Here is a 71,350-nt window from a genome sequence, read left to right on the forward strand (position 1 = left end):
TGGCCTGCATAGTTCTGTCACACTATCCAGGTCTGTGCCCAAACAATTCGAGCTTCTACTTTTAAAAATCCACCTTTCCAGAAACAAATCTCTCACCATTGCCGCTTGCTATAGACCCCCTCAGCCCCCATTTGTGCCCTGGACACCATATGTGAATTGAACGTCCCCCATCTATCTTCAGAACTCGTACTGTTAGGTGACCTAAACTGGGAGATGCTTAAAACACCTCGACCGTCCTACAATCTAAGATAGATGCCCTCAATCTCACACAAATTATCAAGGAACCTACCAGTTAAAACCCTAAATCCGTAACCATGGGCACCCTCGTAGATATCATCCTGACCAATCTGCCCACCAAATACACCTCTGCTGTCTTCAACCAGGATCTCAGCGATCACTGCCTCATTGCCTGCATGCATACTGGATCCGCGGTCAAACGACCCCCCCTCATCACTGTCAAACGCTCCCTAAAACACTTCAGCGAGGAGGGCTTTCTAATCAACCTGGCCTGGGTATCCTGGAACGATATCGACCTTATCCCATCAGTAGAGGATGCCTGAATGCTCTTCAAAAGTGCTTTCCACTCCATTTTAAATAAGCATGCCCCGTTCAACAAATGTAGAACTAAGAACAGATATGGCCCTTGGTTCACCCCAGACTTGACTGCCCTTGACCAGCACAAAAACATCCTGTGGCGTTCTGCATTAGCATCAAATAGCCCCCGTGATATGCAACTTTTAAATCAGGAACCAATATACCACCCTGCATACCACTGCTGGCTTGCTTCTGAAGTTAAGCAGGGTTGGTCTTGGTCAGTTCCTGGATGGGAGACCAGATGCTGCTGGAAGTGGTGTTGGAGGGCCAGTAGGAGGCACTCTTTCCTCTGGTCTAAAAAATATCCCAATTCCCCAGGGCAGTGATTGGGGACACTGCCCTGTGTTGGGTGCCGTCTTTCGGATGGGACGTTAAACGGGTGTCCTGACACTCTGAGGTCATTAAAGATCCCATGGCACTTATTGTAGGGGTGCTAAATTCCCAATCTGGCCCTCAAACCATCATGGTCACCTAATAATCCCCAGTTTACAATTGGCTCATTCATCCCCCTCCTCTCCCCTGTAACTATTCCCCAGGTCGTTGCTGCAAATGAGAATGTGTTCTCAGTCAACTTACCTGGTAAAATAATGGATAAATAAAATAAAAAATAAAAATACTCAGTCAGTTAGGAAAGCTAAGGCTATCTTTTTCAAACAGAAATTTGCTTCCTGTAGCACTAATTCCAAAAAGTTTTGGGACACTGCAAAGTCCATGGAGAATAAGAGCACCTCCTCCCAGCTGCCCACTGCACTATAGGAATAGGAAACACTGTCACAACGGATAAATCTACGATAATCGATCATTTCAAGAAGCATTTTTCGACGGCTGGCCATGCTTTCCATCTGGCTACCCTACCCTGGCCAACATCTCAGCACCCCTTGCAGCATCTTGCCCAAACCCCCCCGCTTCTCCTTCACCCAAATCCAAAATCTGCAAAATCTGGATCCCTACAAATCAGCTGGGCTAGACAATCTGGACCCTCTCTTTCTAAAATTATTCGCCAAAATTGTTGCAACCCCTATTATTAGGCTATTCAACCTCTCTTTCGTATCATCTGAGATCCTCAAAGATTGGAAATCTGCCGCGGTCACTCTAGACCCAAACTGTTATAGACCTATATCCATCCTGTCCTGCCTTTCTAAAATCTTCAAAAGCCAAGTTAATAAACAGATCACCGACCATTTCGAATCCCACTGTACCTTCTCCACTATGCAATCTGGTTTCCGAGCTGGTCATGGGTGCACCTCAGCCACGCTCAAGGTCCTAAACGATATCATAACCGCCACCGTTAAAAGACAGTACTGTGCAGCTGTCTTCATCGACCTTTACCGAGGCTTTCAACTCTGTCAATCATCGCATTCTTATCGGCAGACTCAATAGCCTTTGCTTCTCAAATGACTGCCTCGCCTGGTTCACAAACTACTTCTTAGATAAAGTTCAGTGTGTCAAATCGGAGTGCCTGTTGTCCGGACATCTGGTAGTCTCTATCTCTCCTCTGTATATATCAATGATGTCGCTCTTGCTGCTGGTGATTCTCTGATCCACCTCTACGCAGACAACACTCATTCCGTGGCCTCCAAATGCTTTTAAATGCTAGTAAAACTAAGTGCATGCTCTTCAACCAATTGCTGCCCTCCCGCCCGACTAGCATCACTACTCTGGACACTCTGGACTCTACTCTGATTTAGAATATGTGGACAACTACAAATACCTAGTTGTCTGGTTAGACTGTAAACTCTCCTTCCAGACTCACATTAAGCATCTCCAATCCAAAATTAAATCTAGAATCGGCTTCCTATTTCGCAACAAAGCCTCCTTCACTCATGTCGCCAAACATACCCTCGTAAAACTGACTATCCTACCGATCCTTGACTTCGGCGATGTCATTTACAAAATAGCCCCCAACACTCTACTCAGCAAACTGGATGCAGTCTTTCACAGTGCCATCCGTTTTGTCACCAAAGCTCCATATACTACCCACCACTGCGACCTGAATGCTCTCGTTGGCTGGCCCTCACTACATATCCGTCGCCAAACCCACTGGTTCCAGGTCATCTATAAGTCTTTGCTAGGTAAAGCCCCTCCTTATCTCAGCTCACTGGTCACCATAGCAACACCCACCTGTAGCACGCGCTCCAGCAGGTATATTGCACTGGTCATCCCCAAAGCCAACACTTCTTCTGGCCGGGGTGTATGTTTCAGGATTAACTACTCATCCATATATTTATATGTACATATTCTTATTCATTCCTTTTACACTTGATTGTATAAGGTAGTTGTTGTGCAATTGTTTGATCACGTGTTAGATATCAATGCACAGTCGGAACGTTTTGCTACACTCACATTAACATCTGCTAACCATGTGTATGTGACCAATATCATTTGATTTGATTCACTATTATTCTACAATGTAAAAAAATCATTAAAAAAAATAAAGAAAAACCCTGAAATGACTAAGTGTGTCCAAACTTGTCACTGGTACTGTAAGTATTCAGACCCTTTGCTATGAAAATTGAGCTCAGGTGCATCCTGTTTCCATTGATCATCCTTGAGTTGTTTCTACAACTTGATTGGAGTCCATCTGTGGTAAATTCAATTGATTGGACATGATTTGAAAAGGCACACACCTGTCTATATAAGTTCCCACAGTTGACAGAGCAAAAGTGACAGAGCAAAAACCAAGCCATTAGATTGAAGGAATTGTCCATAGAGCTCCAAGATAAGATCGCGTCGAGGCACAGATCTGGGGAAGGGTCCCGGAGTTAACAGTGCATGTCAGGGCAAAACCAAGCCATGAGGTTGAGAGTGACTAAGCACAGAATAGATTCAGGTCAGTGACGCTGACACCGTTACTGTAAAACCAACTGTGTAATGTTACGTTGCTGAATGCTGGCTGACACATATTTATAGCATGTTGTCTAAAAAGACTGGCACTCAGGGAAGACAAGTATCATCCTTATTTTTGGGGGGCCGTAGAAAATACACAATGGACTTTTATGAGAAAAGGCATGTCGTTTTATCACTAGTAGCCCCCGAATGCTAGCTGGCGCTAACTAACCTCCCATAAAGGTAGAATGCTGCAAGGGCCGCAGTTACCGACAGCAAGTGCTAATGCAAACAACATGCCTGTTCTCATAAAAGTAGCTAGCTACATAACTTGCAAATCGGGGTTACTTATCTATACCTTTGTCTGAGTTTAAATTAATTGGCTAGCTAGCTAACTTCAGTTAGCAGGGGTTTTGAATGTTTTTGTATGTAATTCATTCTTTGCAATCTTGTGCAATGTTGTTGAATGTAGTAGAAGTTTGCACCAACTTTACGGAAGCCCATTTGCACTCCTATGCCAAGCAAGTGATCGTGTCCACAACACACGGCAGCTGGAGGCAGACCACATCATGTTGTCTCTTGTACATCATTGGCAGAAGTGGGCATGTAAGTAATCCACACTCGTCGTGGTCATTTCCACATTTCATTTTGGACGAGACTAATTCTAGTATCAAATAAATAGTGTAAATAAATAGTGTAAGTGTAAATAGGAGAATTTTGTCCATAAAGTCAATGTTTCTGACTCATGTTAATGACACACAGGCCATTTATAATCCCTTTAACTGATTGAACAAACTTTGTTTTACTTATATTTGTTTTTTATGGTGTGGTTTTCATATAAGCAGTTTTGGACTTCCAACCCCACATGCACACTGTGTATCCTTCTGTCTTTCGCTTTTTTCTTTGGTGTGAATAGATCAAAATAAACTACAGTACACTATACTTTGCTTTACTCTACTGTATTGTACTGTACTTTTCTTTACTGTAATGAACTGTACTCTACTGTACTGCGCCGTCCAAACTTGTGAAACATAGATTTGGTCCAGTCCGGACAATTATAAACGTCTATGTTTGGGCCAAATCACGGCCGGTCCGGACCAGACCAAATCTGAACCAATTATAGACGTCTATGTTTGGGCCAAATCACGGCCGGTCCGGACCAGACCAAATCTGAACCAATTATAGACGTCTATGTTTGGGCCAAATAACGGCCAGTTTGAACAAAATCTAAACCAAACAGATGATTGTTGTTGTTTTGTCAGAGGAGAAAAGCATGCACATATTTAAAAACGATGTGCTACTTATCGTTTTATCTAGAAAATGTCTTGCACAACTAACTTAATATGTTTTTACCACATTACACATTTATTTATTTTGCAATACACCCCGTCAATGTAATTTGCTTGATGACGTGCGAGTGGAGAAGGAGCTCCTCATTTCATATGAGAATATTTTCATCCATGTTCACACTCCCTGCTGCCTCTCCTTGATTAACTTTGACGTTTTTTTTAAAGGAGGAGGGACAAGACGGAGGAGAGAGGAGATGAGTAAATTTAATTGATAAAAGGCCCAGTAGGAGAGAGAAATAGACCATTCCTGTTCCCTTTGCTATGATGATGTTATTGCAGTCTGGTGTCTCTTAAGTTTATCTAGTCAATGTGTGCTTCAATAGCAGGAACTTAATACATACAAACAGTCATAAACCTTAAAAAGAGAGAGATGTACTTGGTTTAACCCTGGTTTTGAAGAGCTATAGTGTGTCAAAGCTTAGTAAGTTACATATCGGCTCATATTCACACACCTGATACAGATTATCAACGTCTTGATGAGAGGTTGATATGTTAAAGTCTCCCAAGGATGAACCAGACTTGTGGATGTCCACAATTATTTTTCTGAGGTCTTGGCTCATTTATTTTGATTTTCCCACGATGTCAAGCAAAGAGGCACTGCGTTTGAAGGTAGGCCTTGAAATACATCCACAGGTACACCTCCAAATTACTCAAATGATTCAAATTACTCAATTAGCCTATCAGAAGCTTCTAAAACCATGACATAATTTTCTGGAATTTTCCAAGCTGTTTAAAGGCGCAGTCAACTTAGTGTAAACTTTGGACCCACTGGAATTGTGATACAGTGAATTATAAGTGAAATAATCAGTCTGTAAACAATTGTTGGAAAAATTACTTGTGTCATGCACAAAGTAGATGTCCTAACCGACTTGCCAAAACTATAGTTTGTTTAACAAGAAGTTTATGGAGTGGTTGAAAAACGAGTTTTAATGACTCCAACCTAAGTGTATGTAAACTTCCGAATTCAACTGTATGTCAATGCTATTCTCAGAGTCAACCCGGAAGATATCCCAGTCCACATGATCAAAACAATCTTGCAAAGATTCCGATTGGTCAGCAGAATGGAGCCGTGATCTAATTTGTCGAAGGGAGGGCGTGGGAGGGCAATAGTCAAGAGTTCTCGATGAGCGAGTAGCATAGATGTGTTGATAAAACTTTGGTAGCATTTTTCACATGTCCCGTGTTGTTCCTTGAGAGGCCTCATGGTGTCGGCTTGAGGGGGAATATACACGGCTGTGACGATGACCCGAAGACAATTATCTTGGGTGGTAATGTGGTCAGCATTTGATAGCGAGGTATTCCAGATCGGAAAAAGAAAAGGACTTGAGTTCCTGTACATCACCACAATCACACCATGAGTAGTTAATCATGAAACATCCCCTTTCTTTTTCTCGCAGTTATTTCTTCCTTTCCGCATGACATATGGAGAACACTACTGGCTGTATGGATGGGGACAGTATGTCCGGAGAGAGCCAGGATTCGGTGAACCAGAGTATGTTACAGTCCCTGATGTCTCCCTGGAAGGAGATACTCGCCCTGAACTCTTCTACTTGGTTGTAACAATGCAAGAAACATTCTGAGCAAAATAATGTAAGAAATAACACCAAAATAATTATAATACTGCAAAGTTGGCTACGAGCTAGGAACATGGCGACCATGTCTATCGGCACTATCTGCATGTTCATGCTGTGTATGTCTGTAGCTATCCAGTTATGTCGAAACAACTGGATATGGTAAAGTGTCTTATTGAACACCTTGAGAAGTACCAAAGATATTGTGGAAGAACTTACCAACATTGTCGAAATCTATTCTAACTGCAGCTTTCTTCTTCGTTGATAAAAAGACAAGAAACAGCCACGGATCAATTGCGAGCATTAATGGGTATAACTTGACATAACTAAATGCCTATATCAGAAAGTGCACTCTACAATTGCACACTAATAAGGATGGTTGCGAATCCACCAGACTGAGTGATAGATCCAAGATGGATGCAGGAGTAAAAACTGTTTTAACAAAGATAGTCTATTATATTGACAAGATAGTCAAGTGACTGCTCTAACAATGGAATTATATATCCTCAAAGATGGAAGGCAGACGGGAGGTGAGATCAGGTGGGACCCTTCTAGCCAATGAGAGGGTAGATATGTGTGTGACCAACAGGCCATAGAGATAGATAGAGGACTCATCTTTGTATCTGTGCCATTACAGTGTCGTAAACAGCATGGGCAGCTCCATTGAGGCTTTATCCATTTTAAAGTAGTACATTTTCTTCTTCATTGGCTGATTGCTCACAGCTCATAGGAATCCCCACCCAGTTGACTACTTTAAAATGGTGGAAGACCTCAAATTTCAATTCCTTGCTAAAAATGGGTTATATCCACGATAAGTCCTCTCTCTATGACAACAGGCTCTAATATAAAGTCAGTATTTTTTAAAGTTGCCAAAATGCCATATGCGTCCACATACATCAATGCATTCATAACAACATTAATTCATTAACATTACTACACTTACACTGAACAAAAATATAAACTCAACATGCAAGAATGTCATAGATTTTACTGAGTTCCAGTTCATATAAGAAAACCAGTCAATTGAAATAAATTCATTAGGCCATAGTCTATGGATTTCACATGACTGGGAATACAGATATGCATCTGTTGGTCAGAGATACCTTTAAAAAAGTAGGGGTGTGGATCATAAAACCAGTCAGTATCTGGTGTGACCATCGTGTTAGCGTTAGCAATCTAACTAGGATAAAGACCTCCTCCATTCCTGCCAATATTGAAAGAGATTGTGATACCTCACATCTCAAAAGAGGGCTACTTAATGTTAGATCCCTTACTTCAAAGGCAGTTATAGTCATTGAACTAATCACTGATCATATAATCTTGATGTGATTGGCCTGACTGAACATGGCTTAAGCCTGATGAATTTACTGTGTTAAATGAGGCCTCACCTCCTGGTTACACTAGTGACCATATACTTGCGCATCCCGCAAAGGCGGAGTTGTTGCTAACATTTACGAAAGCAAATTTCAATTAAAAAAAAAATACATTTTTGTCTTTTGAGCTTCTAGTCATGAAATCTATGCAGCTTACTCAATCACTTTTTGTAGCTACTGGTTACAGGCCTCCTGGGCCATTTACAGCGTTCCTCATTGAGTTCCCTGAATTCCTATCGGACCTTGTAGTCATAGCAGATAATATTCAAATTTTTGGTGACTTTAATATTCACATGGAAAAGTCCACAGACCCACTCCAAAAGGCTTTCGGAGCCATCATAGACTCGGTGAGTTTTGTCCAACATGTCTCTGGACCTACTCACTGTCACAGTCATAGTCTGGACCTAGTTTTGTCCCATGGAATAAATGTTGTGGATCTTAATGTTTTTCCTCATAATCCTGGACTATCGGACCACCATTTTATTACGTTTGCAATTGCAACAAATAATCTGCTCAGACCCCAACCAAGGAGCATCAAAAGTCGTGCTATAAATTCCCAGACAACACAAAGATCCCTTCATGTCCTTCCAGACTCCTTCTGCCTACCCAAGGATGTCAGAGGACAAAAATCAGTTAAACCACCTAACTGAGGAACTCAATTTAACCTTGCGCAATACCCTAGATGCAGTTGCATCCATAAAAACGAAAAACATTTGTCATAAGAAACTAGCTCCCTGGTATACAGAAAATACCCGAGCTCTGAGGCAAGCTTCCAGAAAATTGGAACGGAAATGGCGCCACACCAAACTGGAAGTCTTCCGACTAGCTTGGAAAGACAGTACCATGCAGTATCGAAGAGCCCTCACTGCTGCTCGATCATCCTATTTTTTCAACTTAATCGAGGAAAATAATAACAATCCTAAATGTATTTTTGATATTTGATTTTTGAAGCCTCTCTTGAAAAAGCCAAACCTTAACCCAGAAAATATTAAAAACTATCGGCCTATATCGAATCTTCCATTCCTCTCAAAAAATGTAGTAAAAGCTGCTGCGCAGCAACTCACTGCCTTCCTGAAGACAAACAATGTTTACGAAATGATTCAGTCTGGTTTTAGACCCCATCATAGCACTGAGACTGCACTTGTGAAGGTGGTAAATGACCTTTCAATGGCATCAGACCGAGGCTCTGCATCTGTCCTCGTGCTCCTAGACCTTAGTGCTGCTTTTGATACCATCGATCACCACATTCTTTTAGAGATATTGGAAACCCAAATTGGTCTACACGGACAACTTCTGGCCTGGTTTAGATCTTATCTGTTGGAAAGATATCAGTTTGTCTCTGTGAATGGTTTGTCCTCTGACAAATCAACTGTAAATTTCGGTGTTCCTCAAGGTTCCGTTTTAGGACCACTATTGTTTTCACTATATATTTTACCTCTTGGGGATGTCATTCGAAAACATACTGTTAACTTTCACTGCTATGCGGATGACACACAGCTGTACATTTCAATGAAACATGGTGAAGCCCCAAAATTGCCCTCGCTCGAAGCCTGTGTTTCAGACATAAGGAAGTGGATGGCTGCAAACTTTCTACTTTTAAACTCGGACTAAACAGAGATGCTTGTTCTAGGTCCCAAGAAACAAAGAAATCTTCTGTTGAATCTGACAATTAATCTTGATGGTTGTACAGTCGTCTCAAATAAAACTGTGAAGGACCTCAGCGTTACTCTGGACCCTGATCTCTCTTTTGACGAACATATCAAGACTGATACAAGGCCATATTTTTTCCATCTATGTAAGATTGCAAAAAGTGCTAAATACGGCTGCTGGAATCCTGACTAGAACCCCAAAAATGTGATCATATTACTCCAGTGCTAGCCTCCCTACACTGGCTTCCTGTCAAGGCAAGGGCTGATTTCAAGGTTTTATTGCTAACCTACAAAGCATTACACGGGCTTGCTACTACCTATCTTTCTGATTTGGTCCTGCTGTACATACCTACAAGTACGCTACGGTCAGAAGATGCAGGCCTTCTAATTGTCTCTAGAATTTCTAAGCAAACAGCTGGAGGCAGGGCTTTCTCCTATAGAGCTCCATTTTTATGGAACGGTCTGCCTACCCATGTGAGAGACACAAACTCGGTCTCAACCTTTAAGTCTTTACTGAAGACACATCTCTTCAGAGGGTCATATGACTGAGTGTAGTCTGGCCCAGGAGTGTGAAGGTGAACGGAAAGGCTCTGGAGCAACGAACCGCCCTTGCTGTTTCTGCCTGGCCGGTTCCCCTCCCTCTCCACTGGGATTCTCTGCCTCTAACCCCATTACAGGGGCTGAGTCACTGGCTTACTGGTGCTCTTTCAGGCCGTTCCTAGGAGGGGTGCGTCACTTGAGTGGGTTGAGTCACGGACGTGATCTTCCTGTCTGGGTTGGCTCCCCCCCTTGGGTTGTGCTGTGGCGGAGATCTTTGTGGGCTATACTCGGCCTTGTCTCAGGATGGTAGGTTGGTGGTTGAAGATATCCCTCTAGTGGTATGGGGGCTGTGCTTTGGCAAAATGGGTGGGGTTATATCCTTCCTGTTTGGCCCTGTCTGGGGGTATCATCGGATGGGGCCACAGTGTCTCCTGACCCATACTGTCTCATCATCCAGTATTTATGCTGCAGTAGGCAGCCCCTGAACAGACAGTTAACCTATTGTTCCTAGGCTGTCAGGGGGCTAGGGTCAGTTGGTTATATCTGGAGTACTTATCCTGTCTTATCTAGTGTCCTGTGTGAATTTAAGTATGCTCTCTCTAATTCTCTCTTTCTCTCTATCTCTCGGAGGACCTGAGCCCTAGGACTATGTCTCAGGACTACCTGGCATGATGACTCCTTGCTGTCCCCAGGCCACCTGGCCGTGCTGCTGCTCCAGTTTCAACTGTTCTGCCTGTGCCTATGGAATCCTGACCTGTTCACCGGACGTGCTACCTGTCCCAGATCTGCTGTTTTCAACTCTCTAGAGACAGCAGGAGGGGTAGAGATACTCTTAATGATTAGCTATGAAAAACCAACTGACATTTACTCCTGAGGTGCTGACTTGCTGCACCCTCGACAACTACTGTGATTATTATTATTTGACCATGCTGGTCATTTATGAACATTTGAACATCTTGGCCATGTTCTGTTATAATCTCCACCCGGCACAGCCAGAAGAGGACTTGCCACCCCTCATAGCCTGGTTCCTCTCTAGGTTTCTTCCTAGGTTTTGGCCTTTCTAGGGAGTTTTTCCTAGCCACCATGCTTCTACACCTGCATTGCTTGCTGTTTGGGGTTTTAGGCTGGGTTTCTGTACAGCACTGAGAAATCAGCTGATGTACGAAGGGCTATATAAATCAATTTGATTTGCCTCATGCAGTGAGACACATCTCCTACGCTTTGGGTTGATCAGGCTGTTGATTGTGGCCTGTGGAATGTTGTCCCACTCCTCTTCAATGGCTGGGAGAAATTGCTGGATATTGCCGGGAACTGGAACACACTGTCGTACACGTCAATCCAGAGCATACCAAACAGGCTCAATGGGTGGTGACATGTCTGGTGAGAATGCAGGACATGGAGGTACTGTAACATTTTCATCTTCCAGGAATTGTGTACAGATCCTTGGGACGTGCATTATCATTCTGAAACATGAGGTGATGGACGCGGATGAATGGCATGACAATGGACTCCAGGATCTCGTGATGGTATGTCTGTCCATTTAAATTGCCATCGATAAAATGCAATTGTGTTTTTTGTCCGTAGCTTATGCTTATGCCTGCCCATACCATAACCCCACCACCATCATTGGGCACTCTGTTCACAACATTGACATCAGCAAACCGCTCACCCACACAACACTATCTGCCCTGTCCAGTTGAAACTGGGATTAATCTGTGAAGGACACACTTCTCATGTATGCCAGTGGCCATTGAAGGTGGAAGTCAGTTATGGTGAGGATGACAAGCACACCGATGACCTGCCCTAAGACGGTTTCTGACAGTTTGTGCAGACATTTTTTGGTTGTGTAAACTCAGTTTCAGCGGCTGTCTGGGTGGCTGGTCTCAGACAAACCCGCAGGGGAAGAAGCCGGATGTGGAGTGCTTGGGCTGGTGTGTTTACATGTGGGCTGCAGTTGTGAGGCCGGTTGGACGTAATACCAAATCCTCTAAAATGACTTTGGTGGTGGCTTATGGTAGAGAAATGAACATTAAATGATATTGCAACAACTCTGGTGGATATTCCTGCCGTCAGCATGCCAATTGCACGCTCCCTCAACTTGAGACATCTGTGGCATTGTGTTGTGTGACAAAACTGCACATTTTAGAGTGGCCTTTTGTCCCAAGCACAAAGTGCACCTGTGTAATGACCATGCTGTTTAATCAGTTTATTGATATGCCACACCTGCCAGGTTGATGGGTTATCTTGGCAAAGGACAAATGATCATTAACAGGGATGTAAACAAATATGTGCACAACATTTGAGACAAATAAGCTTTTTGTGTTTATGGGGCATTTCTGGGTTATTTTATTTCAGCTCATGAAATCACTTTATATTTTTGCTGGGTGTATATTGATCAAATAAGCTATTACATTTTTTTGTTGACCAAATTCAACACTCTCTCATTGACCTCCATGCAAAAACTCTTCACTTCGTGGGCAGATTTTGGGCGGAGTAAAACCTCTCGCCTCTTCCTCTCTGGCTTTAACAACTTCAGTGGAATAACGAAAAGGACAAAGAGGATACGATCTAGATTCTAGACAAACCTTCTTTATAACCAGAAGAATCGTTAAACAGTTGGACGGGCGAAGACAGAATTATGAATCTTCCGGTAACGACAAGAAAATTGTTTGTTGACCTGTGAATAATCATTGGCTAGCTAGCTAAATGTAGCAAGCTAACTTAGCTAGCTATTAGCTACAATAATGTCATCTGGTTGCTCTCCACGTTTTATAATATTCACGGATGGTGCAGAATGTGATGACTTAGTATTTCTCAGGCGATATATCCATCGTACAGCCGGTCCCATTACCGTTTAGTATTGAATGGGCTTAACTTGATAACAGACAAGTTGTTGGTGTATCTGGGTGATATGTGTCAGCTAATAATGGTAATGTCAGCAGCCAGGAATTCGTCGAACTGTTTATGCTTTTCTAGCTCATTTGTGACGATTAGCCTCCTGTAAACTAGTGGTTAGGACTAGCTAGCTAACGTTATTAGCTCGTTAAACGTTAGTTCGTTACTGTTAGTTAGCTAACGTTAATTAGCTACTAGCTAGACTGCTAGCTAGCTAGTAAACAACTGGAAGTTGAATTATTTCAGTAACTTTCATGAAGAAAAAAAACATTTTTTTAGGCTTAGTTAAAGAGAAACACGTAAATTCTGGTCTTTTATTTTTGACGGTTCGTTGAAAAAGTGGTATTTTAGTAGTAGTAAATCGAACTATTTTTTGGCCCTAGCGGTTCAACTCTTAACATTGACTCTAACAAGGGAGGGGTTCGATTGTTGGTGCGTTCAAGAAAACTGGGAACTCGGAGAAGAAGAAAAAACGATGTAAAATCATGAAGTCGGGGATCTTCAGGTCGGAAAGTCTGATGTTTTAGAAAGAGTCCTTAGTTTCCGACTTGGAATTCCGAGTCAGGTGACCGTGAAAAAAAAGGATTATTCTCAATTCGTGATCGTTTTTTTCCGAGTTTCCAGTGGTCTTGAACGCAGCATTTGGAATCTCGTTTCGGTCTTTGAGTGTCAGAAAGATACTTCACATAACACTATCTGAGGCCTTAAATAAGCTTGTTGACTAACGCCGATTGGGTCTTTACGTGTACAATTGATACGTCAAATAACAGACAAGCTGTTGGTGTATCTGGTGCTTGTGTCAGCTAATAATGGTAATGTCAGCAGCCAGGAATTCGTCAACCCTGTTGCCCAAAGCTAACGTTCGTTATAAGCAGCCAGTTAGTGAAGCTAGCCAGAATAAGGATTAGGCACAATAGTGGCATTTGCGGTTTGCCTTCAAAATAAAAGTACCCATTTGAAAGTGATGCTTAAGGTTACAAATGGTGGAATCATGCCATATTTAGACTAGATTGTTTTTAAATATTTTTTTTTTATACCAATTTCGTGGTATCCAATTGTTAGTAGCTACTATTTTGTCTCATCGCTACAACTCCCGTACGGACCCGGGAGAGACGAAGGTTGAAAGTCATGCGTCCTCCGATACACAACCCAACTCTTAACACAGCGCGCATCCAACCCGGAAGCCAGCCGCACCAATGTGTCGGAGGAAACACTGTGCACCTGGCAACCTTGGTTAGCGTGCACTGTGCCCGGCCCGCCACAGGAGTCGCTGGTGCGTGTTGAGACAAGGATATCCCTTCCGGCGAAGCCCTCCCTAAACCGGACGACACTAGGCCGATTGTGCGTCACCCCACGGAGTCTCTGGTGGCGCTGCAGTACAGCGCCTTTAACCACTGCGCCACCCGGGAGGCCCTTAGACTAAATCATGTTAAACAAGCTTGGAATGTGAAGCAATGAAATAGGGTGTCAGTCCACTCGGTGATACCCACAGAACACAACTGTGAAGAGTTTACGCCAATTTTAACGTTGTAGTTCTTACCGCGGGATTGTGAAATCACCTCCCCAGTCAGCCTATTGTGTGTATTGACATTCATATTGCACTGCACATCTTTACCTCAAGATTGGGGATCAATGAAATGTGGTATCGGTCTACTCAATACCCAATATATTTTTCCCAACATCCTCCTCAGAGTTATCAGAATCCAAAACATCCACGCAGTATTGTTTTTCCTCAATAAATGTGGCTCAATTAACAGTTGTTTCAGAGTCCCGCATTAAGAGCTACGATGCTAATGTTCTCTTGGTGTCATTGAATAGACTGATATGTCATTGATCCACAATCCATAGGTAAGGCTGTACAGGGAAATAATTACATTTACATTTAAGTCATTTAGCAGACGCTCTTATCCAGAGCGACTTACATGCCCCCAATGCAATTCTAAAGTATAATACATCCAGTGTGATTATAACAGATTTTTGTCAAATTAACAAATTATTGTATTTGGTTGATTTTTTTAATATAACATTCCAACCTCGTTTAGCATGACTTATTCAATTATGCCATACTTCTACTATTTGTATTCATTTGCATCAGTCAATGACACTTTTATTTTGAAGGCTAACCGCATAGTCCACTATTATGCTAATACTTATTGTGGCCTGCTTCACATAGATGGGTTCGACCCCCGACATGAATCAAATACGAATGGTCTTATAAATTAGGGTTATTTTAGATGATGACACCTAGCTATATAGTTAGCTAGGTAACTATAGCTACTGAAACAGATTATGTCGTTTTGTTTTTGGGGAAGAACATTGTTTGCATCCATCAGCTAGTTAGCTTTTTTAATGACCAGCACTGTAGGTGCGCGAGACAACTTTATCAGCATCATAGCATACGTATGGATGAATCGCTGTGACATATGAAATATGAGTGATAGTCTAATCATTGTGTAATAACTACGTAAAAATGTTATATACGCGTTAAATTATTATGTGACCTACAGTCATATTCAGGTCCTGATTGGTCAGCAAGCTTATTTGACGTGTATATTTTTTGACATGCAAAGACCCAAACGGCGTTCCATAGTTGGCCAATGACCACCTGAAAATAACACTATATGACGCGTTAAATAAATAAGCTTGTTGACCAATGACAATTTTATTACGTAGTTATTACACATTGATTAACTTTAACTCGTATATCATGTCACAGCGACTAACGATGCCTATGCTTCAAATCATATTTTATTTGTCACATGCGCCGAATACAACAGGTGTAGTAGACCTTACCGTGAAACGCTTACTTAAAAAACCCTTAACCAACAATGCAGTTCAAGAAATAGAGTTAAGGAAATATTTAGAAAATAAAGTAAAACATTATAAAAAATAAACACAAATATCAATAACGAGGCTATATACACGGGGTACCAGTACCGAGTCAATGTTCAGGTTGTACAGGTTAGTCAAGGTCATTTGTGCATGTAGGTATGTGTGAAGTGACTATGCATAGATCATAGACAGCGCATGGCTGCAGTGAAAAAACAAATGGGGGGTGGTGGTGTCAATGTAAATAGTCCGGTTGGCCATTTTAATTATTTATTCAGCAGTATTATGACTTGGGGGTAGAAGCTGCCTTTTGGCCCGCCTGTCGTGCGGTAGCAGAGAGCACAGTCTATGACTTGGGTGACTGGAGTCTTTGACATATTTTTGGGCCTTCCTCTGACACCGCCTAGTATATAAGTCCTGGGTGGCAGGGAGCTTGGCCCCAGTGATGTACTGGGTTGTTCGCACTACCCTCTGTAGTGCCTTATGGATAAGATGCAGAGCGGTTGCCATACCAGGCGGGGATGCAAACGGTCAGGATGCTCTCGATGGTGCAGCTGTAGAACTTTTTGAGGATCTGGAGACCCATGCCAAATCTTTTCAGTCTCCTGAGGGGGAAAAGGTTTTGTTGTGCCCTCTTCACAACTTTCTTGTTGTGTTTGGACCATGATAGTTCATTGGTGATGTGGACACCAAGGAACTTGAAGCTCTCAACTCGCTCTACTACAGCCCTGGTTTGCTGTTTATGGGGGCCTGTTCGGCCTGTCTTTTCCTGTAGTCCACAATCAGCTCCTTTGTCTTGCTCACATTGAGGGAGAGGTTGTTGTTCTGGCACCACACTGCCAGGTCTCTGATCTCCCTATAGGCTGTCTCGTCATTTTCAGGGATCAGGCCTACAATTGTTGTGTTGTCAGCAAACTTAATGATGGTGTTGGAGTTGTTTGGCCACGCAGTCATGGGTAAACAGGGTATACAGGACGGGACTGAGCACGCAACCCTGAGGAGCCCCTGTGTTGAGGATCAGCGTGGCAGATGTGTTGTTGCCTACCCTTACCACCTGGGGGAAACCCTTCAGGAAGTCCAGGATCCAGTTGCAGAGGGAGGTGTTTAGACCCGGGGTCCTTAGCGATGAGCTTTGTGGGCAGTATGGTGTTGAACGCTGAGCTGTAGTCAATGAACAGCATTCTTACATAGGTGGTCCTTTTGTCCAGGTGGGAAAGGGCAGTGTGGAGTGTGATTGAGATTGCGTCATCTGTGGATCTGTTGGGGAGGTATGCAAATTGGAGAGGGTCTAGGGTTTCTGGGATAATGATGTTGATGTGCGCCATGTCCAGCCTTTCAAAGCACTTCATTGCTATCCATGATGAGTGCTACGGAGCGGTAATCATTTAGGCAGGTTACTTTGGCTTCTTTGGGCACAGGGACTATGATGGTCTGCTTGAAACATGTAGGTATTACAGACTTGGTCAGGGAGAAGTTGAAAATGTCAGCGTGATCACAGTCGCCCGGAACAGCTGTTGCTCATGCATGCATGCATGCATGCATGCATTTAGCTCGTCTGGTAGGCTCGCGTCACTGGGCAGCTCGCGGCTGGGTTTCCCTTTGTCGTCCGTGATAGTTTGCAAGCCCTGCCACATCCGGCAAGCGCCAGAGCCGGTGTTGTAGGATTCAATCTTAATCCTGTATGGATGCTTTGCCTGTTTGATGGTTTGTCTGGGGGCATAGCAGGATTTCTTATATGCGTCCGTATTACTGTCCCGCTCCTTGAAAGCGGCAGTTCTAGCCTTTAGCTTGAAGTAGATGTTGCCTGTAATCCATGGCTTCTGGTTGGGAAATGTACGTACGGTCACTGTGGGGACGATGTCGTCCATGCACTTATTGATGAAGCTGGCGATTGAGGTGGTGTACTCCTCAATGACATTGGATGAATCCCTGAACATATTCCAGTCTGTGCTAGCAAAAGTCCTGTAGCATCTGCATCAACTGACCACTTTCGTATTGAGCAAGTCACTGGTACTTCCTGCTTTCGTTTTTACTTGTCAGCAGGAATTATTTGCCAAATGGGGTGCGAGGGAGAGTTTTGTATGCGTCTCAGTATGTGGAGTAAAGGTGGTCTAGAGGTTTAAAAAAAAAATATATATAAAAATAACTATCTCCCTCTGGTTGCACGTGGCATCCTTATAGAAATGAAGTAAAACGGGTTTTGTTTACCTGCATTAAAGTCCCCGGCCACTAGGAGAGCCGCTTCTTTATGAGCATATTCTTGTTTGCTTGCAGTTTGTTGAGTGGGGTCTTAGTGCCAGCATCGGTTTGTGGTGGTAAATAGATGGCTACGAATAATCTAGATCATGTTATCTACAATTTATCATGAGGTACTCTACCTCAGGCGAGCAATACCTCAAGACTTCTTTAATATTAGACATTGTGCACCAGCTGTTATTGACAAATAGACACACACCCCCACCCCTCATCTTAACTGACGTAGCTTCTCTGTCCTGCCGTTGCACAATAAACCCAGCCAGCTTTATATTATCACCGTCGTCGTTCAGCCATGACTCTGCGAAACATAATATATTTGTTTTTAATGTCCCGTTGGTAGGATAGTCTTAATCGTAGATCATCCATTTTATTTTCCATGGATTGCACGTTGGCCAATAGAATGGTTGGTAGTGGAAGTTTACTCACTCACTTCTCAGTAGGCAGCCCGACCTCTGATCGGGGGGGGGTCAAGGTCAAATCATGACAACCGTGATCTTCAGGTTGGATTGTCGGAGCTTTAGAAAGAGGCCCGAGTTCCCAACTTGGAATTCTGAGTTGGAAGATATTTCAAAACTATTTTTTCCAGTCGGAGCTAGTTTTCTTTTGTCAAGACTGCACAGTTGTCTTGAAGTCAGAGATTTCCTAGTTTCCAGGTGTTTTTAACATGGAATTGGGCACATGCTGTGCTTTTACCTAAATAAAAGAAACATGTCGGCTTTGAGGATTATAGCTAGCTGTATCATCGTAACGAGAAATAGATTACTTTGGTGGTCATGTCAACTTGTTGTATTATTTTTCTAGCTGCTATGATTGGTTGTGAAGTCTGCGAAAACAGTTGGCTTGTAGCTCAATGGTTGTGAGTTCTAATCCCACATGGGGCAGATCTACAGCACCATTCAAAAGTTTAGACACACCTACTCATTCCAGGGTTTTTAATTGTTTTTGTAGAATAATAGTGAAGACATCAAAACTATGAAATAACACATGTAATAATGTTGTAAACAAATCAAAATATATTTGAGATTCTTCGTAGTAGCCACCCTTTGCCTTGATGATAGCTTTGCACACTCTTGGCATTCTCTCAACCAGAATCATGAGGTAGTCACCTAAGAAACACGAGCAATGGACATTAGACCGGTGAAAATCAGTCCTTTGGTCTGATCAGTCCAAATGTTTGATTTTTGGTTCCAACCGCCGTGTCTTTGTGAGACGCAGAGTAGGTGAACGGATGTGTGGTTCCCACCGTGAAGCATGGGGGAGGAGGTGAGATGGTGCTTTGCTGGTGACACTGTCTGTGATTTATTTAGAATTCACGGCACATTTAACCAGCATGGCTACCACAGCATTCTGCAGCGATACACCATCCCATCTGGTTTGCGCTTAGTGGGACTATTATTTTGTTTTTCAACAGGTCAATGACCCAAAACACACCTCCAGGCTGTGTAAGGGCTATTTGACCAAGAAGGAGAGTGATGGACTGGCCACCACAGTCAACCTAATTGAGATGGTTTGGGATGAGTTGAAACACAGAATGAATGAAAAGCAGCCAACAAGTGCTCAGCGTATGTGGGAAGTCCTTCAAGACAGTTGGAAAAACATTACAGGTGAAGCTGGTTGAGGGAATGCCAAGAGTGTGGAAAGCTGTCATCAAGGAAAAGGGTGGCTATTTTGAAGAATCTCAAATATATTTTTATTTAACACTGTTTTTGGTTACAAAATTATTACATATGTGTTATTTCATAGTTCTGATGTCTTAGTAAAAATAAAGAAACCCTTGAATGAGTAGGTTTGCCAAAAATTTGACTGATAACTCTATATTATTTTCCCAAATCCTTTTATTTTGAATATTTAATCTGTTGCCACACACTTCTAATTCTAAAAAGTGAAAACATACCTGTGAGAGGGGTCGCTCTGTTTGGAGTTTTGTACTAAGAGTTGTGAAAATGTACCACATATTTGTGAAAACCTACAACTACTAACAGGTCACACTTGTAACGCAGACAGTCTTTCATTCAAAACCTGTCATTGTGTATTAATTTGGACTGTAAACATCTCTCACCACACAACCATCGAGCCAAAATATAAGTTTATTGCGAAACGTAATGAGAACATTGGTTTAATCACCAAAACACAACATAATGATATCTTTTCAATTTAGTCATATTAACTACCAGTTCATCCAAGATACGTGTTTCAAATCACCCTTAGAAGTGCTGAAAGTAATATGCTACAACAGTACTATAAACTACAGTAACTACTCGATTTTCACGTTAGGCAATACTCTTACATTACTCAACCAAATTGACAGAACCTATCATTTCCATAATATCTAGCCTATGTGTAATCGAAGGGGTGATCAATGAAGACATCTTCTACAATCATTCATACAAAATAACATTTTATTTTTCAGATATAATTGCAAAGAAATGTAAGGAATGAGATGAAGGAAAATAAAGCAGCGTTTAGCACGCATTAATTTGCATCGAGCCTGTCTGGAGCATTTGGCCATTAATTCTCATCCACATCACAGTGAATGTCCTCCTTGTTAATGCACTGCTGGAAAAACCTTTTGGCCTGGCTAATCCAAGCTTGACATTGGTCTGTATTGATGTCGTCGCATGCCTCATCCATGGCCAGAAGGAGCCTGGCAAGCTTATGTGGCTGGCGATAGTACACCTTCCACCTCCATGCTGAAAAATACAATCCTTTAAAGGTTTGAGGAAAGGAGAGTATGGGGGCAGATATAAGGTCACAAATCAGGGATGGGCCCAAAACCTGACATTGTCCCACACAATGACATAGGTGACCCCCTTCACCTTGACAGGCCCGCTCAATTTAATTGAGAAACACAATGTGTGCGGCGTTGTAGGATCCAAGTAATGGACTATGTCCTCCCACATGATCTTCTGAAATAGCTGCGCACATGGAGATGTTTCCCCCACCGTGTCCAGGCATTTGGACGGTCGCCCATTGGCCGATGAGGTTCCGCCCACAGCACCAGGTCTTGGCTTCAACAACAATGATCTGCTTATGATGCCACACAGCATCATCAAGCACCATATCATTTTTTTTTATTTTGGTTAGTTATTTTTACAGTCTAGTTCCAATATGATATTGTGAAGTAGCATGTGCATCAAGTAGTAACAGTAATACAGTATATAGTGCTACACCTGAACATAGCCTGCCCGCAGTTTTCACCTGGTCGTTGTTTCTCTCAAGGCACCATGTGTTTTATAGATACCTGGTGGCTCTTCGAAAGACGGGCAATTGTTGTTAGGCTGATGGTTACCACATTGGCAAAGGTGTTGTCGTTCTCCTCAATGGCCTGCTTTATTTTACACAACTGTATGTCATTCCTGGCCCTCACCATTTTCACCACGTCCTCTCCTGCTGGTCGTTCAGCACACTGCCACAGCTACCGCCATGGGCTGGCAGGGTAGCCTAGTGGTTAGAGTGTAGAGGAGGCAGGTTAGCCTAGTGGTTAGAGCGTTGGACTAGTAACCGGAAGGTTGCAAGTTCAAACCCCCGAGCTGACAAGGTACAAATCTGTCGTTCTACCCCTGAACAGGCAGTTAACCCACTGTTCCTAGGCCGTCATTGAAAATAAGAATTTGTTCTTAACTGACTTGCCTAGTTAAATAAAGGTTAAAACACTTTTTTTTAATGGGGTCTAATGTCAATTCTGAGGGTAGAACAGAGTATACTGTCAATAGATCATACAGTACGAATACTGTAACATGTTTTGTGAAGAAGACCAATAGATAAAGATAACACGTGATAATACTTCCTGTTTCTCTTCTCCAGGAGGTGAAGGCGTGAGTGGAGCCGGTCTCCCACGGACAGCCCAGCATGGACAGCTTCTTTAAGGCTGCTGTGTGCGACCTGAACAAGCTGCTGGATGATTTTGAGCTCAATACAGGTTAGTTACTACTGTCTCAATACAGGTTAGTTACTACTGTCTCAATACAGGTTAGTTACTACTGTCTCAATACAGGTTAGTTACTGCTACTGTCTCAATACAGGTTAGTTACTGCTACTGTCTCAATACAGGTTAGTTACTGCTACTGTCTCAATACAGGTTAGTTACTGCTACTGTCTCAATACAGGTTAGTTACTGCTACTGTCTCAATACAGGTTAGTTACTGCTACTGTCTCAATACAGGTTAGTTACTACTACTGTCTCAATACAGGTTAGTTACTGCTACTGTCTCAATACAGGTTAGTTACTACTACTGTCTCAATACAGGTTAGTTACTGCTACTGTCTCAATACAGGTTAGTTACTACTACTGTCTCAATACAGGTTAGTTACTGCTACTGTCTCAATACAGGTTAGTTACTACTACTGTCTCAATACAGGTTAGTTACTACTGTCTCAATACAGGTTAGTTACTGCTACTGTCTCAATACAGGTTAGTTACTACTACTGTCTCAATACAGGTTAGTTACTGCTACTGTCTCAATACAGGTTAGTTACTACTACTGTCTCAATACAGGTTAGTTACTGCTACTGTCTCAATACAGGTTAGTTACTGCTACTGTCTCAATACAGGTTAGTTACTACTACTGTCTCAATACAGGTTAGTTACTGCTACTGTCTCAATACAGGTTAGTTACTGCTACTGTCTCAATACAGGTTAGTTACTACTGTCTCAATACAGGTTAGTTACTACTGTCTCAATACAGGTTAGTTACTGCTACTGTCTCAATACAGGTTAGTTACTACTGTCTCAATACAGGTTAGTTACTGCTACTGTCTCAATACAGGTTAGTTACTGCTACTGTCTCAATACAGGTTAGTTACTACTACTGTCTCAATACAGGTTAGTTACTGCTACTGTCTCAATACAGGTTAGTTACTACTACTGTCTCAATACAGGTTAGTTACTGCTACTGTCTCAATACAGGTTAGTTACTGCTACTGTCTCAATACAGGTTAGTTACTGCTACTGTCTCAATACAGGTTAGTTACTGCTACTGTCTCAATACAGGTTAGTTACTGCTACTGTCTCAATACAGGTTAGTTACTGCTACTGTCTCAATACAGGTTAGTTACTGCTACTGTCTCAATACAGGTTAGTTACTGCTACTGTCTCAATACAGGTTAGTTACTGCTACTGTCTCAATACAGGTTAGTTACTGCTACTGTCTCAATACAGGTTAGTTACTGCTACTGTCTCAATACAGGTTAGTTACTGCTACTGTCTCAATACAGGTTAGTTACTGCTACTGTCTCAATACAGGTTAGTTACTGCTACTGTCTCAATACAGGTTAGTTACTGCTACTGTCTCAATACAGGTTAGTTACTGCTACTGTCTCAATACAGGTTAGTTACTGCTACTGTCTCAATACAGGTTAGTTACTGCTACTGTCTCAATACAGGTTAGTTACTGCTACTGTCTCAATACAGGTTAGTTACTGCTACTGTCTCTATACAGGTTAGTTACTGCTACTGTCTCTATACAGGTTAGTTACTGCTACTGTCTCTATACAGGTTAGTTACTGCTACTGTCTCTATACAGGTTAGTTACTGCTACTGTCTCTATACAGGTTAGTTACTGCTACTGTCTCTATACAGGTTAGTTACTGCTACTGTCTCTATACAGGTTAGTTACTGCTACTGTCTCTATACAGGTTAGTTACTGCTACTGTCTCTATACAGGTTAGTTACTGCTACTGTCTCTATACAGGTTAGTTACTGCTACTGTCTCTATACAGGTTAGTTACTGCTACTGTCTCTATACAGGTTAGTTACGGCTACTGTCTCTATACAGGTTAGTTACTGCTACTGTCTCTATACAGGTTAGTTACTGCTACTGTCTCTATACAGGTTAGTTACTGCTACTGTCTCAATACAGGTTAGTTACTGCTACTGTCTCAATACAGGTTAGTTACTGCTACTGTCTCAATACAGGTTAGTTACTGCTACTGTCTCAATACAGGTTAGTTACTGCTACTGTCTCAATACAGGTTAGTTACTGCTACTGTCTCAATACAGGTTAGTTACTGCTACTGTCTCAATACAGGTTAGTTACTACTGTCTGAACAAATCAATACAGGTTAGTTACTACTGTCTGAACAAATCAATACAGGTTAGTTACTGCTACTGTCTCAATACAGGTTAGTTACTGCTACTGTCTCAATACAGGTTAGTTACTGCTACTGTCTCAATACAGGTTAGTTACTGCTACTGTCTCAATACAGGTTAGTTACTACTACTGTCTCAATACAGGTTAGTTACTGCTACTGTCTCAATACAGGTTAGTTACTACTGTCTGAACAAATCAATACAGGTTAGTTACTGCTACTGTCTCAATACAGGTTAGTTACTACTGTCTGAACAAATCAATACAGGTTAGTTACTACTGTCTGAACAAATCAATACAGGTTAGTTACTGCTACTGTCTCAATACAGGTTAGTTACTGCTACTGTCTCAATACAGGTTAGTTACTGCTACTGTCTCAATACAGGTTAGTTACTACTGTCTAAATACAGGTTAGTTACTACTGTCTCAATACAGGTTAGTTACTACTGTCTGAACAAAATGTATTCGGTAGCATGTTTTTAATTTCTGTATGTTGAGGGAAGGTCGGAGGGGTGTAGTGTTACGTTAAAATAAATATATATAGTTTTTTAAATGTGAAACTTGTGGTGTAATTTATTTGACAACTTGTCGCTCACTTGTTTTGCTAACAACAGAACTGATTAACGGATACTTTTCCCTTCCCCACAAGATGAGCATGAGTGCAGATCAGTCTCCCTGTCGCCTCCCTCATATCCCGGCCACTCTCTGGGCGCCCAGGGTTTCCTTCCGGAACCCTCCAAAGTTCCAGTTCCACACTCTCTCCCTGACCTCAACTCCCTGCACTACGGCTCTGCTTCCAGCTCCCCCGATCATCCTAGCCCCAGTTCTGTGGAGTGTGAGACCAAGGCCCAGCCCCTCACTGGGGTGGACCTGCTCTCCTCTGTAGACGGCCGGGGGTCAGCTAAGAGCTCTGCACCGCCCTGCCCAGACCGGGCCCTGAAGCCTGTGTGTGATCTGGTCAGTGACACAGGCTCAGCCCACCTCCTCCAGGCCAACAGCCACACCGCCTTCAGTAAGCTGGATGTGGCAGAGAGCCGGCTGGAGGAGGAGCTTCTGGTGGACTTCACCAGCCCCGTGGTGGCTTTGCCTAGGGAAGCCTCAGCAGGCCTGGGTCTGGGTCCCGGACATGGGAGTACTGAGGGGAGGGAGGCTCTTGACGGGGGAGGGGAGGTGCTGCTGGGGCTGGACTCTGGTGGTTATGCTGCCTCTCTCAGTCTGCTCGATGTGATTTTGCCAGCTGCTGTGGAGAGAGCCTGTGAGCCCACAAATCCCCCCTCGCTGAGAAACTCTGAGTCTGGAGAGACTGAGGGAGAGGAGGCGGGCATAGAGGTGTCACTTATCAACTGTCAAATGGAGAACTCACCTGACCACCAGGACCAGCCTGTAGTCCTGCCTGTTGCAATGGACACCAAGACAGAGGACACTCCCACGTGTGATATCGCCACAGATGTCAGGGACGAGAGCGAGGGGTACTCTGAGCTGGCTGAAGCAGAGAGTTCTGGAAGCTGCACTGGACAGGAACCTAACTCTGAGGACTGCAGTGGCTTTGTGTCTGAGAGCCCCTCAGCCCTGTCCTGCCTGCCCATGGCCGTGTCCATGTGCAGGGCCCTGGTGGCCTCCAAGAACCCTGAGGAGGCCATGGGAGGAGGGTTAGAGGTAGCTGAGGCTGTCCCAACTGAGAACTTAGAGGCAGAGTCCCTGTCTGCATCTGATGTGCAGGAGGAAGTCAGTCTCCCAGAGAACCCTGGGACTGTGGAGGATTGTACCAGCCCTGATTCTGCCCCTGAAGACTTCTCTGTCCAGTCCCCTAATACAGAGAGCCCAGAGATGACAACTATGCCTTTCCACCTGGCTGTCTCAGCTCCCCCTGTCTCCCAGGTCAGCTTCTCTCAAGTGGAGGTCCAGCCGGCCCCCATGTCTCCAGAGCGACCTGCGTCCCCTCCCTCAGTGCCCAGCCTAAGCCCGGTGGACCCCCCTGAGTTTGGCTTTGAGTACCTGCCGGAGAGTGACCAGGCTGGGCTGCTGGTGACTGATGAGGAGCTGGATGCTTTCCTCCGTGGGGAGGCTCAAGGTGAGGAGGACCAGGGAGTCCCTCACTGCGAGAGGCCCGGGGAGAACCTCCAGGACGAGGGCTTTTCCGAGCTCAATGGGGACCTGGAGGAGCGGCTGGTGGAGGAGGAGCTGCAGAGCTACAGCCGGAGCCGAGGGGAGGGGTTGGCCTACCCGGATAGCGACAGGACCTCGTCCGCGTCTGCAGAGGGGAGTGTGAGCTTAGCCCCCTCCATGCCCTCCCAGGACCCCAGTAGTCCCAGTAACCTCCCACCACCCTACTTTGGAGGGGCCCGACCCAAACAGCTGCACTGCCAAGCAACCAGGGCACCTCCAGCAGTAGGGGAGAACCAGGGGCCCAGTAGCCCCACAGATAGCACCGACGCTGGGGAGGAGGTGGACCAGAGCCCCTCTCCTCCCAGCCCCAATCTTGCTCAGGACCCCTCTAAACTGGGTGTGCCCTGCCCAGGGTACTCCCCAACAGAGCCCTACGTGAGCAGTGTGGGGTACAACGAGCTGTCGGAGCCCCCACCCTACCCCGGTGAGCCTGCTGAGGAGGGGTCTGGGTCCTCAGAGGGGAGGGAGGTGGAGGATGAGAATGGGCTGGGGTGCAAGCAACCCCCCTGGGTGCCAGATTCGGAGGCTCCCAACTGTATGAACTGCTGGCAGAAGTTCACCTTCACCAGGAGGAGGCACCACTGCCGGGCCTGTGGGAAGGTACGTAGCTAGATATGTCCTTGAAGGGACTTTCTTTTACCCTAATTCCTAGGGTCATAGTTTGCCCTACTGATAGCATTTTTGGTGTTTTGACTATATACTTTTTATATTCGGTGCATAGAAATATAAATAACTTCTATCTTGCAACACATAATAAAGAGCTGCAACTAAAAACTTAAATGAGTGACAGTCACAAAGACCTTGAATATTAATGAAAACTGAAGAAATGCAATCATAAGTGGCAATAACTTGCCTGCATAATTGCATATTCTGGGGACATTACCTGACTGTTACTCACTCCGTGAACTTCAATAAAGCAGCCTTACTGCGGTTTCCAATGCAGCACATTTCTGTGTTTACTTAATCAGAGGATTCAATTGTAATTGTGGATTAAAATGTGGAGCTGTGACCTAGCTGTGTTTCAGCTCATCCACTGACTCTCATTTGACTTCGACCTATCGGTCTCCTTGTAGAGAACACTTCTTCTGTTCATATCTCCTGTTTACAAAGCAACAGAGAGCTCACACCAGCCAAAACTTTGGACACACCTGCTCATTCAAGGGGTTTTTCTTCGTTTTTTACTATTTTCTACATTGTAGAATAATAGCGAAGACATCAAAACTATGAAATAAAACATATGGAATAATGTTGTATCCAAAAAAGTGTTAAAGCAAAATATATTTGAGATTCTTCAAAGTAGCCACCCTTTGCCTTGATGACAGCTTTGCACACTTTGGCATTCTCTCAACTATTGTCCAACTGCCGTGTCTTTGTGAGATGCAGATTTGGTGAACGGATGATTTCCGCATTCCAGGTGAAGCTGGTTGAGAGAACGCCAGAAGTATGCAAATCTGTCAAAGGGTGGCTACTTTGAAGAATCTAAAATATATTCAGATTTTTGGTTACCACATGATTCCACATGTGTTATTTCATAGTTTTGGTGTCTTCTATTAGTCTACTATGTAGAAAATAGTATCAATAAAGAAAACCCCTTGAATGAGTACGTGACCAACCTTTTGACTGGTACTGTATGTCATACTTGATCACGTAGTATGGCATGATATAGCCTATATGCTATATCCTCCCCGCTGCTATATATATATATATAACAAGGGCTATGAGTCAGCGATTCAGGTTCCAGCTCCTCTATAGAGCTCCAACTCTCTGAAGTATGAGGCCGGGGCTAAAGCCAGAGCTAAGACCTTAACAGCCTAGTGATTAAAGCAGCATTACACAAGAGTCCCAGGGGCTTTGACTCTATAGGCTTCTTACTGGAGCCCAACGGGATACAGAAGAGTAGTGTAATGTAGATTACAACCTGCTTTTACTTCTACACAAGTAATTGCAGCGCGATTTCCCCTGTAATTTACTTATTTTCTTTATGGGTCAGACACTTAACAAGGGATGAGTAACTTCGTGTACAGCGCATTCGGAAAGTATTCCGACTCCTTCACTCTTACCACATTTTGTAACGTTAGACTTCATCTAAAATGGAATTAATTGTTTTTTCCCCTCCTCAATCTACACACAATACCCCATAATGACAAAGTAAAAACAGTAATATGAATTTTAAAAACAGCCTGAAATCTCACATTTCCATAAATATTCAGACTCTTTACTCAGTACTTTTGTTGAAGTACCTTTGGCAGCGATTACGGTCTCTAGTCTTCTTGGGTATGATGCTACAAGGTTATCACACCTGTATTTGGGGAGTTTCTAACATTTGTTCTCTGTAGATCCTCTCAAGCTCTCAGGTTGGATGAGAAGCGTCCCTGAACAGCTATTTTTCAGGTCTTTCCAGAGATGTTCGATCGGATTTAATTCCGGGCTCTGGCTGGGCCACTCAAGGACATTAAGAGACTTGTCCCAAGGCCAGTCCTGAGTTGTCTTGGCTGTGTGCTTAGGGTCGCTGTCCTGTGGGGTGAAGGTTCACCTTCCAAGTCTGAGGACCTGCTCTCTTCATCTTTCCCTTGATCCGGACTAGTCTCCTAGTCCCTGCCGCTGTTTGAATTTTCTAGAGGAGTGGCTTCCTTCTGGCCACTACCATAAAGACCTGATTGGTGGAGTACTTCAGAGATTGTTGTCCTTTTGGAAGGTTCTCCCATCTCCACAGAGGAACTCTGGAGCTCTGTCAGAGTGACCATTGGGTTCTTGGATACCTCAACGCCCTTCTCTCCCGATTGCTCAGTTTGTCCAGGCGGTCAGGTATAGGAAGAGTCTTGGTGGTTCCAAATTTCTTCCATTTAAGAATGATGGAGACCACTGTGTTCTTGGGGACCTTCAATGCTGCAGAAGTGTTTTGGTACCCTTCCCCAGATTTGTTCCTCGACACAATCCTGTCTCAGAGCTCTACGGACAATTCCTTCGACCTCATGGCTTGGTTTTTGCTCTAAAATGTACTGTCAACTGTGGGACCTTATATAGACTGGTGTGTGCCTTTCCAAATCATCTCCAATTAATTGAATTTACCACAAGTGGACTCCAATCATGTTGTAGAAACATTTCAAGGAGGGTCAATGGAAGCAGGATGCACCTGAGCTCAGTTACTTACTAATACTTATGTAAATACGGTGTTTATTTTGTATTTTTCATATCTTTCGAAAAAATTACCTGTTTTTGCTTTGTGACTATGTGGTAATGTGGGTAGATTGATGAGGACAAAAATATATATATTTTTAGAATAAGGCTGTAACGTAACCAAATGTGCAAAAAGGGAAGGGTTCCTGACTAGTTTCCCGAATGCACAATGTATGGTGTAGAGGGCTGTGTTGTGTAGTGTTTTATCTCTTGCCTGACGGTTGTCCTCTCACCTGTGGCACAGGTGTACTGTGCCATGTGCTGCAACAGGAAATGCAAGCTGAAGTACCTGGACAAGGAGGCCCGGGTGTGTGTCATCTGCTTCGAGACCATACACAGAAGTAAGACCCGTGTGTGTGTGTGTGTGTGTGTGTGTGTGTGTGTGTGTGTGTGTGTGTGTGTGTGTGTGTGTGTGTGTGTGTGTGTGTGTGTGTGTGTGTGTGTGTGTGTGTGTGTGTGTGTGTGTGTGTGTGTGTGTGTGTGTGTGTGTCTATTATGACTCCTGGTTGGAGAGTGTGTGTGTGTGTGTGTGTGTCTCTATTATGACTCCTGGTTGGAGTGTGTGTGTTTGTGTGTGTGTGTGTGTGTGTCAGTCAGAGTTTCTGATAAATACAATTTCTGTCCAAATTGTCCTGGGGAGAAAAAAAAATCCCCTTGCTAAAGTAAGGCTTATTATTCATGGGAATAAATACCAGTCGATGTGCTCCATCTTCAAAGCTAAATATAGGATTTTCCCCGTGTCCAGTGTGCCCGCCAAGAGGCGATTCTCTCTTTAAAACAGAGTAAGGACCGCTTCAAGGTCGCACCTTCTTGACACTAGAAAAGCCTGGCCTCTACGTACTCCCCTTCGAACCAAATACCAAAGACACGTCTTCTGGTCATCAAAATTCTAACAGTCAAATAAATACAATATTATATATGCTATCGGAAGAAGAAGAATTTAGTTGTGTTTACGAAGGTCTTACGTAACATTAGAATCCGAAAAACAATTTAGAAGAACATGATAGCTTATTCATTAGTTTGTTACTGTAGCTAAATGTGGGGGGAAAAGAAGACTAAAACCTTCCACAGTTTTAAGTGTTAAATCCATCTCAAAGATATACATTATAATTTCATTTTGGTAGGTCTTAAGAATCATTATTGAGCCATGATTTTTTAAAGTTGTATTGTGTTACTAGTCTTTGTTTAATGGCCTGAGCAATGCTGCTGTGAGTGCTCAGGCATTGTGCGCATGGAAAAGCATGGTTATTCTTGGAGAACATTTTGAAATCGAGCTCACCTCTTGACATCAAATGTCTGTATAGGAGGATTTGAAAAAAGTGATGGTTCCTTCCCTGCCCGTGTCAATTCCAAGCTGCACCAATCTCTTCATGTACAATTTATAATATTGTCATCCATCAGACTATTGTTAATTTAATCTGGTCTTTAGGCTAACTATTCTGAACAAAAATATAAACTCAACATGCAATAATTCAAAATATTTTACTAAGTTACAGTAATTGAAATAAATTCGTTAGGTACTAATTTCACATGACTGGGCGAGGGCGCAGCAATGGGTGGGCCTGGGAGGGCATAATCCCAACCACTTGGGAGACTGGCCCATCCACTGGGGAGCAAGGCCCAGGCAATCAGAATTTAGTTTTTCCCAACAAAGGGGCTTTATTACAGACAAATACTCCTCAGTTTCATCAGCTTTCCGAGTGGCTGGTATCAGACAGTCGCGCAGGGGAAGAAGGCGGATGTGGAGGTCCAGGGCTGGCGTGGTTATACATGGTCTGTCCTGGGTTGGCGTGGTTACACGTGGTCTGTCCTGGGTTGGCGTGGTTACACGTGGTCTGTCCTGGGTTGGCGTGGTTACACGTGGTCTGTCCTGGGTTGGCGTGGTTACACGTGGTCTGTCCTGGGTTGGCGTGGTTACACGTGGTCTGTCCGGGGCTGGCGTGGTTACACGTGGTCTGTCCTGGGTTGGCGTGGTTACACGTGGTCTGTCCTGGGTTGGCGTGGTTACACGTGGTCTGTCCTGGGTTGGCGTGGTTACACGTGGTCTGTCCTGGGTTGGCGTGGTTACACGTGGTCTGTCCTGGGCTGGCGTGGTTACACGTGGTCTGTCCTGGGCTGGCGTGGTTACACGTGGTCTGTCCAGGGCTGGCGTGGTTACACGTGGTCTGTCCTGGGCTGGCGTGGTTACACGTGGTCTGTCCTGGGCTGGCGTGGTTACACGTGGTCTGCGATTGTGAGGCCATTTGGACGTACTGCCAAATTCTCTAAAACGTTGGAGCCGGCTTATGGTAGAGAAATTCACTTTCAATTCTCTGGCAACAGCTCTGGTGGAAATTTCTGCAGTCAGCATGCCAATTGCACACTCCCTCAACTTGAGACATCTGTCGCGTTGTGTTATGTACGAAACTAGTTTCGATATAGTTTAGGTGTGGTTTCGATGGGGTCATCCGCTGCGATGGCTGACTAGCAGTGAATGAGGGGCACAAGAAAAAGAAAAGCCTGTTTGTGATATTAAGATTCTAACTTCTACGAGTGTTTTCTTCCAAGACGTCATACACCCATGTCACGGATGTATACGTATCGTATCTGCTATTCTACAAGACCACCATCAGATGTGTGTAGCTCAGCTGACTGCTCTGTATGGCTCTGAACCACCATTGTCTGGCTCCTCCCAGAAGAACATGAAAGGAGCCTTTGATGTCTGAAGAACACACTAGAGTATTCACAGCCTGGTGTTTGTCTCTGTAGAGTAGTTGGTAGGCCTCAGCCTAACTCAGCCCCGGGGCTTATGGAACTCTATGGTGAATGATTCAAGGAAAGTATCCCAGTTTATGTTCCCTCTGAACTATAAGGTCACTTAGAAGGAATGTCAGACAAGGTCTCTCAACTATTTCAACTTGGAGTGCTTACTGAACCGAAGTAATATCCAAGAACAACTCTGAAGAAGAAGCAAAACGGACGGTGTTTTACAAGAGTTGTTATTTATGTGCCCTCCCCAAAAAAATCGCTACTGGTAAAATTTCAGGTCTGCTGAGCGCAAATTTGAATGTTGTGAAAATTCTGTTCAACTTCCTGGTCGCGTTTACTGTGAACACTGAGGCTGTACCAGCTTTTAAAGTTAGTTTTAAGTGGCCAAGTAGGCTACTGTGGCTGTTTGATCTAGAGGTCGACCGACTTCAACGCCGATACCGATTATTGGAGGACCAAAAAGTCCAATACCGATTTTCTTTTCTTTTTTAAACATTTATTTATTTGTAATAATGACAATTACAACAATACTGAATGAACAATGAACACTTCTATTTGAACTTAATATAATACATAAATCAATTTAGCCTCAAATAAATAATGAAACATGTTCATTTTGGTTTAAATAATGCAAAAACAAAGTGTTGTAAAAGTGCAATATGTGCCATGTAAAAAAGCTAGCGTTTAAGTTCCTTGCTCAGAACATGAGAACATATGAAAGCTGGTGGTTCCTTTTAACATGAGTCTTCAATATTCCCAGGTAAGAAGTTTTAGGTTGTAGTTATTATAGGAATTATAGGACTATTTCTCTCTCTATACCATTTGTATGTCATTAACCTTTGACTATTGGATGTTCTTATAGGCACTATAGTATTGCCAGTGTAACAGTATAGCTTCCGTCCCTCTCCTCGCCCCTACTTGGGCTCGAACCAGGAACACATCGACAACAGCCACCCTTGAAGCATCGTTACCCATCGCTCCACAAAAGCCGCGACCCTTGCAGAGCAAGGGGAACAACTACTTCAAGGTCTCAGAGCGAGTGACATTTGAAATGCTATTAGTGCGCCCCGCTAACTAGCTAGCCATTTCACATCGGTTTCAAAATATATACTTGTGTATTGATTTTAAAGAAAGGCATTGATGTTCATGGTTAGGTACATATTGGTGCAACGAAAGTGCTTTTTTCGCGAATGCGCTTGTTAAATCATCACCCGTTTGACGAAGTAAGCTGTGATTTGATGAGAAATTAACAGGCACCGCATCGATTATATGCAACGCAGGACAAGCTAGTTAACCTAGTAATATCAACCATGTGTAGTTAACTAGTGATTATGTTAAGATTAATTGTTTTTTATAAGCTAAGTTTAACGCTAGCTAGCACCTTACCTTGGCTCCTTGCTGCACTCGCATAACAGGTAGTCAGCCTGCCACGCAGGCTCCTCGTGGAGTGCAATGTAATCGGCCATAATCGGTGTCCAAAAATGCCAGTTACCGATTGTTATGAAAACTTGAAATCGTCACTAATTAATCGGCCATTCCGATTAATCGTCCGTCCTCTAATTTGATCATAATGTAGTCCTGCCAGAGTGGCCTACCATCAAAAACAAAGGAGAAAATGCATCCCATAACATTTTAACATGGACATAGCTGTTCTATCATTCAGCCTACAGTAGCAGCCAATGTGTGGTGTTCAATGTAGGCCTACAGTCCATGAGACCTTTGGAAAAAAAACATGTCGGGCTTGACATTAACCTGTTTATCCACTTCACCTTCAGACAATGAGGTGACTGAAAATGTTGTTTGATGCAAGAAACCAAATAAAATGCATTATTATTCTCAGACCATTTACAGAGAATCGGAGAAATGATGCTACTCTGGCTATTAACTACTTAATTTATTCAAGCCCGTCTCAAAACACAACACTACCCACTTTATGGCAAAGCTCTTTACCTGACTGCTTTTTGTCTAGAAATGTACACATTTTGCACTTTTGTAAAAGCAATCACTCCTCTATTGCTGACTACAAATAATCTATAACTGGACTAACTAGCAAAACTAGCATAACTCACTAACTAGCAAAGGATATGAACAAAATGCACACTTGGCTGCATGCAACTCTCGCTTCGATCTCAAAACAAGCTAATCTACTCACGACCGCTCATGCTGTTAACACAGTCCAGTTCAAAGTAAATGGTACAGATCCATATATGGCAATGGTCTATTTGCATACAGTACCAGTCAAAGGTTTGTCGCCACCTACTCATTCAAGGGATTTTCTTTATTTTTACTCATTTATACATTGTAGAATAATAGGAAAGACGTCAAAACACACCAAAAAAAGTGTTAAACAAATCAGAATATATTTTAGATTCTTCAAAGTAGCCACCCGTTGCCTTGATTTGATTTAACAGTTTTATTTAACTAGGCAGGTTAAAGTTAAGAACACTTCTTATTTTACAATGACTGCCTGAGAACAGTGGGTTAACTGCCATGTTCAGAGGCAGAACGACTGATTTTTACCTTGTCAGTTCGGGGATTCGATACACCAACCTTTCGGATACTGGCCGAACACTTATAACCACTAGACTACCTGCCGCCCCTTGATGACAGCTTTGCAGAGAATGCAAAGAGTGTGCAAAGCTGTCATCAAGGCAAAGGGTGGCTACTTCAAAGAATCTCAAATATAAAATCTATTTTGATGTAACATTTTTTTGGTTACTACATGATTCCATATATTATTTCATAGTGATGGCGGCAGATGAATGGCACGACAATGAGCGTCAGGATCTCATCACAGAATCTCTCTAGTTGTCCGTAGCTTATGCCTTCCCATACTATATCTCCGCCGCCGCCACCATGCGGCACTGTGTAAATAACGTTGACTTCAGTAAACTGCTCGCCTCCACGTTGCCATGACGCCATACACGTGGTCTGCGGTTGTGCGGCCGGTTGGACGTACTGGCAAATTCTCTAAAACTACGTTGACATGAAATGATCTGGCAACACCTCTGGTGGACATTTCTGCAGTCAGGATGCCAATTACACTCTGCATCGACTTGAGACATCTGTGGCATTGTGTTTTAGCGTGGCCTTTTTGTTGTCCCTGGCTCAAGGTGCATCTGTGTAATGATCATGTTTTTAATCAGATTCTTGATATGCCACACCTGTCAGGTGGAATTATTATCTTTTGCAAAGGAGAAATACCCACTAACAGGGATGTAAACAAATTTATACACTCAATTTGATAGAAATAAGCTTTTTGTGTGTATGGAACATTTCTGGTATCTTTTTTTTCAACTCATGAAACATGGGACCAACCCTTTACATGTGTTTTTTGTTTTTGTTCAGTGTAGATCTACTGCAGCTCTGCTTGGTTATTCTGCACCGGTCTGTGTAGAGTATGGGCTGAGTCATGCATTTCAATGCAATAGAATCCTACTCCGTTCTGCCTACAACAAAATCTTTGTGTAGTTAGTTTTGGACACCAAGTCTTGCGTAGTTCGTTTTTGTTTGGGTAAGTTGCATTGAAAGTGGCTAATATTGCGTTGATTCGATCACAATTGCCACAGTAAAGGGAAACGTTGATAGTGTTAACAAACAGGGAAAACTGTATAAAGCTGAGTGAAGTTCAATCTGGTGCTTCTTTCCGTGGGCTGATATTTTTTTGGCAGTCCTAGTGGAGCTTCCTCGGCAGTCTCGGGGCTACTGCGCACCGCTCAGCTTAGAAGGAACATTGGTTGCTGTACTCTAGGAAGCATCCCAATGGACCCTGGTCAAAAGTAGTGCACTATAGAGAATGGAGTGTCATTTGGGACAGAGCCTTAGACTATCTAGAGCAGCACATGACTGATGAATAGCACTTTGTTAACTGGTAGTTCTGCTTGTTTGTGGCTTGGTCACAGTGTAGGCTAAGGAGTGGCATAAGGTTGTCTGAAAATGTCACTAGTTGTCATCCTTGTTTCCTCAATTCCTCTCAAAGCTCTCATTGGAGGAGAGGATCCAAGGTCCCTCCCTCAGACTTCATCTAATTGACCTTCCAAGGACGGAGGAAGCAAGGACTTGACAACTAGTGAAGTTTTTAGACAGTCTAAGGGGGGGGTCTGTAAAATTAGCCAATTTATCCTTGAGATCCTTGACAACCCACTGCCCCCAAGTCATTGTCACGTTGTCAAGTTCGTCAACCCCCCACACCTCTCGTGGGACCCGGTTGTGCCTTTCCTGTACAGAGATTGAGTGTGCCCGGGATTCAAACATGCATGGCTCAAAACGGTCACTGGTTGAGTGTCTGTGGCAAGCTACCTAGTTTAAATGTCAACAGTACTGCCACAGCAGCACAACACTTGATTGACATCAATATTTAGTCTGGTTGGCTGATAGCCTACGCACAGCAGCACTTCATCATTTATTAAATGAAATACATTTGCTGAAGTTGTTGAACAGGCAGCAGTAATTCTATAATTCAGAATAGCCTACTACAACATAAGTAGGCCTATAATCTAGCTACAGAGGATCAATAGCCTACTACAACATGAGTAGGCCTATAATCTAGCTACAGAGGATCAATAGCCTACTACAACATGAGTAGGCCTATAATCTAGCTACAGAGGATCAATAGCCTACTACAACATGAGTAGGCCTATAATCTAGCTACAGAGGATCAATAGCCTACTACAACATGAGTAGGCCTATAATCTAGCTACAGAGGATCAATAGCCTACTACAACATGAGTAGGCCTATAATCTAGCCACAGAGGATCAATAGCCTACTACAACATGAGTAGGCCTATAATCTAGCCACAGAGGATCAATAGCTTCTTTTAAAAATGGCCTAGCTGTGTATTGTGTGCAGCCCAATAACAAGGCACAGCCTACAGTGGGGAATGTGTGGCAAATCTGTCAGTGAACAGCATGGAGACAAAACAGGCCTTTCGCAATATTTCACATACAATCACGGTAACGCACCAGTTGGAGAGCAAATGGTTCCCGCTGAAAAGAAGACTAATCTGTCTGCAGTACACTACTAAAATATTTTTATACTTTGACCTGCCACCTGAAAGGTCTGTGCAAAGCCCTTCTGCTCTCCTGAACAACGACTTTGGCCTTCCACTGAGGAGCTGCACATAGAAACACAATGACTAGAACATCCATCCCCATTTGAAAATAATGCTTTCTTATTTACCCACCGATGGTGGTGTTGCTAGGAGGCCAGGGTATCCTGTCTCGCCTAGTGCCACTCTAGCCAACTAATCAGTCATTTCTGTTGCTTTACAATGTTATTGGTGAGTGGTGAAAAATCAGGTGGAAAAGAGAAGCGTTTCTGTTCTATGTATTCAATTTCTATGGTTCTGCTTCCCTGGTCAGGTGAATGACTTTCTCCTCTCCAGAAACAGAGCTGAGGTTAGAGTCAGGACAATATGACTGGTGCAGAGAAAGGGGCGGATCTGGAGGTATGTAGTTATGGCTGGAAGGAGTTAGGATGTTTGTGTGTGTGTGTGTGTGTGTGTGTGTGTGTGTGTGTGTGTGTGTGTGTGTGTGTGTGTGTGTGTGTGTGTGTGTGTGTGTGTGTGTGTGTGTGTGTGTGTGTGTGTGTGTGTGTGTGTGTGTGTGTGTGTGTGTGTGACGGGAGCCACCTGTCGCAGTGAGCATGTGATGCATGCGCACACACACACACACACACACATTGACTCCGTCTCTGGCATGGGCACACATGTCCAGGGACAGGCTATTTCCGTCCCCTTGTCTAGTGTGTGTGTGTGTGTGTGAGGGAAAGAAAGAAAAGGGGCCATCCACTTTGATTGGGACTGAGGGCAGGAGCAGGGTGATGCGACGCTCCCTCCCCCTCCATTACTCTCCCCATTGCGCTCATCAGTATTGGGAGCAGTCAGTCTGTGAGGCTCACAGTACACCTCCCCTGCCAGCCTGGAGTCTGCAGCTAACAGCCCAGCTGGGAGAACAGCGCTAGCTTCAGTCAAGCTAGCACCTACTGTAATATGGCTAATATACTTTGCTTCAGTTAGGCTAATACAGCCCATTTACATTCAGCCAACAAGGGCTAACGTCTGTAAGGCTAAGTTGGTTAGCGTGACCAAGGGGACCTACAGAGCTCCGAGTTTGGAGGAGTGAAAGCAAGGTAAGATGGGACGCCCTATGAATTTTTTAAAAGAGAAGAACAAGAAGCCTGGTGCTTCTAGCTCACACTGGTTTATCTGTTATGATCTGATTCTGTGTACATGTTGTTGTGGTGTGCAACACACACACACACACACACACACACACACACACACACACACACACACACACACACACACACACACTGGATTCAGTTTATTTCTCTGATCTATATGGGCTTGTTGAGTGCTCCTAGAGGACACAGACTGCTGCGCTTTTTATGCCGTGTCATTGTCTCCTCTCAGAAAGATGAAGGTGAAACTTTTAAACTCTCTCCTCAGTCTCTCTCTCTTCTGTTGTGCTATTGATCTGTTGTTGTGAGTAGTGCTCTTAACCCAAGCTAATAGCCTAACTAGTGTCTGCGCTTGTGTGGCTTCATTCACGTGTGTGTGTGTGTGTGTGTGTGTGTGTGTGTGTGTGTGTGTGTGTGTGTGTGTGTGTGTGTGTGTGTGTGTGTGTGTGTGTGTGTGTGTGTGTGTGTGTGTGTGTGTGTGTGTGTGTGTGTGTGTGTGTGTGTGTGTGTGTGTGTGCCAGTGTGCCAGTGTGCCAGTGTGTGTGTGTCGTGCAGGTAGTCTGACGGACTGTGTTAGCTCGGGCCTGTCCAACCAGGCCACTAAAGATGATATGATGTTTAATCAATATAATGAAGGCCAGAGCCCAGTCAGCACTTCACACACACACACACACACACACACACACACACACACACACACACACACACACACAGCAGCTAGCGGACGAAGCACGGCATCGGGTGTCCAGTTAGGTTAGGGGTGTCAAACTAATTTAGCCCCTTGGGCCACATTTGGTCTCCAGTGATGTCCGCAGAGCTGCATTGGAAATGTGTTATATTTCAATGCTGTCAAAATTTACAAAAGAGAGTCCTCTATCCATTGTTTTGGGAATTTTCAATACTCCCTGAGTGCTTAGCTTTAATGGGATACTTCGGGATTTTGGCAATGAGGCCCTTTTATCTCCTTCCCCAGAGTCCGATGAAGTCGCGGATACCATTTTTATGAGACCGTGTCCCGTATGAAGTAAGTTAGAGGGTTTTTCGCAAAGCCAATGCTAACTAGGGCAATGACTGGAAGTATATGTGTATCTGCTAGCATGCCTGGCCTGATCTGAGTGAGGCCACCACTCGCTTTCCTGGAATCAACTCCCCCACTCTCTCTCTCCATCCATATCCCACTCTCTCTCTCCATCCATATCCCACTCTCTCTCTCCATCCATATCCCACTCTCTCTCTCCATCCATATCCCACTCTCTCTCTCCATCCATATCCCACTCTCTCTCTCCATCCATATCCCACTCTCTCTCTCCATCCATATCCCACTCTCTCTCTCCATCCATATCTCTCTCCATCCATATCCCATCCCTCTCTCTCTCCATCCATATCTCCATCCATATCCCACTCTCTCTCTCCATCCATATCCCACTCTCTCTCTCCATCCATATCCCACTCTCTCTCTCCATCCATATCCCATACTCTCTCTCTCCATCCATATACTCTCTCTCTCCATCCATATCCCACTCTCTCTCTCCATCCATATCCCACTCTCTCTCTCCATCCATATCCCACTCTCTCTCTCCATCCATATCCCCTCTCTCTCTCCATCCATATCCCTCTCTCTCTCCATCCATATCTCTCTCCATCCATATCCCACTCTCTCTCTCCATCCATATCCCACTCTCTCTCTCCATCCATATCCCACTCTCTCTCTCCATCCATATCCCCTCTCTCTCTCCATCCATATCCCACTCTCTCTCCATCCATCCATATCCCCTCTCTCTCTCCATCCATATCCCACTCTCTCTCTCCATCCATATCCCACTCTCTCTCTCCATCCATATCCCACTCTCTCTCTCCATCCATATCCCACTCTCTCTCTCCATCCATATCCCACTCTCTCTCTCCATCCATATCCCACTCTCTCTCTCCATCCATATCCCCCTCTCTCTCATCCATATCTCCACTCTTGTTCTCTCCATCCATTCCTCATCCACCCTTGCCTCCATCCATATCAGAGCCAAACTCTCCATCCATATAGTGTCCACTGTTTTAATCTCCATCCATATTCCAGTAACTCTCTCCATCCATAAACAGGGCAGTCTCCATCCATATTTTTCTCTCTCTCCATCCATATCCCACTCTCTCTCTCCATCCATATCCCACTCTCTCTCTCCATCCATATCCCACTCTCTCTCTCCATCCATATCCCACTCTCTCTCTCCATCCATATGATCTCTCTCTCCATCTATCCACTCTAAATTGCTGTCCATCCATGTCTGTTTTAACTGAGGCTTGGCCATATCCCAGGTCTCTCCATCCATATGTTTTGATTACTTCCATCCATTATGTTTCTCTCCATCCATATATCCATCCATAAACTCTCTCTCCATCCATATCCCATCCTCTCTCCAAATAATGTTGATTCTCCATCCATAGCACAGAACATTTTCTCCATTTATTTAACTCTCTTTATCCATAATATCCCACTCTCTCTCTCCATCCATACAAGTTCTCATCTCCATCCATAACTCTCTCTCTCCATCCATATCCCACTCTCTCTCTCCATCCATACCACAGAATTCTCCATCCATATCCCAATTCTCTCCATCCATATCCCACTCTCTCTCTCCATCCATATACAATGTCTGCAAAATCCCATCTCTCTCCATCCATATCCTCTCTCTCTCCATGATATCCATCCATATCCACTTTTTCCATTCCACTATGATAAATGATCAGATCTCATCCATATAGATATACTCTCTCTCTCCATCCATATCCCACTCTCTCTCTCCATCCATCCATCCCACTCTCTCTCTCCATCCATAAAATGGGTCCATCCATATTACTCTCTCTCTAGACATCCACATCCCGTATGTCCTCTCCATCCATATCCCAGCTGTCTCTCCATCCATATCCCACTCTCTCTGTCTCTCATTATTCTCTCATATTTACTATAGCCTATTCATTCACCCTTGCCTGATGTACAATAACAGAGCCAAACTTAACCGTAGTGTGCTGACTGTATTAATTTCACAGCACAGTTCCAGTAACTATGGTGGATGCAGAACCAGGGCAGTGCGTCGTGGTTTTTCTGTGGTGTGAGAAGGATAGCTCGCATCGCCAATGTGATGCAGGGCTTCCATCTGTCGACGTTAAATTGCTGTATAGGAGTGTCTGTTTTAACGTGAGGCTTGGCCAGGAGAGGTGGTGGAACAGTTGTTTTGATTACTTGTCACCATTATGTTTACTTAGGCTATATACAATAAACGCTGTTAGGACATGGCAAACATCCCGTGAAATAATGTTGATTCGCTACAGCACAGAACATTTTTTTTTTTTATTTCACCTTTATTTAACCAGGTAGGCTAGTTGAGAACAAGTTCTCATTTGCAACTGCGACCTGGCCAAGATAAAGCATAGCAGTGTGAACAGACAACACAGAATTACACATGGGGTAAACAATTAACAAGTCAATAACACAGTAGAAAAAAGAGGGGGAGCAAATGTTCAAAATTCACCTTCTGCTACATTGCTGTGCAAAGTTTGAGGCATGGAAAAGCTTCCGCACAGGTGGTCAATCCAACGCTGTCGTTTCATTGGAAAAGCTTCTGGTGGTCAATGACGCTGTCGTTCCATTGGAAAAGCTTCTGGTGGTCAATGATGCTGTCGTTCCATTGGAAAAGCGTCTGGTGGTCAATGACGCTGTCGTTCCATTGGAAAAGCTTCTGGTGGTCAATGACGCTGTCGTTCCATTGGAAAAGCTTCTGGTGGTCAATGACGCTGTCGTTCCATTGGAAAAGCTTCTGGTGGTCAATGACGCTGTCGTTCCATTGGAAAAGCTTCTGGTGGTCAATGAAGCTGTCGTTCCATTGGAAAAGCGTCTGGTGGTCAATGACGCTGTCGTTCCATTGGAAAAGCTTCTGGTGGTCAATGACGCTGTCGTTCCATTGGAAAAGCTTCTGGTGGTCAATGACGCTGTCGTTCCATTGGAAAAGCTTTTGGTGGTCAATGACGCTGTCGTTTCATTGGAAAAGCTTCTGGTGGTCAATGACGCTGTCGTTCCATTGGAAAAGCTTCTGGTGGTCAATGACGCTGTCGTTCCATTGGAAAAGCGTCTGGTGGTCAATGACGCTGTCGTTCCATTGGAAAAGCTTCTGGTGGTCAATGACGCTGTCGTTCCATTGGAAAAGCGTCTGGTGGTCAATGACGCTGTCGTTCCATTGGAAAAGCTTCTGGTGGTCAATGACGCTGTCGTTCCATTGGAAAAGCTTCTGGTGGTCAATGACGCTGTCGTTCCATTGGAAAAGCTTCTGGTGGTCAATGACGCTGTCGTTTCATTTGTATTATACAGTGGCTATATTTGGATACAGTGTAGGCTAGCCTGTTTTTTTCCCAGCAATTTATTTTGTGAAAAGCCAAATTTGTATTGTATTTATTTATCATAACATCCCTATGAATAGCCTATGTTAACAAAGGCCTAGATTGTACAGTGCCTTAAGTATTCCTCACCCGTTGACTTTTTTCACATTTTGTTCTGTTACTCCCTTATTCTAATTGATTAAATAAAACAAAATCCTCAGCAATCTACACACAATACCCCAACATGAAAAAGCGTTAAATGTTTTTTTTGCCATTTTTAGCAAATGTATGAGATTTAAAAAACAAACATAATTTTTTATTTATTTACATAAGTATTCAGACCCTTTGCTATGAGACTCTAAATTGAGCTCAGGTGCATCCTGTTTCCATTGATCATCCTTGAGATGTTTCTACAACTTGACTGAGTCCACCTGTGCTAAATTCAATTGATTGGACATGATTTGTAAAGGCACACACCTGTCTATATAAGTTCCCTCAGTTGACAGTGTATGTCAGAGCAAAATCCAAGCCGTGAGGGCGAAGGAATTGTCCGTAGATCACAGAGACAAGATTGTGTCGGCACAGATCTGGGGAAGGGTACCAAAAAATGTCTGCAGCATTTGAAGGTCCCCAAGAACACAATGGTCTCCATCATTCTTAAATGGAAGAAGTTTGGAACCACAAGACTTTTCCTAGAGCTGGCCCCATCGGCCAATCTGAGCAACTGGGGAGAATGGCCTTGGTCAGGGAGGTGACCAAGAACCTGATGGTCACTCTGACAGAGCTCCAGAGTTCCTCTGGGTAGATGGGAGAAACCTTCCAGAAGGACAACCATCTCTGCAGCACTCCACCAATCAGGTCTTTATGGTAGAGTGGCCAGACGGAAGCCACTCCTCAGTAAAAGGCACATGACAGCCTGCTTGGAGTTTGCCAAAAGACACCTAAAGACTCTCAGACCATGAGAAACAAGATTCCCTGGTCTGATGAAACCAAGATTGAACTCTTTGGCCTGAATGCCAAGCGCCATGTCTGGAGGAAATCTGGAAACATCCCTAAGGTGGAGCATGGTGGTGGCAGCATCATGCTGTGGGTTTGTTTTTCAGCGGCAGGGACTGGGAGACTAGTCTGGATCGAGGCAAAGATGAACGGAGCAAAGTACACAGAGATCCTTGATTTAAGGATCTCCGACTGGGGTGAAGGTTCACCTTCCAACAGGACATCGACTCTAAGCACACAGCCAAGACAACGCAGGAGTGGCTTCGGGACAAGTCTCTGAATGTCCTTGAGTGGCCCATCCAGAGCCTGTACTTGAACCCGATTGAACATCTCTGGAGAGACCTGAAAATAGCTGTGCAGCAACACTTCCCATCCAACCTGACAGAGCTTGAGAGGATCTGTAGAGAAGAATGGGAGGAGCTCCTCAAATACAGGTGTGCCAAGTTTGTAAAATCATACCCAAGAATACTGGAGGCAGTAATTGCTGCGAAAGGTGCTTCGACAAAATACTGAGTAAAGGGTCTGAATATTTATGTTAATGTGAAATATAGATGAGCAAACATTAAAAAAAAAAAATGTTTTGCTTTGTCATTGGGGTATTGTGTGTTGATTGATTGAGGATAACAACAATTAAATCAATTTTACAATAAGGCTGTAAAGTAACAAAATGTGGAAAAGGTCAAGGGGTCTGAATACTTTCCGAAGGCACTGTTCCCTAAAAGTGGTTTGTTCATTTGAACCGGTTCTATTTTTGCCTCGGTTTTTTCAGGCTGTTTCAAACCCCAACTACACATTTTAAAATGAGACCGTGTGAGATTATCAATGACTTTATATTGCTTTAGAGTCATATTTTTATGAGAATTAATGTAAAAGTAAATATGAAATGGTATGTATAATACACCCACGACCTCCTATGGTTTTAAATACACCTTCGAAAGGCATATGATTCTCTCCTATGGTTTTAAATACACCTTCGAAAGGCATATGATTCTCTCCTATGGTTTTAAATACACCTTCGAAAGGCATATGATTCTCTCCTATGGTTTTAAATACACCTTCGAAAGGCATATGATTCTCTCCTATGGTTTTAAATACACCTTCGAAAGGCATATGATTCTCTCCTATGGTTTTAAATGCTTTATTATAAACTGGGTGGTTCTGGGAGCCCTGAATGCTGATTGGCTGAAAGCCATGGTATATCAGACCGTATGCCACGGGTATGACATGTATTTTTACTGCTCTAATTAATTACTTTGGTAACCAGTTTATAATAGCAATAAGGCACCTCGGGGGTTTGTGGTATTGCCAATATACCACGGCTAAGGCTGTATCTGGGCACTCTAGGTTGTGATGTGCTTAAGAACAGCCCTTAGCCGTGGTATATTGGCCATATACCACAACCCCTCGGGGCCTTAATGCTTAAAAATGACACTTTAAAGACAGTCCGGGTTACCCGGGGGAAAAAGTTATTTTAATTCTAAGAGTGGAACATTTGTAAAATACCCATGTTTGTATGCCAACTCTCCTCCTCACTCACTCTTTACCTGCCTTACCTCTCCCTCTATCTCTCGTCCCTATCTCTCTCTTCTCACCTCCCTCTATTTAATTACTTTCTATCTCAGTTTATCCCCCTCTCTCTCTCACCTCCGGGGTCTCTATCTCTCTCACCTCCCCCTCTCTATCTCTCTCACCTGTCTCTCTCTCTCTCTAGGTTGTCTCTCTCTCACCTCCCCCTCTATCTCTCTCTCTCACCTCCCCCCTCTCTCTCTCTCCCTCCCCCTCTATCTCTCTCTCTCACCCCCTTTAATCTCTCTCTCTCACCTCCCCCTCTATCTCTCTCTCTCACCTCCCCCTCTATCTCTCTCTCTAACCTCCCCCTCTATCTCTCTCTCACCTCTCCCTCTATCTCTCTCTCCTCCCCCTCTATCTCTCTCACCTCTCCCTCTCTCTCTCTTTCTCTCTCACTCTCTCCCTCTCTCTCTCTCACCTCCCTCGATCTCTCTCACCTCTCACCTCCCCCTCTATCTCTCTCTCTCACCTCCCCCTCTCTCTCTCACCTCCCCCTCTCTATCTCTCTCACCTCCCCCTCTCTCTCTCTCTCACCTCCCCCTCTCTCTCTCTCTCACCTCCCCCTCTATCTCTCTCTCTCACCTCCCCCCTCTATCTCTCTCTCACCCCCCTCTATCTCTCTCTCTCACCTCCCCCCTCTATCTCTCTCTCTCACCTCCCCCCTCTCTATCTCTCTCACCTCCCCCCTCTATCTCTCTCACCTCCCCCTCTCTCTCTCTCACCTCCCCCCTCTATCTCTCTCTCTCACCTCCCCCCTCTATCTCTCTCTCTCACCTCCCCCTCTATCTCTCTCTCTCACCTCCCCCTCTATCTCTCTCTCACCACCCCCCCCTCTATCTCTCTCTCTCACCTCCCCCTCAATCTCTCTCTCACCTCCCCCTCAATCTCTCTCTCACCTCCCCTCTCTCTCTCTCACCTCCCCCTCTCTCTCTCTCTCACCTCCCCCTCTCTCTCTCTCTTACCTCCCCCTCTCTCTCTCTCTCTCTCACCTCCCCCTCTCTCTCTCTCACCTCCCCCTCTATCTCTCTCTCTCTCTCCCCCCTCTCTCTCTCACTTCCCCCTATCTCTCTCTCACCCCCCCTCTATCTCTCTCTCTCACCTCCCCCTCAATCTCTCTCTCACCTCCCCCTCTATCTCTCTCTCTCTCTCACCTCCCCCTCTATCTCTCTCTCTCACCTCCCCCTCTATCTCTCTCTCTCTCACCTCCCCCTCTATCTCTCTCTCTCTCACCCCCCTCTATCTCTCTCTCTCTCACCTCCCCCCCTCTCTCTCTCACCTCCCCCTCTCTCTCTCTCTTACCTCCCCCTCTCTCTCTCTCTCTCTCACCTCCCCCTCTCTCTCTCTCACCTCCCCCCTCTATCTCTCTCTCTCACCTCCCCCTCTCTCTCTCTCACCTCCCCCCTCTATCTCTCTCTCACCCCCCCTCTATCTCTATCTCTCACCTCCCCCAATCTCTCTCTCACCTCCCCCTCTATCTCTCTCTCTCACCTCCCCTCTATCTCTCTCTCTCACCTCTCCCTCTATCTCTCTCTCTCACTCTCTCCCTCTATCTCTCCCCCTCTATCTCTCTCTCTCTCACCTCCCCCCTCTCTCTCACCTCCCCCTCTCTATCTCTCTCACCTCCCCCTCTCTCTCTCTCTCCCTCCCTATCTCTCTCTCTCTCTCACCTCCCCTCTATCTCTCTCTCTCACCTCCCCCTCTCTCTCTCTCTCACCTCCCCCTCTCTCTCTCTCTCACCTCCCCCTCTCTCTCTCTCTCACCTCCCCCCTCTCTCTCTCTCTCACCTCCCCCTCTATCTCTCTCTCTCACCCCCCTCTATCTCTCTCTCTCACCCCCCTCAATCTCTCTCTCACCTCCCCCTCTATCTCTCTCTCACCTCCCCCTCTATCTCTCTCTCACCTCCCCTCTATCTCTCTCTCACCTCCCCTCTATCTCTCTCTCTCACCTCCCCCTCTATCTCTCTCTCTCACCTCCCCTCTATCTCTCTCACCTCTCCCCCTCTCTCTCTCTTTCTCTCTCACCTCTCTCTCTCTCTCTCTCACCTCCCCCTCTCTCTCTCTCTCTCTCTCTCACCTCTCCCCTCTCTCTCTCTCTCTCTCTCTCACCTCTCCCTCTCTCTCTCTCTCACCTCCCCTCTATCTCTCTCTCTCACCTCCCCCTCTATCTCTCTCTCTCACCTCCCCCTCTATCTCTCTCTCTCACCTCCCCCTCTATCTCTCTCTCTCTCTCACCTCCCCCTCTATCTCTCTCTCTCTCACCTCTCCCCTCTCTCTCTCACCTCTCCCTCTCTCTCTCTCACCTCTCCCTCTATCTCTCTCTCACCTCTCCCTCTATCTCTCTCACCTCTCCCTCTCTCTCTCTCTCACCTCCCCCTCTCTCTCATCTCCCCTCTCTCTCTCACCTCCCCCTCTCTCTCTCTCTCTCTCTCACCTCCCCCCTCTCTCTCTCTCTCTCTCACCTCCCCCTCTCTCTCTCTCTCTCTCTCACCTCCCCCTCTCTCTCTCTCTCACCTCCCCCTCTCTCTCTCTCTCTCACCTCCCCCTCTATCTCTCTCTCTCTCTCACCTCCCCTCTATCTCTCTCTCTCTCTCTCTCTCACCTCCCCCTCTCTCTCTCTCTCTCTCACCTCTCCCCCCTCTCTCTCTCTCTCTCTCACCTCCCCTCTCTCTCTCTCTCTCTCTCTCACCTCCCCCTCTATCTCTCTCTCTCTCACCTCCCCCTCTCTATCTCTCTCTCTCTCACCTCCCCCCTCTCTATCTCTCTCACCTCCCCCTCTCTCTCTCTCTCACCTCCCCCTCTCTCTCTCTCACCTCCCCCTCTATCTCTCTCTCTCACCCCCCTCTATCTCTCTCTCTCACCTCCCTCTCTCTCTCTCTCACCTCCCCCCTCTCTCTCTCTCTCACCTCCCCCTCTCTCTCTCTCTCACCTCCCCCTCTCTCTCTCTCACCTCTCTATCTCTCTCTCTCACCCCCCTCTATCTCTCTCTCTCACCCCCCTCAATCTCTCTCTCACCTCCCCCTCTATCTCTCTCTCACCTCCCCCTCTATCTCTCTCTCACCTCCCCTCTATCTCTCTCTCTCACCTCCCCCTCTATCTCTCTCTCACCTCCCCCTCTCTCTCTCTCTCACCTCCCCCTCTATCTCTCTCACCTCTCCCTCTATCTCTCTCCCTCTCCCTCTATCTCTCTCACCTCCCCTCTCTCTCTCTCTCTCTCTCTCACCTCTCCCTCTCTCTCTCTCTCACCTCCCCCTCTATCTCTCTCTCTCACCTCCCCCTCTATCTCTCTCTCTCTCTCACCTCCCCTCTATCTCCCTCTCTCTCACCTCTCCCTCTCACCTCTCCCTCTCTCTCTCTCACCTCTCCCCTCTCTCTCTCACCTCTCCTCTCTCTCTCTCACCTCTCCCTCTATCTCTCTCTCTCACCTCCCCTCTCTCTCTCTCTCTCACCTCCCCCTCTCTCTCTCTCTCTCTCTCTCACCTCCCCCTCTCTCTCTCTCTCTCTCTCTCACCTCCCCCTCTATCTCTCTCTCTCTCACCTCCCCCTCTATCTCTCTCTCTCTCACCTCCCCTCTATCTCTCTCTCACCTCCCCTCTATCCCCCTCTATCTCTCTCACCTCTCTCTCACCTCTCCCTCTCTCTCTCTCTCTCTCACCTCCCCCTCTATCTCCCTCTCTCTCACCTCTCCCTCTCACCTCTCCCTCTCTCTCTCTCTCACCTCCCCTCTCTCTCTCTCACCTCTCCCTCTCTCTCTCTCACCTCTCCCTCTATCTCTCTCTCTCACCTCCCCCTCTCTCTCTCTCTCACCTCCCCTCCTCTCTCTCTCTCTCTCTCTCACCTCCCCCTCTATCTCTCTCTCTCTCTCTCTCACCTCCCCCCTATCTCTCTCTCTCTCACCTCCCCCTCTATCTCTCTCTCTCTCACCTCCCCCTCTATCTCTCTCTCACCTCCCCCTCTATCCCCCTCTATCTCTCTCACCTCTCTCTCACCTCTCCCTCTATCTCTCTCACCTCTCCCTCTATCTCTCTCTCTCTCTCACCTCCCCTCTCTCACCTCCCCCCTCTCTCTCTCTCTCACCTCCCCCTCTAGCCCAGGCTCTGGAGCGTATGATGAGTCCGACAGGTCCGAGCCCGAACCCCAACGTCCCGTCAGAGTACTGCAGCACAATCCCCCCCCTGCAACAGGCCCGGGCTGCAGGCACCCTCAACTCCCCTCCGCCCACCGTCATGGTGCCCGTCTCCGTGCTCAAAACCCCCTGCAGCGACGGTACTTATGCACCCCTTGAACTAGTATCAAGGGTTGCTGTTGTTTAATGGTGTTCCCAAAAGGGATAAACATCCTCTTGCTCTCCATTGGATAGCTTAGCCAGCCACAGTTTGGCTATAATGAAGAATTTAGATTTTTATCATTTCCATTTTTTACCAGATTTCCTGTTTTATTTTCCCTTGTTTCTCATTTGTATTCAGTGTTTCCCCTATCATTTTGCCATGGCTTGCCATGGCTGCTGAGTGACTCAAACATTATAACAAACTCAATGGGGGCCCCATGCCATGACACTTTTGGAATTTTAGATTCTCCCAGACTGTCTTTATTTTGGTGATTGTTAGTTCGACAAAGATCTTATTTTAAAGATATATATATCTCCATTATCTTTTCGACATACTTTATATTTGGTTTAATTTAACACTGACAACGTTTAACCATCCCTTAAAATGATTTCCCCAAAAAATCGTATCATATATATATATTTTTGTATATTTTTTTTTATCGTAGTTTTGGTGAGTGGAGGCAAGATTTTAGCAGCGGCCGCTAATTTAATATAGGGAAACACTGGTATAAATTTAGCGCTCTAAACAACACTTTAAATAGGGAAATTGGGGAAAATGACAGAAATCCCTGTCCCTGTGTGGTGGATGTGTCAGGTTGTCCTCGTGAGCAGAAGCGTGTGTGGTTTGCAGATGGCATCTTGCCCAACGGAGAGGTGGCCGACACCACCAGGCTATCTGTGACTGGCAGAAGGAGTTCCCAGGAGTCCAGCCCTGTCACACCAGACCCCCCTACGGTAAGAGGAGGAGCTCTATATAGACACACACCCACGTAAGAGGCACCTACTCTTTCAAGGGTTTTTCTTTATTTGTACTATTTCCTACATTGTAGAATAATAGTGAAGACATCAAAACTATGAAATAACACATGGAACCATGTTGGAACCAAGAAAAAGTGTTAAACAAATCAGGAAAAACCCTGGAATGAGAAGGTGTGTCTAAACTTTTGATTGGTACTGTACACACACACCCATTGTAAAATCCTTAGACGCACACGTTTGTTTATTTTCTCTTTCATCCCATCCATTTCTCATCCCGCCGTCTCTTCCAGGCTGGCAGCAGAGTATCCCCTGGCTTTGCAGCGGTGTCTGAGGGTGGTATGTTGGCCCCTGAGGTCCCAGCAAAGTTGGAGGTTGTGCGCCCCCCAGTGTCAGGGCCCTGGGACTACAGCCTGCTGTGTGGGCTAGGGAGCTGCGTAGAGAGGAGCCCCAGTCTGCTGCCAGAGGATGACGAGGGCCTGCCACCTCTACTCATCACCACCGGAGAAGAGGAGGGGGGAGGAGATCTATTGGTGGAGGAGCGACCTGCCCCCTGCCAGATCCTGCTCCTATTGGAGGAGGGAGGCCCACGACCTTTAACTTTTGTCCTCAATGCCAACCTGCTGGTCAATGTCAAACTAGTCAGCTGTGAGTAGAACATCCATCTCTATCCTCTTGTAAAGTGGCTTCCTCACCTCTCCCTTCCTTTGTCTGCACTGATCTGAAAAGATGGGACTGTTGAACGCAATATGGTGGATTCCTACCGGGTACATTCCCTGTCCACTTTCTTCAAATCAGTTCAGGTGATGGGAAGGTGAAAAAGAGAGGGTGTTACCTTGGAGTTTTGAGATCGAACGCAAACCTCCTTATTCCTAGTCCCAGTCCCAAACTAATGTGTTTCCTCACGTTGTCTCTACTCTCCTGTAGACTGCAGTAGGAAGTGCTGGTGTCTGGGCTCCAGTGGTCTACAGACAGTAGGGCAGAGGGAGGTAGTGTTCATCCTGGAGTGTCTGTCTGAGGAGAGATCTCTGCCCAAAGACCTGTTCACGCTGTACCTCTCCATCTACCAGGACGCACAGAGGGGTAGATACACACACACACACACACACACACACACACACACACACACACACACACACACACACACACACACACACACACACACACACACACACACACACACACACACACAGCCTGTTCCTCTCCATCTACCAGGACGCACAGAGGGGTAGATGCACGCACACACACACACACACACACACACACACACAGCCTGTTCCTCTCCATCTACCAGGACGCACAGAGGTAGACGGAAACACACACACACAGACAGACCTGCACGCATTTTGCATACCATTCACGCAATTTTAGGTCCATGTACACTGGTACGAAAGACGACCCTGTGGTTTCTGACTCAGCCGTCTGAAATTGGAGCTGAGCCAATCTGAGGACTTGGCCGAGGAGAAGAATTCTCTGCTCCGACCAGCCCCCAATTGATTTGGATGTGATATGAAAGTAGAGGGCTGTATGTTTCTAGAACCGTACCGCAATTGAGAATCGATTCACGTTTAGATGGAGTGTTTGGCTGTTTTGGTTTCCAGAGCAAATGCACCTTTCTAACAGAACAGGTAAGGTCCTTGGACTATAAGGAGTAACGTTAGGCTCCATTCGTCCATTATTGGGTTACATTACCCCTACATTTTATGTGAAAGTGTCATTGAGGCCACTAGCAACATCCTTTAGGATCAAACATAAGACTGCTGTGTTGGCTACATTGTTTGTAATCACTTAAGACTCTAGGGGCTCTATTTTAACAAACCTAACGAAATGGGCAATCCAAGCGCAGGCGGTAGCGCTATAGGTTCAGGGGTGTGTCAGAAATATTTCTGATATTTTCACTATCACAATTATTGTCACACTTGCTGACGTTGGTGTGAAAGGGCCGGGTTTCGATGGATCAACAAGTTGCGGGTGTGTCGAGGCTTGTCCCCTCACTGGCCAATCAGAACGTGCTCCATGGCCAAATAATATGGTTGCTTCAAGTTGTGTATTTACAATATTCTATATAGTGGCTTGGAATCAACTCCAACTCCAATGTTAGTATGTTATAGTTTGCATAAAGGGCTTACAGAAATGAAATAATGAAATGTAGAACTATCCAGTAGCTAAACATGTTAACTTGAACCCATTTACAGTCCACATTGTTCTAAGTAAATGCGTGGCTTCAATAGCATGCACACTGATATAGGGTCTAGGCCTACTGTAAATTACATTATAGCCGAGCATGGACATGACAAACTTAGTCAATGAGCAGTATTCAATTCAATATTGATAAGGCCTTAAAAGAGAACAAATAATTTAAACAAAACGAAACAACTTGTTTTAAATAGGCACACTAACAGGCACTAAAATTTCTCCACGTGGACATACAATATTAAAACCAAGCAGACTTTGGAGGGTTTTACACACATCCACACTTTTCACAGTAGCTGGACAAAATTCAATATAAAGAGAGGGAGAATGTCCACTCACCGTTATACTGCTCCCAATTAGGCCTATATTTTATTAACATAAATCGTAACCATTTTATAGATCACATCTCCAGAAGTTGCAGTGCAAGTTGTCCCAATTTTACCAAGAAGCTGAATCATTCTAATACATGGTGGTTGTAACAAAATGAAAACGAAAAACAAGCAATCATTTTTATTTTTTTGCGACAACAATAAATAAATGTCCAATGTAACGTCGTAAAATCACCACCAACTTTTGGTGGGTCTTAAATATCCTTATCAGCGGTGCCTGAAATTTGATCTCGTTTTTAAGGACATGCCTAAAATATTTCCACCCCGCACATCTGAGCGCGAGCGAGTAGATAAAAGACGGGTGAATTGTCGAACCTGGCGTTAGGGCTGGAAAATGCCAGTGCGCTAGTTTTTACATGATGAAATTGCTAACTAACGTGCGTTTGACACGATCACCGCCTTAACGCCAGCCAAAAATAGAGCCCTCGGTTTCAGGAAATCGCAGTTACTGGTTCCTCAAAAATACAAACTGCTCCAGTTTCCTGATGGTGGGAGTTGACTGACCCCCTTAGGTCCTCCCCTCATCAAAATCCTAGGGGGAGCCCTGATTTGTACATTTAAACATATTTCTAGTAATCTATTGAATAGCAGCCAGTTTAGTACCCATAAGTCTATAGCCTACCATTTCTACTGAGGCGGTCTTCTGCCAATATCATTAGGCTAAAAAAGGTGCATTTGCCGATGATTTGAGCAGTGTGGGTGTTGCATAGCGTGTCGTCGTGGGCGCCGGGGGTGCTGCCACTGTGCTGAAGTGGTACTCTGCACACACTGACCTCTGTCTCTCCCCCTCCCTTAGGGAAGTTTGTGGAGGAGCTGGGCAACGTGGCGTTCACGGGTAGTTTCCTGGGTAGTAAGGAGCACGGTGGGGTGCTGTTCTTCTCCCCTACCTTTCAGGCCCTGGAGGGCCTCTGTCTGCCACCACAGCCCTTCCTCTGTGGCCTGCTCATCCAGAGGCTGGAGGTGCCCTGGGCCAAGGTCTTCCCCCTTAGACTGCTCCTACGGCTGGGAGCAGAACACAGTGGTGAGCCCCCAACAGTTACTAGCCTTGTCTAGGTTCAGTGGTAATACATGCATGGTAAATAGTTTCATAAACATTACATATGGATTTGCATTCATATCTGCATCAGAAGTACCAAATGCAGAATTACAAGACTTTTCTATTTTTTGAGTTATTACATAAATCCAATTAGAGTGTCAAAGTCATTCCGGAAAATGTTTTTGCAGGGTGGGACATTATATGGAGGACCATGCAGCCTATTCCCTATAATGTAAACTCCAACAGAAATAACTTTAAATGTAGAACTTCAAATTAAACCAAATAATTTGCCCTCATGACTACAGGTTTCAATGCCGTTTTTTTTGCCAATTTGCAAAACAAATTCTCTATGAATTTATTGTTACAAATAAGCTTGCACGTTTGCTAGGCAACTAGCCTGCTAACATTAGCCCTACCAGCCGGCTAATGTTACGTTAGCACTGCATGAGTCAGCCAGTTGCTATCAACACCAAACTTACAGCTACATTAAAGTAAACCAACGTTTTGGAAATACATAGTGCCATCTAACCAGGTATCAAATAATGTTACCGGTATATGCAGTTATCTAAAGTAGAGGGAGTGGAGACTTACTGATTGATGGCTGAGTTGGCTGCCAAACAAGAGCCAATGAGAGAGGCGCTTCAGAGGGAGTGTCCACTAATCCAATTGTGATACAGTGAGGTAAATCCAAAGTAGATCAATTCCAGAGTCAATAATCCAGACGGGCGTTTGGTCACAGGAGACGAAGGGAAGAGTCAACAATAAGATAGCGATCGGAGGAATGCTCCAGGCAGATGGAAATGATCACACAGGACAGTCAGCTACTGTAGCACCCTAGTACTATGCTCAGGTTGAAAAACTCTGGTAGCCCACTTCACAGATATCATGCGGCCCCCACGTGTGGGGAATCTACAATTAAGTTACTAAGCCTTTGACCACATTGTTACTTTGAGTAAAAACGTACACTTCCTACCCTTTTTTAAATCAGTTTTTCTGCTAGACGTTTCAAACTTTTGAACTTGGCCAAGACCTAGATATGTGCTTTAGCCTGTAGACTATCGAGATCACCTCTTACTTTGACTCTACTTTACAAACGTGGCCATAGTTTACAGTAATGACCTGATGAAATAGTAATGAAATGATTGCAACAAGTGTTTAGACTGATGTTGAGCCTGATTCTAGTGACCTTTGACCCTATGTGGGTTGTGTTGCAGTGTACCCCAGTACGCTGGTCAGCGTCCGCTTCAGAGAGACTGTGTTCAGAGAGACCGGACACACCATCATGAACCTGCTGGCTGTAAGTACACACACAAACAATTTTATTGTTATTTATTTTATTATACTTCAGAGTATCTTTTTTTCTTTTTGATCAATCTAAACGTTGAATATAACAATTCACATCAAACCTGAAGCTAAGCAGTAAAAGTAGGTCTCCAGCCCTGATTTAAAGCCGAGTTAAGAGAGATCTCCCTGATCCTCTGGGATGATCACTGAGCCAGCATATGCTGTGCAGTGCTCCTGAGTTCAGGTGAGGGCCAGCCGACAGAGGACCGGGATGACACACACAGAGCTAGATCAGGACTCCTGTGGGAGAGACACTGCAGTAGTTTGGTTCCCTGCCAACTTTTCACTGCTGGGAGAGAGGAGCCTGTGAGGGCAGGTCTAACTGGATTATCATACCCTGTCTGTTACAGCTCTGAAACATCTTAAGATACTGTGTGTGTTAGTCTTTTCGAAAATGATTGTCTATGACGCATGTCATATGTCTGAGAGAATGTAGTAGGTCACATGCTATTAATGCCCTCAAGTAAGTTCTGTGTTGCGTTTTTGTTTTCAGGACCTGAGGAACTACCAGTACAGTCTGCCTGCCGTGGAGGGCCTGAGGATCCACATGGAGATGGGCCACAGCTACATAGACATTCCCAAGAGTAGCTTTGCTGAGGTAAGACATTTTGTTTCTATCTGGTTTGAAGGACAAGTTAAAGTTTCAACTTTTCTTTTCAAATATGCAGTTCCTTCAGGAAGTATTCATACCCCTTGATTTATTCCACATTTTGATGTTACTGAATTCTAAATGGGTTAAATGCATGTATTTCTCTCACCCATCTACACACAATTCCTCATAATGACAAAATTCAAACCTATTTTTAGAAATGTTTGCACATTTTTGGAAAATGAAATACTGAAATATCTCATTTGCATAAGCATCTACACCCCTGAGTCAATGCTTTGTAGAAGCACTTTTGGCAGCGATTACAGCTGACAAGTCTCTAAGAGCTTTCCACACCTGGATTGTGCAACATTAGCCCATTTATTATTTTCAAAATTATTCAAGCGTTGTCAAATTGTTTGTTGATCATTGCTAGACAACCATTTTCAGGTGTTGCCAAAACTAACTCGGCCACTCAGGAACACTCACGGTTTTCTTGGTAAGCAACTCCAGTGTAGATGTGGCATTGTATTTTAGGTTATTGTCCTGCTGAAAGGTACAAGCATATACCCATAACATGATGCAGCCACCACTATGCGTGAAGATATAGAGCGCGGTACTCAGTAATGTGTTTTATTGGATTTACCCCCACATAACACTTTGTACTCAGGACACATTTTTTACAGTTTTACTTTAGTACCTTGTTGCAAACAGGAAGTATGTTTTGGAATATTTATTCTGTACCGGCTTTCTTTTCAGTCTGTCATTTAGGTTAGTATTGTGGAGTAACTACAGTGTTGTTGATCCATCCTCAGTTTTCTCCTATCACAGCCATTAAACTCTGTAACTGTTTTAAAGTCACCGTTGGCCTCGTGTTGAAATCCCTGAGTGGTTTCCTCCTCTCCGGCAACTGAGTTGCCTGGATACCTGTATCTTTGTAGTGACTGAGTGTATTGATACACCATCCAAAGTTTAATAGCTTCACCATGCTCAAAGGGATATTCAATGTCCGATTTGTTTTTATTTTTACCAATCTAACAATAGGTGCCATTCTTTGCGAGGCATTTAAAACCCTCCCTGGTCTTTGTGGTTGAATCTGTTTTTAAAATGTACTGCTTGACTGAGGGACCTTACAGATAATTGTATGTGTGGGTACAGAGAAGAGGTTGCGCACAGCGTGAGTCCATGCAATTTATTATATGACTTGTTACTCAAATTGTTACTCCTGAACTTATTTAGGCTTGCCACAACAAAAGGGTTGAATATTTATTGACTTTTTCTAATTAATAATATAAAAATATACATCTTTGAAACATAATTCCACTTTGACATTATTGTATGTAGGCCAGTGACAAAAAAAAAATGTCAATGTAATCCACTTTAAATTCAGGCTGTAACAACAAAATGTAGAAGAAGTCTATGGGTGTGAATCAAATCAAATCAAATCAAATTTTATTTGTTACATACACATGGTTAGCAGATGTTAATGCGAGTGTAGTGAAATGCTTGTGCTTCTAGTTCCGACAATGCAGATAACCAACAAGTAATCTAACTAACAATTCTATGGGTGTGAATACATAAGGATATATGAATGAGTGATGGTACAGAGCATTCTGAAGGCCTATGATCGATGACAGAAGCAGCAGCACAAGTATAGCAAGCCAAAGTGTGTGCATTCTCAGTTCATCTCGTCCACAACATATCAACAATGTGCTGACGAAAACATCGACATATCCCTGTAATCATCAACAACATATTACCATTCGCCATCCTCAACGTCATCATCCCTAGCCTACCACCACCTCTTCCCTGTATTCAAAAGGGCAATTGGGGTGAAGGAGTGTTAAGACTTGTTAATGTAAACCGGGAAACCTGGAACTCATGGTGTAGAAGGTGGGCACAGTCAGACAGGATGAATTCTGCCTTCCTCACCACTTGTCTGCTGGACTCCTGAGATCCTACTGCCTTCTTTCACTATTCTAGTTAGTGCATTCTTTAAAAGCTTTTACACCAAGGTTGCAGTACCAGCAAATCAAAGATCAAAATCATTAACAACAGGAAACTCGGGAAAGGGACCAAAAAAGGCATTGGGTTTATTATCAGTCGTTGTGCCAAGATACTTGTTGTTGTCTACAGTGTCTACCACCTGGCCCTTGACGATAGTGTTTCTTTCATCAGCTGGGCACTTTCATCAGCATGCAGGAGACTGACTATTAGTTGTCCGCAAACATCAGGACCAGTAGCATTAGAGCTAACTAGCATGATTATGCTAAGGCTTGGCTATGCTAATATGCTAAGCCAGGTTGCTATATGCAATTCACGACCTGAATTTGGGGGTGGGTGTATAAAACCCCACCAACTTGCCATTAGTAGGGGAAGAGTGCCTTCTGCAGGTGTTAGAAAGAGCTGGGGATATGTGTTTCGATGCATGTATAACTTTTTGTGTGTTTTCTAGATGCTGAAGGTGGTAAACGCATCTAATGAGCATGTGATCAGTGTGGGCGCTGGCTTCAGCTCTGCGGCGGATTCCCACCTGGTCTGTTTCCAGAATGACGAGGGCAACTACCAGAGCCAGGCCAACAGCCAGCCTGGAAAGACACGCACAGGTCAGTACTAGAGGTCAGAGGACTGTTTTCTGTTTCGAAGAACAGGGTCGTATCTTTAAAAATGTATTTAGCCTTTATTTAACCAGGCAAGTCAGTTAAGAACACATTCTTATTTACAATGACGGCCTAGGAACAGTGGGTTAACTGCCTATTCAGGCCTACACACCGGCCAATCCCAGAATACGCTGGGCCAATTGTGCGCCACCCTATGGGACTCCCAATCACAGCCGGATGTGATACAGCCTGGATTCGATCCAGGGACTGTGGTGACGCATCTTGCACTGAGATGCAGTGCCTTAGACCGCTGCGCCACTCGCGAGCCCGAATTCAAGAGGGCACAAAATGTTTAGTTGTGGACAAGTTCAGGTAGTTCCTTCCTGTCTTAGTCCATTTTCTTCATTGTGGTGTATAATGAATATGACTCTGATAAGAAGCAGGTGTGTCATGACCTTAGATCCTATAGGTCACAGGCCAGTGACTCGAACTGTAACCTGAACTGTTTATATACCTGCTGTGTTACTCAGTCTGTGACCTTATTGTCTAGTTACGGGGGCCAGCTTCGTGGTATTCAACGGTGCTCTGAAGGCTTCGTCGGGCTTCATCGCCAAGTCGAGCATCGTGGAGGACGGTCTGATGGTGCAGATCCCCCCAGAGACCATGGAGGCCCTGCGCGCCGCCCTGAGGTCGCAGACGGACTTCCACATCCCCTGTGGCAAGGCCGACGGAGGGGAGCTCCGGGACAACATCACCGTGCGCTGGGTCGACTGGAGTGCTCCCGTCAACGCTGGGTAAGGGTAATACACACGTGCATTTACACACGCACACTGGGGATTTTCTCCCAGGTGCATGATTGGTTAATTAGTTTGTCCTTACAGTGTGACCAGTGGTGTGGATGGGAAGCCTCTGGAGGGGGTCCACAGTGTGAGGATTCAGCAGGACACAGAGTTTGATCATGATTGGTTAATTAGTTTGTGTCCTTACAGTGTGACCAGTGGTGTGGACGGGAAGCCTCTGGAGGGGGTCCACAGTGTGAGGATTCAGCAGGACACAGAGTTTGATCATGATTGGTTAATTAGTTTGTGTCCTTACAGTGTGACCAGTGGTGTGGACGGGAAGCCTCTGGAGGGGGTCCACAGTGTGAGGATTCAGCAGGACACAGAGTTTGAGTCGGACGGACGCACCATCAGGTGTACTGAGGTGGGAAACACACAGTTCATACGATACACTACTTTTATTGTCCATTTGCATGGACATTAATTTTCTGGGGTCAACAGTGTATTGCAATAACAATTGACCTACATGTGAAGTCCGAGTTCTGTTCACCTTCTCTCACCATCACAACTCTCTGAAACAATTCAGTCTCACTTCCACTGGTCTGTCTGTCTGACTCTGCCTGTCCCTCCAGGTGTTCTACGTGTTGAAGAACCCAGACGTGTTCCTGTCTGCGGTGCTGCCGTCCTGCTGTGTGTTCCAGAGGGAGATGGCTGTGGCCAGCTGTAGTGCTCTGACCCCTCACCTCTCTGTCCTGTCAGCCAGCGGCATCAACTCCCTCGCCCTCCGAGTCTCCACACAAACAGACATGGTAAATAACATCAATACACTATGAAAGGGACTGGGTATCAACTCCCTCGCCCTCCGAGTCTCCACTATGAAAGGGACTGGGTATTGCACCTCTTCTTACCAGGCACTTGCGGACAAATGTGTTTATGAAAATATCTATCATTTAGATTTTATTGATTGCTGTATTAATAAAATATTGTACTAGTGGGTGTTACTGTTCCATCTCTGAAACATAGTGACTGTTTGCCCGTTGAACAGTACAGTCATACTATAACTCTGTCTGCGTTTGTGTGCGTCCCAGGTGGAGTACCAGGCGGGTTCGGGAGGCAGGCTCCTACCCCAGCGCTATATGAACGAGCTGGACAGTGCTCTGATCCCCGTCATCCACGGAGGCTTGGCCAGCGTACCACAGACAGCCATGGACATGGAGTTTATCTTCTACATCACACACACCATTTAACACACACACACAGTCTCACACATGGAAACCCACACACTTTTAAACACACACAGTACATGCAAATACGAACACGCATATAAACACGCAAGTTCAGTTGCACACACACACACAAACTTTTAGACACACGCAGCCTGGATGTCTTTGCACAGAGAAAAACGCTAGAGCTCAGAGGACCATGGACAAGCTGGCAGAACCTGAGGACACAAACAGCCATTAAGACATGGCTTGTGACCGGGCTGAGGAGACATGCACAGCCAATCAGGCGTAGCCAACGACTGAACTAAAGACACGCCGCCAATGGCAGGACATTCCCACATAATCTCTCACTGGAGGCCAGAGGCCTTTTGTCCCTGGATGGACAGTGGGGAAACTGGAACACTGACGTGACTTTCTGTCTAAGAAAAGTCCCGCTGCTTTAACACACAAGGCCAAACACTAAACATATAACGACAACCAAAACTATCCTGACACTGACTATTCTCATCTCTTCCTCTTCTGCCTTCTCGGCTCCTCTTCTGCCTTCTCGGCTCCTCTTCTGCCTTCTCGGCTCCTCTTCTGCCTTCTCGGCTCCTCTTCTGCCTTCTCGGCTCCTCTTCTGCCTTCTCGGCTCCTCTTCTGCCTTCTCGGCTCCTTGCTGGTATCGGTCTGTCAGCCAGTCAAGGAGCAACTTGATGAATGTTTCCAACCAACAAAGATGTATTCACTGTATATTTAGAATGACCACATGGTAAGAAATGATGAATTATAATGATGCTACTTGATTGACAGCTGTACACCACACTTGAGAGGAGACAGCACGAGACTCTGTCCATGTGAAAGGTTAATCGTCATTTGAGGATGTGAATGCTATTTTAGAACGAGGAAATAGCCTCTGAAGTAGCTTCTCGTAAAGGCTGCCATTCTAGAATGACGTTTCAAACTTCCTCTCTCTTCATCAGAGTGTGCAGCCGCGTCTCCATGTGGCAGACCAGTGTGCAGCCGCGTCTCCATGTGGCAGACCAGTGTGCAGCCGCGTCTCCATGTGGCAGACCAGTGTGCAGCCGCGTCTCCATGTGGCAGACCAGTGTGCAGCCGCGTCTCCATGTGGCAGACCAGTGTGCAGCCGCGTCTCCGTGTGGCAGACCAGTGTGCAGCCGCGTCTCCATGTGGCAGACCAGTGTGCAGCCGCGTCTCCGTGTGGCAGACCAGTGTGCAGCCGCGTCTCCGTGTGGCAGACCAGTGTGCAGCCGCGTCTCCGTGTGGCAGACCAGTGTGCAGCCGCGTCTCTGTGTGGCAGACCAGTGTGCAGCCGCGTCTCCATGTGGCAGACCAGTGTGCAGCCGCGTCTCCGTGTGGCAGACCAGTGGTATCTGCATGTTATGTGGGAAGTTCCCTGACACAACTCACTGTCCCGTCTTGTCAAATGTATAGAAGGTAAATGTCGCATATACAAATTGTATTGAGATTTTTTTTTAAAGCTTTAAAGTACTATTTTTGGAAACAGTTCCTTAAATGGAATCAAAGTTTATATTTTCGATAGGATGTTGGCGAGCTGAGTCACTTTCGCAGGTGTAGTACCGATAAATTCAGAGGAGCACAGAGAAAAATATGTGAAGAGTTCCCTTTAGTCCACCTTGATGTCAACTGAAATGTAACATACCAGTGGGATTAGTCCACCAAGTCGAACCAAATACTGCTGCAAAACATGAACATTTGCACAAAAAAAATATATGAATAAAAAGGCATTGATTCACTTTCCTATTTGGAAAGATTGAGACTCTCACCAACACGATGGTGTTCTCCATTTGGATCTACGTCCCCCACAAGCGTCTTGGGACTTGGCTGAAGTCGGTACAGACAGTTTGGGCTACGCACTAATAGGACCCCTCTGTGTAAAGGTGAGACTCACGACCATGTCAGTTGTTTTCCTCTAGTACGCCCACAGGCCTCACAAGACTTGTCTGAAAGTACCTGGTACCAGTCAACAAAATTGTATTCAGACCCCTTCTTTCACATTTAGGTTACAGCCTTATTCTGAAATTGATTCAATAAAAAAATATTCCTCATTAATCTACACATCACCTCATAATGACACAGAGAAAACAGGTTTTTAGAAATCACATAACTTATTTACATAAGTATTCAGACCCTTTACTACGAGGCTCGAAATTGAGCTCAGGTGCATCCTGTTTCCGTTGATCATTCTTGAGATGTTTCTACAACTTGATTGGAGTCCACCTGTGGTAAATTCAATTTATTGGACATGATCTGAAAAGGCACACACCTGTCTATATAAGGTCCCATAGTTGACAGTGCATGTCAGAGCAAAAACCAAGCCATGAGGTCGAAGGAATTATCCGTAGAGTTCATGGACAGGATTGTGTTGAGGCACAGATCTGGGGAAGGGTACCAAAACATTTCTGCAGCATTGAAGGTCCCCAAGAACACTATGGCCTCCATCATTCTTAAATGAAAGAAGTTTGGAACCACCAAGACTTTTCCTTCCTAGAGCTGGCCGCATTCCCTGAATGCCAAGGGTCACGTCTGGAGGAAACCTGGCACCATCCCAACGTTGAAGCATGGTGGTGGCAGCATCATGCTGTGGGGATGTTTTTTAGCGGCAGGGACTGGGAGACTAGTCCGGATCGAGGGAAAGATGAAAAGTACAGAAAGATTCTTGATGAAAACCTGCTCCGGAGCGCTCAGGACCTCAGACTGGGACGAAGGTTCACCTTCCAACAGTACAACGATCCTAAGCACATAACCAAGACAACACAGGAGTGGCTTTGGGACAAGTCTCTGAATGTCATTGGATGGCCCAGCCAGAGCCCGGACTTGAACCCGATCTAACATCTCTGGAGAGACCTGAAAATAGCTGTGCAGCAACGCTCCCCATCCATCCTGAGAGCTTGAGAGGATCTGTACACCTCCCCCCCACACACATTGTGTCACCTCAATGCTTCCATATATGGTAGCGTTATATGTTCTAGTTCCCACGTCCTGTCCAGCAGTAACAGGATGTGCTGCATAAATAAATGACTGATTTAAAGGTGGCTGCTGTATCCTCACTAGCACATTGCTTAGCTTACCTGATAGTTTCTGTCCTCAGTGATTCTACATTTTCTATTGTGAGGACTGTGCCCTGTCTTGTTGAAATGTCAATCACTTACAGAATCTTATGTATTTAGGCCCCAGACCTGGGAGAAATGGGTAGTTTGTCTAAGAGAGTGATTTCATAAGAAAACGTTGTCATTAACCACCAGGTTAAGGTCATGTTTAATCTTCTTGTGGTTAAGGTTTGGGTGATATGTGGTTACGGGTAACTGATGCCATGACTCATGTATGTGCTATAAGCTGACTGTGAATTGGGATTAGTCGACATATTTTGATTTTCTATTAAACAACTGAGATCTTTTGAGTTCTTGTTGGGAGTTCCAACTGTTAGCTAAAGTAAATGCTCCATTGATGTGAACATCCACATGAGAGATGGAGAGCGTGGGAATAGTTTTCAAGAAATGTACATAAATGATAGATTTTCTGTCATTTGTATCAGGAGTACATTTGTTTTCGAGGTTAAAAAAAAATGTATTCTTCTCACTATGAGTGATTTAAGAGAATTTAACAATTAGTAAACTTTCCAATTCAAAAAATAATAATCCAATTCAAAGTATATTTTTGCTTTAAAAAAAAGGTTAAAATGTATTGTTTCATGTAATTCACCCGTATTTATTCATTAACACCAGCTTTATTTGGTAAACCTGGTATCTGGGTCTCATTGAGCTCTTCAAACAATATTCATTTATAAATATTTCACCTTTACTAAATAAAATCATAGCTTTATGTAAATAGCTTTTGTTTTTCTGATTTAGTTGTGACTGCTGGATTGTCTCTTCCCCTGCTGCCTGCTGTTTCTTTCTACTTCAGTCACCCACCAATCAAGTTCGCTGTGCAGTAGGCGACAGCCATCAGAGATGGTAGTAATGTTGTTAGTACTACAGCATCCTCATACATCTATGAAGGTCTGATAATACTTATGACAGGGGTTCGTTCCCAAACTTTTTTTGACCCATGACCCCATTTTGATGTAATAAAAAACTTGCGACCGCACCATGTAAAAAAAGAAGGGGGAAAAAGAAAACGATGTAATCAAACAGCCAATTTTATTTTGTTTCTAACAGTTTGTTACAAGTCAGTCTGACAGTACAGTCAAAGTATTTCAATTTCAATGTGAAGGAAGTATGGTTTGAAGTGACTAAATGCCACGGAAAGGTCATCAGGCACTAATTGTGCATCATCTGTTTAGAAAATATACTCCTTGCTTTCTTTTTTCTCTCTAAATCGTATTGGTGCCCGGTCCTATCCTCTCAGTTCTAACAAGACTTGTGAGCAGGGAAACCGTTCAAAAGTTCGATCCACATTTGTAAGAAAACAGAAACCGCCGCATTTAGCGGATATCGGAGGTTACTCACATACCGGTTCTATGAACCAAACTGAACAATTTTTTTTCTCTCCAGAGTTTCTCTTGCGACCCCATTTTCAAATCAGGCGACCCTTAGTTTAGAAAACGCTGACTTCTGAGTTCATAATGTAAGTGTAGTTGAAACATTTTTAGAATGTATTTTTAAATGTATATGGATTCGCCAAATCTGATTGGATCATAGATGAAGACTATTGTTAGTTTGTGTAGACCCTCCCTAGTGGCACTAGTGATAAAAATAGAAAGTGAAGTGTTCTCCAGTGCAAGGGTGCAGTACAGGCAGTAAGTAAACATTTCACGGTAATTGTATTCGCTGCATGTGACAAATTAAAATTTGATTTGAGTCGTCTAGAGCTGGGTGCACATGAGAATTCTGCTGAAACCGAACAGACCTGTCATATTTTGTAGGACTTTTTATTTGCTTTTGTTGCAATGAGTTTACCCCCAGTATTTGATTTAGGTTCTGTCAAGTTTCTTCTGTCCCTCATGGAACTATGATTTCTCTGGTGCTGTAACTGTGTGTGACCACACTGGCTTTTTCCATTCTACAGTCAGTGGACAAGGTGGGCTACGCACTCAACTTAAAGACCTAGTGTTATGGACATAAGAAATTGAATTTGGTAATTTTTTGATGTGTTTTTTTTCCAGCAAATTCAATATTGAATATAGTTTTTCCTTCCACAAAATTTAATAATTCAAATGTAACTTATATTTCATGATTTGAAATGGAATTGAATGAATACTGCATTGTTTTAAAATTCAATTGAAATGTAATTGCAAATTCAATATTTATACAGTGTACAAAACATTAGGAACACCTTCCTAATATTGAGTTGCACCCCCTTTTGCCCTCATAACAGCCCCAATTTGGCAGGGCATGGACTCTACAAGGTCTCGAAAGCATTCCACAGGGATGCTGGCACATGTTGACTTCAATGTTCCCCGCAGTTGTGTCAAATTGATTGGATGTCCTTTGGGTGGTGAATCATTCTTGATAAACATGGGAAACTGTTGAGCGTGAAAAGCCCAGCAGCGTTACAGTTCTGTTCGAAGGCACTTCAATCTGTTGTCTGGCACATTCACCCTCTGAATGGCCACATACACAATCCATGTCTCAATTGCTCCAAAATAATTGTTATTTAACCTGTCTCCTACTCTTCACCTTCAGATTGAAGTGGATTTAACAAGTGACATCAATAAGGGATCATAGCTTTCATCTGGTCAGTCCATATCATGAGAAGAGCAGGTGTTCTTAATGTTTTATACACTACGTTTTGAATATATTAGATATTGCATTCATTTTCTGTGTAGGTCCATGTCAAAACGAAGAGTGGAAAACGGCTAGTTTTCATTTCTGAATTTAAAAATCAGAAATGCACTTTCATTTATTGTGTCAATTGGACATGGAAATAACAGAGAATTGTTAACACATTTATAAAAACTAATTTTTGATTTGTTCATACCTGGAAGTACACTACCCCTCGTAGCATATTCACCTGCTTTAGGGGTGAACATTAACGTTAACAGACTAGATTGGCAGCAAAGTACACTCCCCCTCGTAGCATATTCACCTGCTTTAGGTGGTACGTTAACAGACTAGATTGGCAGCACAGTACACTCCCCCTCGTAGCATATTCACCTGCTTTAGGTGGTACGTTAACAGACTAGATTGGCAGCACAAAGAAGGGATTAGACTGTGACTGGAAGATACAAACACAAATGTGAGCTAAGATGCAGAACTTATTATAAAGTTAGCATGCCAATAGAACAAACTCAACTGAATAAAGTTGGCATGCACTAAGATGCAGAACTTATTATAAAGTTAACATGCCAATAGAACAAACTCAACTGAATAAAGTTGGCATGCACTATCTGACTAGCTAGTACTACCTGGTTACTGGCTGCAAGTCATGCGAGCTAGTGGAAGTAAATTAACCCCTCAAACAGCTCCAAGATGAAGCTGCCTGGCCAGAGCTGACATTAAAGTTCTCAACTTCAACACCTGCTCACCTGTCAGAGCTCAGGGTATTTCTTCAATATTCTAATCCTCCCATCGTTAGATCAATGACATCACACATTCTATCCACTAAAAGCTTTTCAACCATACTACCATACTAATGCAGATCTCCTACTATTCCTACTTCCACCCACCCCTCCAACCTTTCTAGACCAACCAGATTGTAGACCAACTACACTATAGACCATAGAGACCAATTACATTATTGATCCAGACAAATGTTTCCTATTCAAACTCCTCCGGAATTTAAACCTTAGTCTAAAAATAAATTACAAATTATTTTTCTCACACGTCCTGAGCAGCAAAGAATTAGGGTCAATGTCTGTATTGAACTCCAAACTTGAATCATTAAAGACTTTCTGGACTAAAACCTGCCTGAAAGCTTTGTTCATTCACGTAGTTAACTCACTAATAAAACCATGTGGATCATTGCAGTTAAGTATGACTTCACAAGACCGTCAGAGGATCTGTATCATCTGGGATGTAACTTATATTGGTTCATTTGTAATTGTTTTAATGTTTTATGTGTTGGTACATATTACTCATTCATACCACTTATTTAAAAGGCCAAAGGAATTCCAAATCTGCTGGCCCAAGTTGCGAGCAAGAAGATAATTTCTGAAGAGCTACTGCCAGAATCTTTGTAAGCAGCCACGGCCAGTGACATAATGAACAACAGGAACGGATCAAAACGGCGCTTGACTTGGGATGAAAGAGGTGCAGGAGCTGTCTTTTTTTCAAGTTGGTCAATGTTCACAGAAATTCCCAAATGACATTATGCTAAAGAGACCTCTGGTTATTCACTGTGAAGGGTTCATACACATTTTGACAGATGGAATTTCATCACTTTTCCATGACTCCGTTACTTTTAACCAAATGTCCATTACCAATAATTGGTGGGGTTTCTATGTAGCCTACATGAAAAAGTCAACATACAGTAAATGTAGTATTGACACTAGAAGGCTGCTGGTCTCTGATTCCATGTCGGCCTACTATCTCCTGCCATTGCACCCTTGATCAAGGCTCTTACCCCCCTACAAAGTAGAATAACAGAAATAGCAGAAATTCGTTCGTGGGTCGTCCTTCTGAGGAGTATTTTTGTTGTTGTTTTTTGATCCTGTTTGACCCTGTGCCCACCCAGGCCCACCCATGTCCACCCAGGCCCACCCATGTCCACCCAGGCCCACTCATGTCCACCCAGGCCCACTCATGTCCACCCAGGCCCACCCATGTCCACCCAGGCCCACCCATGTCCACCCAGGCCCACTCATGTCCACCCAGGCCCACCCAGGCCCACTCATGTCCACCCAGGCCCACCCATGTCCACCCAGGCCCACTCATGTCCACCCAGGCCCACCCAGGCCCACCCATGTCCACCCAGGCCCACTCATGTCCACCCAGGCCCACCCAGGCCCACCCATGTCCACCCAGGCCCACCCATGCCCACCCATGCCTTCACCCCTTTTGTGTTGAATCTGGGCTTGTGATATCCCACTTTGTTTTATAGAAGAGCCTGTATGCAGTTTTACCTGCCTCTCCACTAATTAGCCTGCTATATTATATAGCTAGATAGCACAAGATTATTTGTTTTTTCCTGTCATCACACTATACCCATTTAGAAACAGAGACAATGAATTGATAAAAGTGTTATTGACAGCAAAATATTGGAGATCGTTCAAAAACATTCAAAAATAAAAATCACTCATTCATTTCCGTTATGGCAGCATTTCCCTCCGGTCCTGGGAAACACAAAGTTTCGTTGTTTTCCTTAGTACTACACAGCTGTTTCAAATGATCAAAGCTTGATGATGAGTTCGACGTGCATTTCTGTGCACACGACATCAGATTCGTTTCTGATGGATGCTGCATGTTCCTTGAATGGCACAAAATAGTTTTGGGGGTACACTGCTTTTTGACTTCTAGCCTCCCAAGGATTAAAATATTTGAGGAGGAACAGGAAAACATGCAGCTGGAGAGAACCGTTCTGAAAAGCCTATCAGCCACAAGGTGGTCCTCCAGGACACAGGCCACAGAAGCGGTAATACAGAGCCTGTCCGCGATCCTTGAAGCCACAGGAAAACATTCAGCTGCACGGAATAAAGCACCATCACCATACAAAACCAAAAGCCAATGGCCTTCTCTGAAAAATTAGCACATTTGAGTTTTAAATTATTTAAAGAAGTTTAAAGAAGACTTTCTAACTACCTTCAAAAATAATTTGAGAGATGCCGTGGATCTAACTGATTGAATTGGATCTGAGATCTGACGGATGCCCCTATGACAGGATGGGAGAACAGTGCAAAATCGATGGCCCAACAAAACAATGCTATAACTGAGTTTGCAGAGGAGAGGGCGCGCAAGAGGGAAAGGTTTCATGACGAGGGAGCAGAGGACGAGCCAATTCAAGAAAGCAGAAGGCCCTTAACCCGGAAGTCAGCCGCTGCAGTTACCTGGCCAGCCACTAGAGCACGATAAGCCAAGTGAAGCCCCCTGGCCAAGCCCTCCACAAACTAGGACGACACTGGGCCTATTGTGCGCCGGCCTATGAGACTCCTGGTCACAGCTGGTTGTGACACAGCCTGGGATCGAACCCGGGTCTGTAGTGACGCCTCAAGCACCGCGATGCAGTGCCCTAGACCGTTGTGCCACTCCGGAGGCCCCAAGACCAACAATTACAAACATCCACAAAAAATAAAAACAGAAATAACTTATTTACATTCAGCATTCAGACCCTTTGCTATAAGACTCGAATTTGAGCTCAGGTGTGTGCTGTTTCCATTGATCATCCTTTAGCTGTTTCGACAACTTGATTGGAGCCCCCCTGTGGTAAATTCAATTGATTGGATATGATTTGGAAAGGCACACACCTGTCTACACAAGGTCCCGCAGTTTAGTCGAAAGAATTGTCTATAGAGCTCTGAGACAGGATTGTGTCAAGGCACAGATCTGGGGAGGTGATATTCCTCTTCTGGTGTACTAAAACTTTTCACTGTGCATCTACACACCAGTCTGCATCCTTTTAACTGAGTAATGCGTTAATTGAGCCTATCAATTATTCACCGATCACTCATTTACATTACATTTAAGTCATTTAGCAGACGCTCTTATCCAGAGCGACTTACAAATTGGACTCCAAACCTCCTAAGCTCTTGCAGTGTCTGGGATTGTCAATACTGTGTGGTTTGGATGTGTATTGGAAATGTGTTAGTAGTTAGGCCTAGTATTACCTTGGTGCCTAGGTTAAAGTTGAAAACAGCAGGTCTGGGACAGGTAGCACGTCCGGTGAACAGGTCAGGATTCCATAGCCGCAGGCAGAACAGTTGAAACTGGAGCAGCAGCACAGCCAGGTGAACTGGGGACAGTAAGGAGTCATAAGGCCAGGTAGTCCTGAGGCATGGTCCTAGGTCTCAGGTCCTCGGAGAGAGAGAGAGTACTCCAGACTGACCCTATCCCCCTGACACATAAACTACTGCAGCATTATTACTGGAGGCTGAGACAGGAGGGGTCAGGAGACACTGTGGCCCTGTCCGACGATACACCCGGACAGGGCCAAACAGGCAGGATATAACCCCACCCACTTTGCCAAAGCACAGCCCCCACACCACTAGAGGGATATCTTCAACCACCAATTTACCATCCTGAGACAATGCCGAGAATAGCCCGCGAAGATCTCAGCCACGGATTAACCCAAAGGGGAGGCGCCAACCTGGACAGGAAGATCACGTCAGTGACTCAACCCACTCAAGTGATGTACCCCTCGTAGGGACGGCATGGAAGAGCACCAGTAAGCCAGTGTCTCAGCCCCTTTAATAGGGTTAGAGGCAGAGAATCGCAGTGGAGAGAGGGGAACTGGCCAGGCAGAGACTATTATTCTGACATTTGACATTCTTAAAACAAAGTGGTGATCCTAACTGACCTAAGACAGGGAATTTTTATTAGGATTAAATGTCAGGAATTGTGAAAAGCTGAGTTTTAAAATGCATTTGGATAAGGTGTATGTAAACTTCTGACTTCAACTGTACTTCCCAACCCTGGCTGAAATACGCATAAGGTGAAACAACACCACTGTTCACCACAGCGCCTTTGTTATTGCTTTTAGTTTTGTTGATGAAACGGAGGAGCATCCGGCAGCATGTTAAAAGATCTGCGGTGTCCTATCGTACGTCCAAGGGAAAACAACGGGGTTGGTTGTTTGTTTTTGTAACATTTCAAACGGACATGTACAGATCCCGACTAAAGAATGACATGTTGTAACTTTAAGTCTGACCCAACACTCTAGAGCTACCCCTGACCCCTAACCCTGGATTGGGTGTTTTCCATATTGATTCCGTCTACCAAGTGATGATTTCAGATCAGTGCAGATGAAGGAGAGGAGAAGAAGCCACTTTACAAACTCCCACCTCTGTTCTTCTCCATCTTCCTCCATCCCTTTATCTCCCCAGCTTCTTCCCCATTTC

General features: G+C 44.5%; 1 protein-coding gene across 2 annotated transcripts; it reads left to right on the forward strand.

The window, feature by feature from the left end:
• The first annotated feature begins 12,369 nt into the window (after window positions 1-12,369).
• Window positions 12,370-60,421, forward strand: LOC124006641 (zinc finger FYVE domain-containing protein 16-like). 2 transcript variants are annotated; one of them, XM_046316689.1, is made up of 16 exons: window positions 12,370-12,552; window positions 21,687-21,801; window positions 24,618-26,734; window positions 29,556-29,652; window positions 49,253-49,429; window positions 50,086-50,225; window positions 50,540-50,894; window positions 51,174-51,329; window positions 53,625-53,849; window positions 55,079-55,161; window positions 55,702-55,806; window positions 58,250-58,400; window positions 58,945-59,188; window positions 59,492-59,597; window positions 59,806-59,982; window positions 60,262-60,421. In XM_046316689.1, the coding sequence occupies exons 2-16, from the start codon at window positions 21,732-21,734 to the stop codon at window positions 60,418-60,420; spliced, it is 4,362 nt and encodes a 1,453-aa protein (XP_046172645.1). In that variant the 5' UTR covers window positions 12,370-12,552; window positions 21,687-21,731; the 3' UTR covers window position 60,421. The 2 variants fall into 2 exon arrangements, with proteins under 2 accessions (XP_046172645.1, XP_046172646.1); XM_046316690.1 differs by having other exon boundaries at window positions 50,122-50,225.
• Window positions 60,422-71,350: the final 10,929 nt, after the last annotated feature.

This window comes from Oncorhynchus gorbuscha, linkage group LG20 (assembly GCF_021184085.1).
Source record: "Oncorhynchus gorbuscha isolate QuinsamMale2020 ecotype Even-year linkage group LG20, OgorEven_v1.0, whole genome shotgun sequence".
NCBI lineage: Eukaryota > Metazoa > Chordata > Actinopteri > Salmoniformes > Salmonidae > Oncorhynchus > Oncorhynchus gorbuscha.

Excerpts from the sequence above, each read along its gene's own strand:
- LOC124006641 (XM_046316689.1), top strand. The coding sequence starts at position 21,732 with ATGGACAGCTTCTTTAAGGCTGCTGTGTGCGACCTGAACAAGCTGCTG. Across the intron at positions 53,850-55,078 it reads GCTGGGAGCAGAACACAGTG|TGTACCCCAGTACGCTGGTC; the intron begins GTGAGCCCCCAA and ends GTTGTGTTGCAG. Across the intron at positions 59,983-60,261 it reads TCTCCACACAAACAGACATG|GTGGAGTACCAGGCGGGTTC; the intron begins GTAAATAACATC and ends TGTGCGTCCCAG.